Consider the following 64,903-nt stretch of genomic DNA (forward strand, 5'->3'; position numbering starts at 1 on the left):
GTGTGTTTTTCTTTCTGTGTGTGTTTTTGTTTTTGTGTGTGAGTGTTTTTGTTTTTGTGTTTGTTCTTGTGTGTGTGTGTGTTTGTTTTTGTGTGTGCTTTTGTTTTTGTGTGTGTGAATGTTTTTGTTTTTGTGAGTGTTTTTGTTTTTGTGTGTGTGTTTCTTTTTGTGTGTGTGTGTTTTTGTGTGTGTTTTTGTTTCTGTGTGTGTGTGTTTTTGTGTGTGTTTTTGTTTTTTGTGTCTGTGTGTGTTTGTGTGTGTGTGTGTTTTTGTTTTTGTGTGTGTTTTTGTTTGTGTGTGTGTGTTTGTTTTTGTGTGTGTTTTTGTGTTTGTGTGTGTGTTTGTGTTTTTGTGTGTTTTTGTTTTTGTGTCTGTTTTTGTTTTTGTGTGTGTGTATGTTTTTGTTTTTGTGTGTGTGTGTTTTTGTTTTTGTGTGTGTGTGTTTTTGTTTGTGTGTGTGTTTTTGTTTGTGTGTGTGTGTTTGTGTTTTTGTTTTTGTGTGTGTGTGGTTTTGTTTTTGAGTGTGTGTGGTTTTTTTTGTTTTTGTCTGTTTTTGTTTTTGTATGTGTGAGTTTGTGTTTTTGTGTGTGTTTTTGTGTTTGTGTGTGTTTTTGTTTTTGTGTGTGTTTTTGTTTTTGTGTGTCTGTGTGTGTTTGTGTGTGTGTATGTTTTTGTTTTTGTGTGTGTTTTTGTTTGTGTGTGTGTGTTTGGTTTTGTGTCTGTTTTTGTTTTTGTGTGTGTGTGTGTTTTTGTTTTTGTGTGTGTGTTTTTGTTTTTGTGTGTGTGTGTGTTTTTGTTTGTGTGTGTATTTGTTTGTGTGTGTGTGTGTGTGTGTTTGTTTTTGTGTGTGTGTATGTTTGTGTTTTTGTTTTTATGTGTGTCTGGTTTTGTTTTTGAGTGTGTGTGAGTTTTTTTTGTTTTTGTCTGTTTTTGTTTTTGTGTTTGTGTGTTTGTCTTTTTGTTTTTGTGTGTTTTTGTTTTCGTGTGTGTGTGTGTATTTGTTTTTGTGTGTGTTTTTGTTTTTGTGTGTGTTTTTGTTTCTGTGTGTTTTTGTTTTTGTGTGTGTTTTTGTTTTTGTGTGTGCTTTTGTTTTTGTGTGTGTGTTTGTGTTTTTGTTTTTGTTTGCGTTTTTGTTTTTGTTTTTGTGTGTGTGTGTCTTTTGTTTTTGTGTGTGTTATTGTTTTTGTGTGTTTTTGTGTGTGTTTTTGTTTTTGTGTGTGTTTTTGTTTTTGTGTGTGTGTGTGTGTGTTTTTGTGTGTGTGTTATTGTTTTTGTGTGTGTGAGTGTTTTTGTTTTTGTGTATGTTCTTGTGTGTGTTTTTGTTTTTGTGTGTGTTTTTGTTTTTGTGTGTGTGTGTGTGTGTTTTTGCTTCTGTGTGTGTTATTGTTTTTGTGTGTGTGAGTGTTTTTGTTTTTGTGTATGTTCTTGTGTGTGTTTGTTTTTCTGTGTGTTTTTGTTTTTGTGTGTGTGTGTGTGTGTGTTTTTGTTTTTGTGTATGCTTTTGTTTTTGTGTGTGTTTTTGTTTTTGTGTGTGTTTTTTTTTGTGTGTGTGTGTTTTTGTTTCTGTGTGTGTTTTTGTTTTTGTGTGTGTGTGTTTGTTTTTGTGTGTGTTTCTGTGTGTGTTTTTGTTTTTGTGTGTGTGTGTGTTTGTTTTTGTGTGTGTGTGTGTTTGTTTCTGTGTGTGTTTTATTTTTTGTGTGTGTGTGTTTTTGTTTCTGTGTGTGTTTTTGTTTTTGTGTGTGTTTTTGTTTTTGTGTGTGTGTTTGTTTTTGTGTATGTGTGTGTGTTTTTGTGTATGTGTGTGTGTTTTTGTTTCTGTGTGTGTTTTTGTTTTTGTTTTTGTTTTTGTGTGTGTTTTTGTTTGTGTGTATGTGTTTGTTTTTGTGTGTGTGTTTGTTTTTGTGTGTGTGTGTGTGTGTGTTTGTTTCTGTGTGTGTTTTTGTTTTTGTGTGTGTTTTTGTTTTTGTGTGTGTGTTTTTGTTTCTGTGTGTGTTCTTGTGTGAGTGAGTGTTTTTGTGTGTGTGTGTGTTTGTTTTTGTGTGTGTGTGTGTTATTGTTTTTGTGTGTGTTTTTGTTTTTGTGTGTGTTTTTGTGTGTGTGTGTGTTTTTGTTTCTGTGTGTGTTTTTGTGTGTGTGAATGTTTTTGTTTTGTGTTTTTTTGTTTTTGTGTGTGTGTGTTTGTGTTTTTGTGTGTATTTTTGTTTTTGTGTGTGTGTTTCTTTTTGTGTGTGTTTTTGTTTTTGTGTGTGTTTTGTTTTTGTGTGTGTTTTTGTTTTTGTGTGTGTGTGTGTGTTTTTGTGTGTGCTTTTGTTTTTGTGTGTGTTTTTGTTTTTGTGTGTGTTTTTGTTTTTGTGTGTGTGTGTGTTTTTGTTTCTGCGTGTGTGTTTGTTTTTGTGTATGTGTGTGTTTTTGTGTGTGTTTTTGTTTCTGTGTGTGTGTTTGTTTGTGTTTTTGCTTTTGTGTGTGTTTTTGTTTTTGTGTGTTTTTGTTTTTGTGTGTGTTTTTGTTTTTGTGTGTCTGTGTGTGATTGTGTGTGTGTGTTTTTGTTTTTGTGTGTGTTTTTGTTTGTGTGTGTGTGTGTTTGTTTTTGTGTGTGTTTTTGTTTTTGTGTGTGTGTGTTTGTGTTTTTGTTTTGGTGTGTGTGTCTGTTTTTGTTTTTGTGTGTGTGTGTTTTTGTTTTTGTGTGTGTGTGTTTTTGTTTGTGCGTGTGTTTTTGTTTGTGTGTGTGTGTTTGTTTTGTGTGTGTTTTTGTTTTTGTGTGTGTGTGTGTTTGTGTTTTTGTTTTTGTGTGTGTGTGCTTTTGTTTTTGAGTGTGTGTGTGTTTTTGTGTGTGCTTTTGTTTTTGTGTTTGTTTTTTTTTGTTTTTGTCTGTTTTTGTTTTTGTGTGTGTGTGTTTGTGTTTTTGTTTCTGTGTGTGTATTTGTTTTTGTGTTTGTGTGTGTATTTGTTTTTGTGTTTGTGTGTGTTTTTGTTTTTGTGTGTGTTTTTGTTTTTGTGTGTGTGTGTAATTGTTTTTGTGTGTGTTTTTGTTTGTGTGTGTTTTTTTTGTGTGTGTTTTTGTTTTTGTGTGTGTGTGTTTGTTTTTGAGTGTGTGTGTGTTTTTCTTTCTGTGTGTGTTTTTGTTTTTGTGTGTGAGTGTTTTTGTTTTTGTGTTTGTTCTTGTGTGTGTGTGTGTTTGTTTTTGTGTGTGCTTTTGTTTTTGTGTGTGTGTGTGCGTTTTTGTTTTTGTGTGTGTGTATGTGTTTTTGTTTCTGTGTGTGTTATTGTATATGTGTGTGAGTGTTTTTGTTTTTGTGTTTGTTCTTGTGTGTGTGTGTTTGTTTCTGTGTGTGCTTTTGTTTCTGTGTGTGCTTTTGTTTCTGTGTGTGTTTTTGTTTTTGTGTGTGTGAATGTTTTTGTTTTTGTGAGTGTTTTTGTTTTTGTGTGTGTGTTTCTTTTTGTGTGTGTGTGTTTTTGTGTGTGTTTTTGTTTCTGTGTGTGTGTGTTTTTGTGTGTGTTTTTGTTTTTTGTGTCTGTGTGTGTTTGTGTGTGTGTGTGTTTTTGTTTTTGTGTGTGTTTTTGTTTGTGTGTGTGTGTTTGTTTTTGTGTGTGTTTTTGTGTTTGTGTGTGTGTTTGTGTTTTTGTGTGTTTTTGTTTTTGTGTCTGTTTTTGTTTTTGTGTGTGTGTATGTTTTTGTTTTTGTGTGTGTGTGTTTTTGTTTTTGTGTGTGTGTGTTTTTGTTTGTTTTTGTCTGTTTTTGTTTTTGTATGTGTGAGTTTGTGTTTTTGTGTGTGTTTTTGTGTTTGTGTGTGTTTTTGTTTTTGTGTGTGTTTTTGTTTTTGTGTGTCTGTGTGTGTTTGTGTGTGTGTATGTTTTTGTTTTTGTGTGTGTTTTTGTTTGTGTGTGTGTGTTTGGTTTTGTGTCTGTTTTTGTTTTTGTGTGTGTGTGTGTTTTTGTTTTTGTGTGTGTGTTTTTGTTTTTGTGTGTGTGTGTGTTTTTGTTTGTGTGTGTTTTTGTTTGTGTGTGTGTGTGTGTGTTTGTTTTTGTGTGTGTGTATGTTTGTGTTTTTGTTTTTATGTGTGTCTGGTTTTGTTTTTGAGTGTGTGTGAGTTTTTTTTGTTTTTGTCTGTTTTTGTTTTTGTGTTTGTGTGTTTGTCTTTTTGTTTTTGTGTGTTTTTGTTTTCGTGTGTGTGTGTGTATTTGTTTTTGTGTGTGTTTTTGTTTTTGTGTGTGTTTTTGTTTCTGTGTGTTTTTGTTTTTGTGTGTGTTTTTGTTTTTGTGTGTGCTTTTGTTTTTGTGTGTGTGTTTGTGTTTTTGTTTTTGTTTGCGTTTTTGTTTTTGTTTTTGTGTGTGTGTGTCTTTTGTTTTTGTGTGTGTTATTGTTTTTGTGTGTTTTTGTGTGTGTTTTTGTTTTTGTGTGTGTTTTTGTTTTTGTGTGTGTGTGTGTGTGTTTTTGTGTGTGTGTTATTGTTTTTGTGTGTGTGAGTGTTTTTGTTTTTGTGTATGTTCTTGTGTGTGTTTTTGTTTTTGTGTGTGTTTTTGTTTTTGTGTGTGTGTGTGTGTGTTTTTGCTTCTGTGTGTGTTATTGTTTTTGTGTGTGTGAGTGTTTTTGTTTTTGTGTATGTTCTTGTGTGTGTTTGTTTTTCTGTGTGTTTTTGTTTTTGTGTGTGTGTGTGTGTGTGTTTTTGTTTTTGTGTATGCTTTTGTTTTTGTGTGTGTTTTTGTTTTTGTGTGTGTTTTTTTTTTGTGTGTGTGTGTTTTTGTTTCTGTGTGTGTTTTTGTTTTTGTGTGTGTGTGTTTGTTTTTGTGTGTGTTTCTGTGTGTGTTTTTGTTTTTGTGTGTGTGTGTGTTTGTTTCTGTGTGTGTTTTATTTTTTGTGTGTGTGTGTTTTTGTTTCTGTGTGTGTTTTTGTTTTTGTGTGTGTTTTTGTTTTTGTGTGTGTGTTTGTTTTTGTGTATGTGTGTGTGTTTTTGTGTATGTGTGTGTGTTTTTGTTTCTGTGTGTGTTTTTGTTTTTGTTTTTGTTTTTGTGTGTGTTTTTGTTTGTGTGTATGTGTTTGTTTTTGTGTGTGTGTTTGTTTTTGTGTGTGTGTGTGTGTGTTTGTTTCTGTGTGTGTTTTTGTTTTTGTGTGTGTTTTTGTTTTTGTGTGTGTGTTTTTGTTTCTGTGTGTGTTTTTGTGTGAGTGAGTGTTTTTGTGTGTGTGTGTGTTTGTTTTTGTGTGTGTGTGTGTTATTGTTTTTGTGTGTGTTTTTGTTTTTGTGTGTGTTTTTGTGTGTGTGTGTGTTTTTGTTTCTGTGTGTGTTTTTGTGTGTGTGAATGTTTTTGTTTTGTGTTTTTTTGTTTTTGTGTGTGTGTGTTTGTGTTTTTGTGTGTATTTTTGTTTTTGTGTGTGTGTTTCTTTTTGTGTGTGTTTTTGTTTTTGTGTGTGTTTTGTTTTTGTGTGTGTTTTTGTTTTTGTGTGTGTGTGTGTGTTTTTGTGTGTGCTTTTGTTTTTGTGTGTGTTTTTGTTTTTGTGTGTGTTTTTGTTTTTGTGTGTGTGTGTGTTTTTGTTTCTGCGTGTGTGTTTGTTTTTGTGTATGTGTGTGTTTTTGTGTGTGTTTTTGTTTCTGTGTGTGTGTTTGTTTGTGTTTTTGCTTTTGTGTGTGTTTTTGTTTTTGTGTGTTTTTGTTTTTGTGTGTGTTTTTGTTTTTGTGTGTCTGTGTGTGATTGTGTGTGTGTGTTTTTGTTTTTGTGTGTGTTTTTGTTTGTGTGTGTGTGTGTTTGTTTTTGTGTGTGTTTTTGTTTTTGTGTGTGTGTGTTTGTGTTTTTGTTTTGGTGTGTGTGTCTGTTTTTGTTTTTGTGTGTGTGTGTTTTTGTTTTTGTGTGTGTGTGTTTTTGTTTGTGCGTGTGTTTTTGTTTGTGTGTGTGTGTTTGTTTTGTGTGTGTTTTTGTTTTTGTGTGTGTGTGTGTTTGTGTTTTTGTTTTTGTGTGTGTGTGCTTTTGTTTTTGAGTGTGTGTGTGTTTTTGTGTGTGCTTTTGTTTTTGTGTTTGTTTTTTTTTGTTTTTGTCTGTTTTTGTTTTTGTGTGTGTGTGTTTGTGTTTTTGTTTCTGTGTGTGTATTTGTTTTTGTGTTTGTGTGTGTATTTGTTTTTGTGTTTGTGTGTGTTTTTGTTTTTGTGTGTGTTTTTGTTTTTGTGTGTGTGTGTAATTGTTTTTGTGTGTGTTTTTGTTTGTGTGTGTTTTTTTTGTGTGTGTTTTTGTTTTTGTGTGTGTGTGTTTGTTTTTGAGTGTGTGTGTGTTTTTCTTTCTGTGTGTGTTTTTGTTTTTGTGTGTGAGTGTTTTTGTTTTTGTGTTTGTTCTTGTGTGTGTGTGTGTTTGTTTTTGTGTGTGCTTTTGTTTTTGTGTGTGTGTGTGCGTTTTTGTTTTTGTGTGTGTGTATGTGTTTTTGTTTCTGTGTGTGTTATTGTATATGTGTGTGAGTGTTTTTGTTTTTGTGTTTGTTCTTGTGTGTGTGTGTTTGTTTCTGTGTGTGCTTTTGTTTCTGTGTGTGCTTTTGTTTCTGTGTGTGTTTTTGTTTTTGTGTGTGTGAATGTTTTTGTTTTTGTGAGTGTTTTTGTTTTTGTGTGTGTGTTTCTTTTTGTGTGTGTGTGTTTTTGTGTGTGTTTTTGTTTCTGTGTGTGTGTGTTTTTGTGTGTGTTTTTGTTTTTTGTGTCTGTGTGTGTTTGTGTGTGTGTGTGTTTTTGTTTTTGTGTGTGTTTTTGTTTGTGTGTGTGTGTTTGTTTTTGTGTGTGTTTTTGTGTTTGTGTGTGTGTTTGTGTTTTTGTGTGTTTTTGTTTTTGTGTCTGTTTTTGTTTTTGTGTGTGTGTATGTTTTTGTTTTTGTGTGTGTGTGTTTTTGTTTTTGTGTGTGTGTGTTTTTGTTTGTGTGTGTGTTTTTGTTTGTGTGTGTGTGTTTGTGTTTTTGTTTTTGTGTGTGTGTGGTTTTGTTTTTGAGTGTGTGTGGTTTTTTTTGTTTTTGTCTGTTTTTGTTTTTGTATGTGTGAGTTTGTGTTTTTGTGTGTGTTTTTGTGTTTGTGTGTGTTTTTGTTTTTGTGTGTGTTTTTGTTTTTGTGTGTCTGTGTGTGTTTGTGTGTGTGTATGTTTTTGTTTTTGTGTGTGTTTTTGTTTGTGTGTGTGTGTTTGGTTTTGTGTCTGTTTTTGTTTTTGTGTGTGTGTGTGTTTTTGTTTTTGTGTGTGTGTTTTTGTTTTTGTGTGTGTGTGTGTTTTTGTTTGTGTGTGTTTTTGTTTGTGTGTGTGTGTGTGTGTTTGTTTTTGTGTGTGTGTATGTTTGTGTTTTTGTTTTTGTGTGTGTCTGGTTTTGTTTTTGAGTGTGTGTGAGTTTTTTTTGTTTTTGTCTGTTTTTGTTTTTGTGTTTGTGTGTTTGTCTTTTTGTTTTTGTGTGTTTTTGTTTTCGTGTGTGTGTATTTGTTTTTGTGTGTGTTTTTGTTTTTGTGTGTGTTTTTGTTTCTGTGTGTTTTTGTTTTTATGTGTGTGTGTTTGTTTGTGTGTGTGTGTGTGTTTTTTGTTTCTGTGTGTGTTTTTGTTTTTGTGTGTGTTTTTGTTTTTGTGTGTGCTTTTGTTTTTGTGTGTGCGTTTGTGTTTTGGTTTTTGTTTGCGTTTTTGTTTTAGTTTTTGTGTGTGTGTGTCTTTTGTTTTTGTGTGTGTTATTGTTTTTGTGTGTTTTTGTGTGTGTTTTTGTTTTTGTGTGTGTTTTTGTTTTTGTGTGTGTGTGTGTGTGTTTTTGTGTGTGTGTTATTGTTTTTGTGTGTGTGAGTGTTTTTGTTTTTGTGTATGTTCTTGTGTGTGTTTTTGTTTTTGTGTGTGTTTTTGTTTTTGTGTGTGTGTGTGTGTGTTTTTGCTTCTGTGTGTGTTATTGTTTTTGTGTGTGTGAGTGTTTTTGTTTTTGTGTATGTTCTTGTGTGTGTTTGTTTTTCTGTGTGTTTTTGTTTTTGTGTGTGTGTGTGTGTGTGTTTTTGTTTTTGTGTATGCTTTTGTTTTTGTGTGTGTTTTTGTTTTTGTGTGTGTTTTTATTTTTGTGTGTGTGTGTTTTTGTTTCTGTGTGTGTTTTTGTTTTTGTGTGTGTGTGTTTGTTTTTGTGTGTGTTTCTGTGTGTGTTTTTGTTTGTGTGTGTGTGTGTGTTTGTTTTTGTGTGTGTGTGTGTTTGTTTCTGTGTGTGTTTTATTTTTTGTGTGTGTGTGTTTTTGTTTCTGTGTGTGTTTTTGTTTTTGTGTGTGTTTTTGTTTTTGTGTGTGTGTTTGTTTTTGTGTATGTGTGTGTGTTTTTGTGTATGTGTGTGTGTTTTTGTTTCTGTGTGTGTTTTTGTTTTTGTTTTTGTTTTGTGTGTGTTTTTGTTTGTGTGTATGTGTTTGTTTTTGTGTGTGTGTTTGTTTTTGTGTGTGTGTGTGTGTGTTTTTGTTACTGTGTGTGTTTTTGTTTTTGTGTGTGTTTTTGTTTTTGTGTGTGTGTTTTTGTTTCTGTGTGTGTTTTTGTGTGAGTGAGTGTTTTTGTGTGTGTGTGTGTTTGTTTTTGTGTGTGTGTGTGTTATTGTTTTTGTGTGTGTTTTTGTTTTTGTGTGTGTTTTTGTGTGTGTGTGTGTTTTTGTTTCTGTGTGTGTTTTTGTGTGTGTGAATGTTTTTGTTTTGTGTTTTTTTGTTTTTGTGTGTGTGTGTTTGTGTTTTTGTGTGTATTTTTGTTTTTGTGTGTGTGTGTTTCTTTTTGTGTGTGTTTTTGTTTTTGTGTGTGTTTTGTTTTTGTGTGTGTTTTTGTTTTTGTGTGTGTGTGTGTGTTTTTTTGTGTGTGCTTTTGTTTTTGTGTGTGTTTTTGTTTTTGTGTGTGTTTTTGTTTTTGTGTGTGTGTGTGTTTTTGTTTCTGCGTGTGTTTTTGTTTTTGTGTGTGTTTTTGTTTTTGTGTGTGTGAGTTTTTTTGTTTTTGTGTGTTTGTTTTTGTGTATGTGTGTGTTTTTGTCAGTGTTTTTGTATTGTGTGTTTTTGTTTTTGTGTGTGTTTTTGTTTTTGTGTGTCTGTGTGTAATTGTGTGTGTGTGTTTTTGTTTGTGTGTGTGTGTTTGTCTTGTGTGTGTTTTTGTTTTTGTGTGTATGTGTTTTTGTGTTTTTGTTTTTGTGTGTGTGTGTTTTTGTTTTTGTATGTTTTTGTTTTTGTGTGTTTGTTATTGTGTGTGTGTTTTTGTTTTTGTGTGTGTTTTTGTTTTTGTGTGTGTTTATGTTTTTGTGTGTGTGTATTTTTGTTTGTGTGTGTGTATTTGTTTTTGTGTGTGTGTGTTTGTGTTTTTGTTTTTGTGTGTGTTTTTGTTTTTGTGTTTGTGTATGTTTTTGTTTTTGTGTTTGTGTGTGTTTTTGTTTTTGTGTGTTTTTGTTTTTGTGTGTGTGTGTTTCTTTGTGTGTCTGTTTTTGTTTTTGTGTGTGTGTTTGTTTTTGTGTGTGTGGGTGTTTTTGTTTTTGTGTGTGTGTGTCTGTTTTTTGTTTTTGTGTGTGTGTTTTTGTTTTTTTGTGTGTGTGTGTGTTTTTGTTTTTGTGTGTGTTTTTGTTTTTGTGTGTGTTTTTGTTTTTGTGTGTGTTTTTGTTTTTGTGTGTGTCTGTGTTTTTGTTTTTGTGTGTGTGTGTGTGTGTTTGTGTTTCTGTGTGTGTTTTTGTTTTTGTGTGTGTGTGTTTTTGTTTTTGTGTTTGTTCTTGTGTGTGTGTGTTTGTGTTTTTGTTTTGGTGTGTGTGTATGTGTTTTTGTTTCTGTGTGTGCTTTTGTGTGTGTGTGTGTGTGTTTTTTTGTTTCTGTGTGTGTTTTTGTTTTTGTGTGTGTGAATGTTTTTGTTTTTGTGTGTGTCTTTGTTTTTGTGTGTGTGTGTTTTTGTTTTTGTGTGTGTGTGTGTGTTTTTGTTTCTGTGTGTGTTATTTTTTTTGTGTGTGTGAGTGTTTTTGTTTTTGTGTTTGTTTTTGTGTGTGTGTGTTTTTGTTTTTGTGTGTGTTTTTGTTTTTGTGTGTGTTCTTGTTTGTGTGTGTGTGTTTTTCTTCCTGTGTGTGTTTTTGTTTTTGTGTGTGTGAGTTTTTTTGTTTTTGTGTGTTTGTTTTTGTGTATGTGTGTGTTTTTGTCAGTGTTTTTGTTTCTGTGTGTGTGTTTGTTTGTGTTTTTGTTTTTGTGTGTGTTTTTGTTTTGTGTGTGTTTGTTTTGTGTGTGTTTTTGTTTTTGTGTGTGTGTGTGTTTGTGTTTTTGTTTTTGTGTGTGTTTGTTTTTGTTTTTGAGTGTGTGTGTGTTTTTGTTTGTGTGTGTGTTTTTGTTTTTGTGTGTGTGAGTGTTTTTGGTTTTGTGTTTGTTTTTGTGTGTGTGTGTTTGTTTTTGAGTGTGTTTTTGTTTCTGTGTGTGTGTGTGTGTTTTTGTTTTTGTGTTTGCTTTTGTTTTTGTGTGTGTTTTTGTTTTTGTGTGTGTGTTTGTGTTTTTGTTTTTGTGTGTGTTTTTGTTTTTGTGTTTGTGTGTGTTTTTGCTTTTGTGTGTGTGTGTGTATTTGTTTTTGTGTGTGTGTGTTTTTGTTTCTGTGTGTGTTTTTGTTTTTGTGTGTGTTATTGATTTTGTGTGTTTTTGTTTTTGTGTGTGTGTGTTTCTTTGTGTGTGTGTGTGTGTGTTTTTGTTTCTGTGTGTGTTTTTGTTTTGTGTGTGTTTGAGTGTTTTTGTTTTTGTGTGTGTTTTTGTTATTGTGTTTGTGTGTTTTTGTTTTTGTGTTTGTGTGTGTGTGTTTGTTTTTGTGTGTGTTTTTGAGTGTGTCTGTGTGTTTGTTTTTGAGTGTGTTTTTGTTTTTGTGTGAGTTTTTGTTTTTTGTGAGGTTTTTTTTGTGTGTGTGTGTTTTTGTTTCTGTGTGTGTTTTTGATTTTGTGTTTGATTTTGTTTTTATTTTTGTGTGTGTGTGTTTTTGGTTTTTGTGTGTGTTTTTGTTTTTGTGTTTTTGTGTGTGTGTTTTTTGTTTTTGCATGTGTTTTTGTTTTTGTGTGTGTTTGTTTTTGTGTTTGTTTTTGTGTGTGTGTTTTTGTGTGTGTGTTTGTTTTTGTGTGTGTGTGTGTTTTTGTTTTTGTGTGTGTTTTTCTTTGTGTGTGTGTGTTTGTTTTTGTGTGTGTGTGTTTTTTTGTTTTTGTGTGTGTTTTTGCTTTTGAGTGTGTGTGTGTGTTTTTGTTTTTGTGTGTCTTTTTGTTTTTGTATGTGCGTGTTTGTTTGTGTTTTTGTTTTGTGTGTGTTTTTGTTTTTGTGTGTGTGTGTGTGTTTTTGTTTTGGTGTGCGTTTTTGTTTTTGTGTGTGTTTTTGTTTTTGTGTGTGTGTGTGTTTTTGTGTGTGTTTTTCTTTTTTGTGTGTGTGTGTTTTTGTCTTTGTGTGTGTTTTTGTTTTTGTGTGTGTGTGTTTGTTTTTGTGTGTGTTTTTGTTTGTGTGTGTGTGTGTTTGTTTTTGTGTGTGAGTGTTTTTGTTTCTGTGTGTGTTTTTGTTTTTGTGTGTGTTTTTGTATTTTTGTTTTTGTGTGTGTTTTTGTTTTTGTGTGTGTTATTGATTTTGTGTGTGTGTGTGTGTTTTTCTTTTTGTGTGCGTTTTTGTTTTTGTGTGTGTATTTGTTTCTGTGTGTGCGTGTTTGTTTGTGTTTTTGTTTTTGTGTATGTTTTTGTTTTTGTGTGTGTGTGTGTTTTTGTTTTTGTGTGTGTGTGTGTTTTTGTTTTTGTGTGTGTTTTTGTTTGTGTGTGAGTGTGTGTGTGTTCTTTTGTCTTTGTGTGTGTTTTTGTTTTGGTGTGTGTGTGTGTTTTTATTTTTGTGTGTGTGTTTTTGTTTTTGTGTGTGCTTTTCATTGTGTGTGTTTTTGTTTTTGTGTGTGTGTGTTTTTGTTTCTGTGTGTTTTTGTTTTTGTGTGTGTGTGTTTTTGTTTTTGTGTGTGTGTGTGTTTTTGTCAGTGTTTTTGTTTCTGTGTGTGTGTTTGTTTGTGTTTTTGTTTTTGTGTGTGTTTTTGTTTTGTGTGTGTTTGTTTTGTGTGTGTTTTTGTTTTTGTGTGTGTGTGTGTTTGTGTTTTTGTTTTTGTGTGTGTTTGGTTTTGTTTTTGAGTGTGTGTGTGTTTTTGTTTGTGTGTGTGTTTTTGTTTTTGTGTGTGTGAGTGTTTTTGGTTTTGTGTTTGTTTTTGTGTGTGTGTGTTTGTTTTTGAGTGTGTTTTTGTTTCTGTGTGTGTGTGTGTGTGTTTTTGTTTTTGTGTTTGCTTTTGTTTTTGTGTGTGTTTTTGTTTTTGTGTGTGTGTTTGTGTTTTTGTTTTTGTGTGTGTTTTTGTTTTTGTGTTTGTGTGTGTTTTTGTTTTTGTGTGTGTGTGTGTATTTGTTTTTGTGTGTGTGTGTTTTTGTTTCTGTGTGTGTTTTTGTTTTTGTGTGTGTTATTGATATTGTGTGTTTTTGTTTTTGTGTGTGTGTGTTTCTTTGTGTGTGTGTGTGTGTGTTTTTGTTTCTGTGTGTGTTTTTGTTTTGTGTGTGTTTGAGTGTTTTTGTTTTTGTGTGTGTTTTTGTTATTGTGTTTGTGTGTTTTTGTTTTTGTGTTTGTGTGTGTGTGTTTGTTTTTGTGTGTGTTTTTGAGTGTGTCTGTGTGTTTGTTTTTGAGTGTGTTTTTGTTTTTGTGTGAGTTTTTGTTTTTTGTGAGGTTTTTTTTGTGTGTGTGTGTTTTTGTTTCTGTGTGTGTTTTTGATTTTGTGTTTGATTTTGTTTTTATTTTTGTGTGTGTGTGTTTTTGTTTTTTGTGTGTGTTTTTGTTTTTGTGTGTGTGTTTTTTGTTTTTGCATGTGTTTTTGTTTTTGTGTGTGTTTGTTTTTGTGTTTGTTTTTGTGTGTGTGTTTTTGTGTGTGTGTTTGTTTTTGTGTGTGTGTGTGTTTTTGTTTTTGTGTGTGTTTTTCTTTGTGTGTGTGTGTTTGTTTTTGTGTGTGTGTGTTTTTTTGTTTTTGTGTGTGTTTTTGCTTTTGAGTGTGTTTGTGTGTTTTTGTATTTGTGTGTCTTTTTGTTTTTGTATGTGCGTGTTTGTTTGTGTTTTTGTTTTGTGTGTGTTTTTGTTTTTGTGTGTGTGTGTGTGTTTTTGTTTTGGTGTGCGTTTTTGTTTTTGTGTGTGTTTTTGTTTTTGTGTGTGTGTGTGTTTTTGTGTGTGTTTTTCTTTTTTGTGTGTGTGTGTTTTTGTCTTTGTGTGTGTTTTTGTTTTTGTGTGTGTGTGTTTGTTTTTGTGTGTGTTTTTGTTTGTGTGTGTGTGTGTTTGTTTTTGTGTGTGAGTGTTTTTGTTTCTGTGTGTATTTTTGTTTTTGTGTGTGTTTTTGTTTTTGTGTGTGTGTTTGTATTTTTGTTTTTGTGTGTGTTTTTGTTTTTGTGTGTGTTATTGATTTTGTGTGTGTGTGTGTGTGTGTGTTTTTCTTTTTGTGTGCGTTTTTGTTTTTGTGTGTGTATTTGTTTCTGTGTGTGCGTGTTTGTTTGTGTTTTTGTTTTTGTGTATGTTTTTGTTTTTGTGTGTGTGTGTGTTTTTGTTTTTGTGTGTGTGTGTGTTTTTGTTTTTGTGTGTGTTTTTGTTTGTGTGTGAGTGTGTGTGTGTTCTTTTGTCTTTGTGTGTGTTTTTGTTTTGGTGTGTGTGTGTTTTTGTTTTTGTTTGTGTGTGAATGTGTGTGTGATCTTTTGTCTTTGTGTGTGTTTTTGTTTTGGTGTGTGTGTGTGTTTTTATTTTTGTGTGTGTGTTTTTGTTTTTGTGTGTGCTTTTCATTGTGTGTGTTTTTGTTTTTGTGTGTGTGTGTTTTTGTTTCTGTGTGTTTTTGTTTTTGTGTGTGTGTGTTTTTGTTTTTATGTGTGCTTTTATTTTTGTGTGCATTTTTGTTTCTGTGTGTGTTTTTGTTTTTGTGTGTGTGTGTTTTTGTTTTTGTGTGTGTGTGTGTGTTTGTTTTGTGTGTGTTTTTGTTTTTCTGTGTGTTTTTGTTTTTGTGTGTGTCTGTGTTTTTGTGTGTGTGTGTGTGTTTTTGTTTCTGTGTGTGTTTTTGTTTTTGTGTGTGTGAGTGTTTTTGTTTTTGTGTTTGTTCTTGTGTGTGTGTGTGTTTGTGTTTTTGTTTTTGTGTGTGTGTATGTGTTTTTGTTTCTGTGTGTGTTTTTGTTTTTTTGTGTGTGTGTGTGTGTGTTTTTGTTTCTGTGTGTGTTTTTGTTTTTGTGTGTGTGAATGTTTTTGTTTTTGTGTGTGTGTGTGTTTTTGTTTTTGTGTGTGTTTTTGTTTGTGTGTGTGTGTGTGTGTTTGTTTTTGTGTGTGTGTGTTTTTTTGTTTTTGTGTGTGTTTTTGCTTTTGAGTGTGTGTGTGTTTTTTTGTTTTTGTGTGTCTTTTTGTTTTTGTATGTGCGTGTTTGTTTGTGTTTTTGTTTTGTGTGCGTTTTTGGTTTTGTGTGTGTGTGTGTGTTTTTGTTTTTGTGTGTGTGTGTTTTTGTTTTTGTGTGTGTTTTTCTTTTTTGTGTGTGTGTGTTTTTGTCTTTGTGTGTGTTTTTGTTTTTGTGTGTGTGTTTGTTTTTGTGTGTGTTTTTGTTTTTGTGTGCGTGTGTGTTTGTTTTTGTGTGTGTGTGTTTGTTTTTGTATGTGTTTTTGTTTTTGTGTGTGTTATTGATTTTGTGTGTGTGTGTGTGTGTGTGTGTGTTTTTCTTTTTGTGTGCGTTTTTGTTTTTGTGTGTGTATTTGTTTCTGTGTGTGCGTGTTTGTTTGTGTTTTTGTTTTTGTGTGTGTTTTTTTTGTTTGTGTTTTTGTTTTTGTGTATGTTTTTGTTTTTGTGTGTGTGTGTGTTTTTGTTTTTGTGTGTGTTTTTGTTTGTGTGAGTGTGTGTGTGTTCTTTTGTCTTTGTGTGTGTTTTTGTTTTGGTGTGTGTGTGTTTTTGTTTTTGTGTGTGTTTTTGTTTGTGTGTGAGTGTGTGTGTGTTCTTTTGTCTTTGTGTGTGTTTTTGTTTTGGTGTGTGTGTGTGTTTTTATTTTTGTGTGTGTGTGTTTGTTTTTGTGTGTGTTTATGTTTTTGTGTGTGTGTGTGTGTGTTTTTGTTTTTGTGTGTGCTTTTCATTGTGTGTGTTTTTGTTTTTGTGTGTGTGTGTGTTTTTGTTTCTGTGTGTTTTTTTTGTGTGTATGTGTTTTTGTTTTTGTGTGTGTTTTTGTTTTTGTGTGTGTGTGTGTGTTTGTGTTTTTGTTTTTGTGTGTGTGTGTTTTTGTTTTTGAGTGTGTCTGTTTTTTTGTTTTTGTCTTATTTGTTTTTGTGTGTGTGTGTTTGTGTTTTTGTTTTTGTGTGTGTTTTTGTTTTTGTGTTTGTGTGTTTTTGTTTTTGTGTCTGTTTTTGTTTTTGTGTGTGTGTTTGTTTTTGTGTGTGTTTGTTTTTGTGTGTGTTTTTGTTTTTGTGTGTGTTATTGATTTTGTGTGTGTGTGTTTTTCTTTTTGTGTGCGTTTTTGTTTTTGTGTGTGTATTTGTTTCTGTGTGTGCGTGTTTGTTTGTGTTTTTGTTTTTGTGTATGTTTTTGTTTTTGTGTGTGTGTGTGTTTTTGTTTTTGTGTGTGTGTGTGTTTTTGTTTTTGTGTGTGTTTTTGTTTGTGTGTGAGTGTGTGTGTGTTCTTTTGTCTTTGTGTGTGTTTTTGTTTTGGTGTGTGTGTGTTTTTGTTTTTGTTTGTGTGTGAGTGTGTGTGTGTTCTTTTGTCTTTGTGTGTGTTTTTGTTTTGGTGTGTGTGTGTGTTTTTATTTTTGTGTGTGTGTTTTTGTTTTTGTGTGTGCTTTTCATTGTGTGTGTTTTTGTTTTTGTGTGTGTGTGTTTTTGTTTCTGTGTGTTTTTGTTTTTGTGTGTGTGTGTTTTTGTTTTTGTGTGTGTGTGTGTTTTTGTCAGTGTTTTTGTTTCTGTGTGTGTGTTTGTTTGTGTTTTTGTTTTTGTGTGTGTTTTTGTTTTGTGTGTGTTTGTTTTGTGTGTGTTTTTGTTTTTGTGTGTGTGTGTGTTTGTGTTTTTGTTTTTGTGTGTGTTTGGTTTTGTTTTTGAGTGTGTGTGTGTTTTTGTTTGTGTGTGTGTTTTTGTTTTTGTGTGTGTGAGTGTTTTTGGTTTTGTGTTTGTTTTTGTGTGTGTGTGTTTGTTTTTGAGTGTGTTTTTGTTTCTGTGTGTGTGTGTGTGTGTTTTTGTTTTTGTGTTTGCTTTTGTTTTTGTGTGTGTTTTTGTTTTTGTGTGTGTGTTTGTGTTTTTGTTTTTGTGTGTGTTTTTGTTTTTGTGTTTGTGTGTGTATTTGTTTTTGTGTGTGTGTGTTTTTGTTTCTGTGTGTGTTTTTGTTTTTGTGTGTGTTATTGATTTTGTGTGTTTTTGTTTTTGTGTGTGTGTGTTTCTTTGTGTGTGTTTTTGTTTCTGTGTGTGTTTTTGTTTTGTGTGTGTTTGAGTGTTTTTGTTTTTGTGTGTGTTTTTGTTATTGTGTTTGTGTGTTTTTGTTTTTGTGTTTGTGTGTGTGTGTTTGTTTTTGTGTGTGTTTTTGAGTGTGTCTGTGTGTTTGTTTTTGAGTGTGTTTTTGTTTTTGTGTGAGTTTTTGTTTTTTGTGAGGTTTTTTTTGTGTGTGTGTGTTTTTGTTTCTGTGTGTGTTTTTGATTTTGTGTTTGATTTTGTTTTTATTTTTGTGTGTGTGTGTTTTTGTGTGTGTTTTTGTTTTTGTGTTTTTGTGTGTGTGTTTTTTGTTTTTGCATGTGTTTTTGTTTTTGTGTGTGTTTGTTTTTGTGTTTGTTTTTGTGTGTGTGTTTTTGTGTGTGTGTTTGTTTTTGTGTGTGTGTGTGTTTTTGTTTTTGTGTGTGTTTTTCTTTGTGTGTGTGTGTTTGTTTTTGTGTGTGTGTGTTTTTTTGTTTTTGTGTGTGTTTTTGCTTTTGAGTGTGTGTGTGTGTTTTTGTTTTTGTGTGTCTTTTTGTTTTTGTATGTGCGTGTTTGTTTGTGTTTTTGTTTTGTGTGTGTTTTTGTTTTTGTGTGTGTGTGTGTGTTTTTGTTTTGGTGTGCGTTTTTGTTTTTGTGTGTGTTTTTGTTTTTGTGTGTGTGTGTGTTTTTGTGTGTGTTTTTCTTTTTTGTGTGTGTGTGTTTTTGTCTTTGTGTGTGTTTTTGTTTTTGTGTGTGTGTGTTTGTTTTTGTGTGTGTTTTTGTTTGTGTGTGTGTGTGTTTGTTTTTGTGTGTGAGTGTTTTTGTTTCTGTGTGTATTTTTGTTTTTGTGTGTGTTTTTGTTTTTGTGTGTGTGTTTGTATTTTTGTTTTTGTGTGTGTTTTTGTTTTTGTGTGTGTTATTGATTTTGTGTGTGTGTGTGTGTGTGTGTGTTTTTCTTTTTGTGTGCGTTTTTGTTTTTGTGTGTGTATTTGTTTCTGTGTGTGCGTGTTTGTTTGTGTTTTTGTTTTTGTGTATGTTTTTGTTTTTGTGTGTGTGTGTGTTTTTGTTTTTGTGTGTGTGTGTGTTTTTGTTTTTGTGTGTGTTTTTGTTTGTGTGTGAGTGTGTGTGTGTTCTTTTGTCTTTGTGTGTGTTTTTGTTTTTGTGTGAGTTTTTGTTTTTTGTGAGGTTTTTTTTGTGTGTGTGTGTTTTTGTTTCTGTGTGTGTTTTTGATTTTGTGTTTGATTTTGTTTTTATTTTTGTGTGTGTGTGTTTTTGTGTGTGTTTTTGTTTTTGTGTTTTTGTGTGTGTGTTTTTTGTTTTTGCATGTGTTTTTGTTTTTGTGTGTGTTTGTTTTTGTGTTTGTTTTTGTGTGTGTGTTTTTGTGTGTGTGTTTGTTTTTGTGTGTGTGTGTGTTTTTGTTTTTGTGTGTGTTTTTCTTTGTGTGTGTGTGTTTGTTTTTGTGTGTGTGTGTTTTTTTGTTTTTGTGTGTGTTTTTGCTTTTGAGTGTGTGTGTGTGTTTTTGTTTTTGTGTGTCTTTTTGTTTTTGTATGTGCGTGTTTGTTTGTGTTTTTGTTTTGTGTGTGTTTTTGTTTTTGTGTGTGTGTGTGTGTTTTTGTTTTGGTGTGCGTTTTTGTTATTGTGTGTGTTTTTGTTTTTGTGTGTGTGTGTGTTTTTGTGTGTGTTTTTCTTTTTTGTGTGTGTGTGTTTTTGTCTTTGTGTGTGTTTTTGTTTTTGTGTGTGTGTGTTTGTTTTTGTGTGTGTTTTTGTTTGTGTGTGTGTGTGTTTGTTTTTGTGTGTGAGTGTTTTTGTTTCTGTGTGTATTTTTGTTTTTGTGTGTGTTTTTGTTTTTGTGTGTGTGTTTGTATTTTTGTTTTTGTGTGTGTTTTTGTTTTTGTGTGTGTTATTGATTTTGTGTGTGTGTGTGTGTGTGTGTGTTTTTCTTTTTGTGTGCGTTTTTGTTTTTGTGTGTGTATTTGTTTCTGTGTGTGCGTGTTTGTTTGTGTTTTTGTTTTTGTGTATGTTTTTGTTTTTGTGTGTGTGTGTGTTTTTGTTTTTGTGTGTGTGTGTGTTTTTGTTTTTGTGTGTGTTTTTGTTTGTGTGTGAGTGTGTGTGTGTTCTTTTGTCTTTGTGTGTGTTTTTGTTTTGGTGTGTGTGTGTTTTTGTTTTTGTTTGTGTGTGAGTGTGTGTGTGATCTTTTGTCTTTGTGTGTGTTTTTGTTTTGGTGTGTGTGTGTGTTTTTATTTTTGTGTGTGTGTTTTTGTTTTTGTGTGTGCTTTTCATTGTGTGTGTTTTTGTTTTTGTGTGTGTGTGTTTTTGTTTCTGTGTGTTTTTGTTTTTGTGTGTGTGTGTTTTTGTTTTTGTGTGTGTGTGTGTGTTTGTGTTTTTGTTTTTGTGTGTGTGTGTGTTTTTGTTTTTCAGTGTGTGTGTGTGTGTTTTTGTGTGTTTTTTTATTTGTGTGTGTGTGTGTTTGTTTTTGTGTGCGTTTTTGTTTTTGTGTGTTTTTGTTTTTGTGTGTGTGTGTGTGTTTTTGTTTTTATGTGTGTTTTTGTGTGTGTGTGTGGGTTTTTTTTTTGTTTTGGTGTGGGTTTTTTTTGTTTTGGTGTGTGTTTTTGTTTTTGTGTGTGTGTGTTTTTGTTTTTGTGTGTGTTTTTGTTTTTGTGTGTGTGTGTTTTTGTTTTTGTGTGTGTGTGTATTTGTTTTTGTGTGTGTTTTTGTTTTTGTGTGTGCTTTTATTTTTGTGTGCATTTTTGTTTCTGTGTGTGTTTTTGTTTTTGTGTGTGTGTGTTTTTGTTTTTGTGTGTGTGTGTGTGTTTGTTTTGTGTGTGTTTTTGTTTTTCTGTGTGTTTTTGTTTTTGTGTGTGCCTGTGTTTTTGTGTGTGTGTGTGTGTTTTTGTTTCTGTGTGTGTTTTTGTTTTTGTGTGTGTGAGTGTTTTTGTTTTTGTGTTTGTTCTTGTGTGTGTGTGTGTGTTTGTGTTTTTGTTTTTGTGTGTGTGTATGTGTTTTTGTTTCTGTGTGTGTTTTTGTTTTTTTGTGTGTGTGTGTGTGTGTTTTTGTTTCTGTGTGTGTTTTTGTTTTTGTGTGTGTGAATGTTTTTGTTTTTGTGTGTGTGTGTGTTTTTGTTTTTGTGTGTGTTTTTGTTTGTGTGTGTGTGTGTGTGTTTGTTTTTGTGTGTGTGTGTTTTTTTGTTTTTGTGTGTGTTTTTGCTTTTGAGTGTGTGTGTGTTTTTTTGTTTTTGTGTGTCTTTTTGTTTTTGTATGTGCGTGTTTGTTTGTGTTTTTGTTTTGTGTGCGTTTTTGGTTTTGTGTGTGTGTGTGTGTTTTTGTTTTTGTGTGTGTGTTTTTGTTTTTGTGTGTGTTTTTCTTTTTTGTGTGTGTGTGTTTTTGTCTTTGTGTGTGTTTTTGTTTTTGTGTGTGTGTGTTTGTTTTTGTGTGTGTTTTTGTTTTTGTGTGCGTGTGTGTGTTTGTTTTTGTGTGTGTGTGTTTGTTTTTGTATGTGTTTTTGTTTTTGTGTGTGTTATTGATTTTGTGTGTGTGTGTGTGTGTGTGTGTGTGTGTTTTTCTTTTTGTGTGCGTTTTTGTTTTTGTGTGTGTATTTGTTTCTGTGTGTGCGTGTTTGTTTGTGTTTTTGTTTTTGTGTGTGTTTTTTTTGTTTGTGTTTTTGTTTTTGTGTATGTTTTTGTTTTTGTGTGTGTGTGTGTTTTTGTTTTTGTGTGTGTTTTTGTTTGTGTGAGTGTGTGTGTGTTCTTTTGTCTTTGTGTGTGTTTTTGTTTTGGTGTGTGTGTGTTTTTGTTTTTGTGTGTGTTTTTGTTTGTGTGTGAGTGTGTGTGTGTTCTTTTGTCTTTGTGTGTGTTTTTGTTTTGGTGTGTGTGTGTGTTTTTATTTTTGTGTGTGTGTGTTTGTTTTTGTGTGTGTTTATGTTTTTGTGTGTGTGTGTGTGTGTTTTTGTTTTTGTGTGTGCTTTTCATTGTGTGTGTTTTTCTTTTTGTGTGTGTGTGTGTTTTTGTTTCTGTGTGTTTTTTTTGTGTGTATGTGTTTTTGTTTTTGTGTGTGTTTTTGTTTTTGTGTGTGTGTGTGTGTTTGTGTTTTTGTTTTTGTGTGTGTGTGTTTTTGTTTTTGAGTGTGTGTGTTTTTTTGTTTTTGTCTTATTTGTTTTTGTGTGTGTGTTTGTGTTTTTGTTTTTGTGTGTGTTTTTGTTTTTGTGTTTGTGTGTTTTTGTTTTTGTGTCTGTTTTTGTTTTTGTGTGTGTGTTTGTTTTTGTGTGTGTTTGTTTTTGTGTGTGTTTTTGTTTTTGTGTGTGTTTTTGTTTTTGTGTGTGTGTGTGTTTTTGTTTTTATGTGTGTTTTTGTGTGTGTGTGTGTGTTATTGTTTTTGTGTGTGTGTGTTTTTGTTTTTGTGCTTGTTTTTGTGTGTGTGTTTTTGTTTTTGTGTGTGTTTTTGTTTGTGTGTGTGTGGGTGTGTTTTTGTTTTTGTGTGTGCTTTTGTTTCTGTGTGTGTTTTTGTTTGTGTGTGTGTGTTTTTGTTTCTGTGTGTGTGCGTGTGTGTATTTGTTTTTGTGTGTTTTTGTTTTTGTGTGTGCTTTTATTTTTGTGTGTGCTTTTATTTTTGTGTGCGTTTTTTTTTTTTTTTTTTTTTATAAATGTTTTATTGAAAAATTTTTCCCAAACAACAATTTTTCCCCTCTTACAAAGCAAACGCAACAATAACAATACAGAAATTTTAAACAATACACAAGTAACAAAACCCCTTTATCTTTGACCTAAACTAAACCCCCCCTCCCCCCCCCCGCCCCCCTCCCCCTGGGTTGCTGCTGCTGGTCATCTGTCTTCCCTCTAACGTTCCCCTAGGTAGTCGAGAAATGGCTGCCACCGCCTGGTGAACCCTTGAGCCGATCCTCTCAGGGCAAACTTTATCTGCTCCAGTTTAATGAACCCCGCCATATCATTTACCCAGGCCTCCAGTCCGGGGGGTTTCGCCTCCTTCCACATGAGTAGGATCCTGCGCCGGGCTACTAGGGACGCAAAGGCCACAACGTCGGCCTCTTTCGCCTCCTGCACTCCCGGCTCTTCCGCAACTCCAAATAGAGCTAACCCCCAGCCTGGTTTGACCCGGGCCTTCACCACCCGCGAAATCACTCCCGTCACTCCCTTCCAATACCCTTCCAGTGCCGGGCATGCCCAAAACATATGTGCGTGGTTTGCCGGGCTCCCGCCACACCTCCCACATTTGTCCTCCACTCCAAAGAACCTGCTCAATCTTGCTCCCGTTATGTGTGCTCTATGTAGCACCTTAAATTGAATCAGGCTAAGCCTGGCGCATGAGGAAGAGGAATTTACCCTGCTTAGGGCATCAGCCCACATACCCTCCTCTATCTCCTCCCCTAGTTCTTCTTCCCACTTTCCTTTTAGTTCGCCCACCGACTCCTCCCCCTCTTCCCTCATCTCTCGGTAAATCTCTGACACCTTGCCCTCTCCGACCCACAACCCTGAAAGCACCCTGTCCTGTATCCCCTGTGTCGGGAGCAATGGAAATTCCCTCACCTGTTGTCTAGTAAATGCCCTCACCTGCATATATCTCAAGAAATTTCCCCGGGGCAACTTATACTTTTCCTCCAATGCTCCCAAGCTCGCAAAAGTCCCATCTATAAATAAATCTCCCACCCTCCTAATTCCCAACTGGAACCAGCTCTGAAATCCTCCATCCATTCTTCCTGGGGCGAACCTATGGTTGTTCCTGATTGGGGACCCCACCAGGGCTCCCCGCACCCCTCTCTGTCGCCTCCACTGTCCCCAGATATTCAATGTTGCCGCCACCACCGGGTTCGTGGTAAACTTTTTAGGTGAGATCGGTAGCGGCGCCGTCACCAGCGCCTCTAAACTCGTCCCTTTACAGGACTTTCTCTCCAGTCTTTCCCACGCCGCTCCCTCACCCTCCATCATCCATTTACGTATCATTGCCACATTGGCGGCCCAATAGTAATCGCCCAAGTTCGGTAGTGCCAATCCTCCTCTGTCCCTACTACGCTGAAGGAACCCCCTCCTTACTCTCGGAACTTTCCCTGCCCACACGAAGCTCGTGATGCTCCTGTCTATTTTATTAAAAAAGGTCTTAGTGATTAGCATAGGGAGACATTGAAATACAAATAAGAACCTCGGGAGGACCACCAACACGACCTCCATTCCCTCCAGCCTGCCACTCACCATTACATATCTACCTCCGCTATCTGCTACGATGTTCTTTGCTTCAAATGCGACCTGTTTCCCCACCAAAATGGCCACCCCTCTATTCTTTGCGTCCAGTCCTGAGTGGAACACCTGTCCCACCCATCCTTTCCTTAGCCTAACTTGGTCCGCCACCTTTAGGTGCGTCTCTTGGAGCATAACCACGTCTGCCCTTAGTCCTTTCAAATGCGCGAGCACTCGGGCCCTTTTTATCGGTCCGTTCAGGCCTCTCACGTTCCACGTGATCAGCCTCACTAGGGGGCTACCTGCCCCCCTCCCGTGTCGACGAGCCATTACCTTCTCTAGGCCAGTCCCATATCCCGCCTCCGCGCTCCCGCTCGCTCCCCCAGCGTCGCACACCATCCCCGCCCACCCACTCTTTAGCCATTTCCTTTTGGATTTCCACAGCAGCAACCCAGTTGTCCCCCCCCCCTTCTCCCTCCCTCCTCCCCTCCCCGCTAGATCTCTTTCTAGCTTGATTGCTCCCCCCATATTACTTCCGTAAGTCAGCTAACTTCAACTGACCCCGGCTACTCCTGCTCACTCCTCGACCCCCCCCATGTGGGGAACTCCCATCCGCCTTGCGCCTGTCTTCCCGCCTTATTCTTTCTGGTGCGGGAACATCCCTTTACCTGACCCGCCTCTTATGGCGCAGCTCCCTTTCCCCTCTCCCTCCCCTTCCCCATTCTCCAACTATGTCCCGTCTTTCCCCCCTCACCGGCGCCCACATTTCCCCAATGTCTCCCCCCTTCCCTGTTTACTTCTCAATTAACTTCCACCGTAACATTAACAATAACATTTCCTGCAGCATCAGTCCCTCAGTTCCGAACCAATTTCTCTTCTTTGATGAAGGTCCATGCTTCCTCCGCCGTCTCGAAATAATGGTGTCTCTCCTGATACGTAACCCATAGTCTTGCCGGCTGCAGCATCCCGAACTTCACCTTCCTTTTATGCAACACCTCTTTGGCTCGGTTGAAGCTCGCCCTCCTTCTCGCCACCTCCGCACTCCAATCCTGGTATACCCGTACCACTGCATTCTCCCATCTGCTACTCCGCACCTTTTTAGCCCATCTCAGGACCTCTTCTCTATCCTTAAGGCGGTAAAATCGCACGATTATCGCCCTGGGTGGTTCTCCCGCTTTTGGTCTTCTCGCCGGAATCCGATTTGCCCACTCCACCTCCAAGGGGCCCGTAGGGGCCTCAGCACCCATCAGTGAGCTCAGCATCGTACTTGCGTACGCTCCACAGTCCACTCCTTCCACACCCTCAGGGAGACCCAGTATCCGAAGGTTCTTCCTTCGCGCTCCATTTTCTAGGGCTTCGATCCTTTCAGTACACTTTTTATGAAGTGCCTCGTGCGTCTGTGTCTTAACCGCCAGGCCCAGGATCTCGTCCTCAATATCTGTCACCTTCTGCTCCACCACACGGAGCTCTGTCTCCTGGGTCTTTAATGTCTCCTTGAGCCCCTCAATTGCCTGTAGCAACGGGGTCAGCACCTCCCTCTTCAGCAGCTCCACGCACCGTCTCACAATTTCATGCTCAGGCCCCCATGTCGCCTGCGCTTTCTCCGCCGCCATCTTGTACTTCTCTCTTTCTGACCCTTTGGTCGACGATTCCTCGCGCTGTAGCCGCCGCCGCCGGTTTTTTCCTCCTTCGTTTGGGGGGGACTCCCTTCTCACACGCCCCACACCGGGTTGCGTCGTCGAAAGATTCCCCGTTGGGGCTCTTAAAAGAGCCCGAAGGTCCGTCGGAGCTGGAGCCGCCGAAGCGTGCGGCTAGCTAGGCATCACCGCAACCGGAAGTCCCTTCAGTGGCCTTGATGAGGTCTTTTCACAGTTGTTCCCTCTGCTGCTAGAATTCACCTTTGATACAGGCCCTCAGGTCAGCTTGCAGCTTTAAGCTTGCCCTTCCCCCGCCTGCATGCTGGAAGAGGCCCTGTTTATCCTGTAGTTGCAGCCAAATCTTTCACTGCTTCTGCGTGTGTCTGGCAACCAAGAGACATACCCTTCCTAGGGGACACTGTCGGGGGAATATTGCCGCCTTCTTCCCACACCGGGAAATGTCAAACAAATGCCGTGGGGGCCCTGTAAAAGAGCCCAAAAGTCCGTTCCAAGCAGGAGCTGCCGAATATGCGACCTAGCTCTGCATAGCCGCACCCGGAAGTCTGTTTTTGTTTTTGTGTGTGTGTGTTTTTGTTTTTCTGTGTGTTTTTGTTTTTGTGTGTGTCTGTGTTTTTGTTTTTGTGTGTGTGTGTGTGTGTGTGTTTTTGTTTCTGTGTGTGTTTTTGTTTTTGTGTGTGTGAGTGTTTTTGTTTTTGTGTTTGTTCTTGTGTGTGTGTGTTTGTGTTTGTGTTTTTGTGTGTGTGTATGTGTTTTTGTTTCTGTGTGTTATTGTTTTTGTGTGTGTGATTGTTTTTGTGTGTGTGTGTGTTTTTTTGTTTTTGTGTGTGTTTTTGCTTTTGAGTGTGTGTGTGTGTTTTTTTGTTTTTGTGTGTGTTTTTGTTTTTGTATGTGCGTGTTTGTGTTTTGTGTGTGTTTTTGTTTGTGTGTGTATGTGTTTTTGTTTTTGTGTGTGTTTTTCTTTTTTGTGTGTGTGTGTTTTTGTTTTTGTGTGTGTTTTTGTTTTTGTGTGTGCGTGTGTGTGTTTTTGTTTTTGTGTGTGCGTGTGTGTGTTTTTCTTTTTTGTGTGTGTGTGTTTTTGTTTCTGTGTGTGTTTTTGTTTTTGTGTGTGTTTTTGTTTTTGTGTGTGTGTTTGTATTTTTGTTTTTGTGTGTGTTTTTGTTTTATGTGTGTGTGTGTGTGTGTTTGTTTTTGTGTGTGTTTTTGTTTTTCTGTGTGTTATTGATTTTGTGTGTGTGTGTGTGTTTTTCTTTTTGTGTGCGTTTTTGTTTTTGTGTGTGTTTTGTTTCTGTGTGTGCGTGTTTGTGTGTGTTTTTGTTTTTGTGTGTGTTTTTGTTTTTGTGTGTGTTTTTGTTTTTGTGTATGTTTTTGTTTTTGTGTGTGTGTGTGTTTTTGTTTTTGTGTGTGTTTTTGTTTGTGTGTGAGTGTGTGTGTGTGTTTTTGTTTTTGTGTGTGTTTTTGTTTTTGTGTGTGTTTTTGTTTTTGTGTGTTTTTGTTTTTGTGTGTGTGTGTTTCTTTGTGTGTCTGTTTTTGTTTTTGTGTGTGTTTTTGTTTTTGTGTGTGTGGGTGTTTTTGTTTTTATGTGTGTTTTTGGGTGTGTGTGTGGGTTTTTTTTTGTTTTGGTGTGTGTTTTTGTTTTTGTGTGTGTGTGTTTTTGTTTTTGTGTGTGTTTTTGTTTTTGTGTGTGTGTTTGTTTTTGTGTGTGTTTTTGTTTTTGTGTGTGTGTGTCTGTTTTGGTTTTTGTGTGTGTTTTTGTTTTTGTGTGTGCTTTTGTTTTTGTGTGCATTTTTGTTTTTGTGTGTGTTTTTGTTTTTGTGTTTGTGTGTTTTTGTTTTAGTGTGTGTTTTTGTTTTTGTGTTTGTGTGTGTGTGTTTGTTTTAGTGTGTGTTTTTGAGTGTGTCAGTGTGTTTGTTTTTGAGTGTGTTTTTGTTTTTGTGTGAGTTTTTGTTTTTTTGTTAGTTTTTTTTTGTCTGTGTGTGTTTTTGTTTCTGTGTGTGTTTTTGTTTTTGTGTGTGTTTTTGTTTTTCTTTTTGTGTGTGTGTGTTTTTGTTTTTGTGTTTGTGTGTGTGTGTTTGTTTTTCTTTTTGTGCGTGTGTGTTTTTTGTTTTTGTGTGTGTTTTTGTTTTTGTGTGTTTGTGTGTGTGTGTTTTGTTTTTGCATGTGTTTTTGTTTTTGTGTGTCTGTGTTTTTGTTTTTGCGTGTGTGTTTGTTTTTGTGTGTGTGTGTGTTTTTGTTTTTTGTGTGTTTTTGTTTGTGTGTGTCTTTGTTTTTGTGTGTGTGTGTTTTTTTGTTTTTGTGTGTGTTTTTGCTTTTGAGTGTCTGTGTGTGTTTTTTTGTTTTTGTGTGTGTTTTTGTTTTTGTGTGTGTGTGTGTGTGTGTTTTTGTTTTTGTGTGTGTTTTTCTTTTTTGTGTGTGTTTTTGTTTTTGTGTATGTTTTTGTTTGTGTGTGTGTGTGTGTTTTTGTTTTTGTGTATGTTTTTGTTTTTGTGTGTGTGTGTTTTTGTTTTTGTGTGTGTTTTTGTTTGTGTGTGTGTGTGTGTTCTTTTGTTTTTGTGTGTGTTTATCTTTTTGTGTGTGTGTGTGTGTGTGTGTGTTTTTGTTTTTGTGTGAGCTTTTGATTGTGTGTGTTTTTGTTTTTGTGTGTGTGTGTTTTTGTTTGTGTGTGTGTGTTTGTTTTTGTGTGTGTGTGTGTTTTTTTGTTTTTGTGTGAGTTTTTCCTTTTGAGTGTGTGTGTGTGTTTTTTTGTTTTTGTGTGTGTTTTTGTTTTTGTATGTGCGTGTTTGTGTTTTGTGTGTGTTTTTGTTTGTGTGTGTGTGTGTTTTTGTTTTTGTATGTGTTTTTCTTTTTTGTGTGTGTGTGTTTTTGTTTTTGTGTGTGTTTTTGTTTTTGTGTGTGCGTGTGTGTGTTTTTGTTTTTGTGTGTGCGTGTGTGTGTTTTTCTTTTTTGTGTGTGTGTGTTTTTGTTTCTGTGTGTGTTTTTGTTTTTGTGTGTGTTTTTGTTTTTGTGTGTGTGTTTGTATTTTTGTTTTTGTGTGTGTTTTTGTTTTATGTGTGTGTGTGTGTGTGTTTGTTTTTGTGTGTGTTTTTGTTTTTCTGTGTGTTATTGATTTTGTGTGTGTGTGTGTGTTTTTCTTTTTGTGTGCGTTTTTGTTTTTGTGTGTGTTTTGTTTCTGTGTGTGCGTGTTTGTGTGTGTTTTTGTTTTTGTGTGTGTTTTTGTTTTTGTGTGTGTTTTTGTTTTTGTGTATGTTTTTGTTTTTGTGTGTGTGTGTGTTTTTGTTTTTGTGTGTGTTTTTGTTTGTGTGTGAGTGTGTGTGTGTTCTTTTGTCTTTGTGTGTGTTTTTGTTTTGGTGTGTATGTGTGTTTTTGTTTTTGTGTGTGTTTTTGTTTGTGTGTGAGTGTGTGTGTGTTCTTTTTTCTTTGTGTGTGTTTTTGTTTTGGTGTGTGTGTGTGTGTTTGTTTTTGTCTGTGTTTATTTTTTGTGTGTGTGTGTGTGTTTTTGTTTTTGTGTGTGCTTTTGATTGTGTGTGTTCTTGTTTTTGTGTGTGTGTGTTTTTGTTTCTGTGTGTTTTTGTTTTTGTGTGTGTGTGTTTTTGTTTTTGTGTGTGTTTTTGTTTTTGTGTGTGTGTGTGTGTTTGTGTTTTTGTTTTTGTGTGTGTGTGTGTGTGTTTGTTTTTGAGTGTGTGTGTTTGTGTGTGTTTTTGTTTTTGTGTCTGTTTTTGTTTTTGTGTGTGTGTGTGTGTGTTTGTTTTTGTGTGTGTTTTTGTTTTTGTGTGTGTTTTTGTTTGTGTGTGTGTGTGTGTGTGTGTGTGTGTTTGTTTTCATGTGTGTATTTGTGTGTGTGGGGGGGGGGTTTGTTTTGGTGTGTGTTTTTGTTTTTGTGTGTGTGTATTTTTGTTTTTATGTGTGTTTTTGTTTATGTGTGTGTTTTATTTTTGTGTGTGTTTTAGTTTTTGTGTGTGTTTTTGTTTTTGTGTGTGCTTTTGTTTTTGTGTGTGTTTTTGTTTTTGTTTTTGTGTGTGTCTGTGTTTTTGTTTTTGTGTGTGTGTGTGTGTTTTTGTTTCTGTGTGTGTTTTTGTTTTTGTGTGTGTGAGTGTTTTTGTTTTTGTGTTTGTTCTTGTGTGTGTGTGTTTGTGTTTGTGTTTTTGTGTGTGTGTATGTGTTTTTGTTTCTGTGTGTGCTTTTGTGTGTGTGTGTGTGTGTTTTTGTTTCTGTGTGTGTTTTTGTTTTTGTGTGTGAATGTTTTTGTTTTTCTGTGTGTCTTTGTTTTTGTGTGTGTGTGTTTTTGTTTTTGTGTGTGTGTGTGTGTTTTTGTTTCTGTGTGTGTTTTTTTTTTGTGTGTGTGAGTGTTTTTGTTTTTGTGTTTGTTTTTGTGTGTGTGTGTTTTTGTTTTTGTGTGTGTTTTTGTTTTTGTGTGTGTTTTTGTTTGTGTGTGTGTGTTTTTCTTCCTGTGTGTGTATTTGTTTTTGTGTGTTTGTTTTTGTGTATGTGTGTGTTTTTTTCAGTGTTTTTGTTTCTGTGTGTGTGTTTGTTTGTGTTTTTGTTTTTGTGTGTGTTTTTGTTTTGTGTGTGTTTGTTTTGTGTGTGTTTTTGTTTTTGTGTGTGTGTGTGTTTGTGTTTTTGTTTTTGTGTGTGTTTGGTTTTGTTTTTGAGTGTGTGTGTGTTTTTGTTTGTGTGTGTCTTTTTGTTTTTGTGTGTGTGAGTGTTTTTGGTTTTGTGTTTGTTTTTGTGTGTGTGTGTTTGTTTTTGAGTGTGTTTTTGTTTCTGTGTGTGTGTGTGTGTGTTTTTGTTTTTGTGTGTGCTTTTGTCTTTGTGTGTGTTTTTGTTTTTGTGTGTGTGTTTGTGTTTTTGTTTTTGTGTGTGTTTTTGTTTTTGTGTTTGTGTGTGTTTTTGTTTTTGTGTGTGTTTTTGTTTTTGTGTGTGTGTGTGTATTTGTTTTTGTGTGTGCTTTTGATTGTGTGTGTTTTTGTTTTTGTGTGTGTGTGTGTTTTTGTTTCTGTGTGTGTTTTTGTTTTTGTGTGTGTTTTTGTTTTTGTGTGTGTTTTTGTTTTTGTGTGTGTGTTTGTATTTTTGTTTTTGTGTGTGTTTTTGTTTTATGTGTGTGTGTGTGTTTGTTTTTGTATGTGTTTTTGTTTTTGTGTGTGTTATTGATTTTGTGTGTGTGTGTGTTTTTCTTTTTGTGTGCGTTTTTGTTTTTGTGTGTGTATTTGTTTCTGTGTGTGCGTGTTTGTTTGTGTTTTTGTTTTTGTGTATGTTTTTGTTTGTGTGTGTGTGTTTTTGTTTCTGTGTGTGTTTTTGTTTTTGTGTGTGTGTGTTTTTGTTTTTTGTGTGTTTTTGTTTTTGTGTGTGTGTGTGTTTGTGTTTTTGTTTTTGTGTGTGTGTGTGTTTGTTTTTGAGTGTGTGTGTGTTTTTTTGTTTTTGCCTTATTTGTTTTTGTGTGTGTGTGTTTGTGTTTTTGTTTTTGTGTGTGTTTTTGTTTTTGTGTTTGTGTGTGTTTTTGTTTTTGTGTGTGTTTTTGTTTTTGTGTGTGTGTGTTTGTTTTTGTGTGTGTTTTTGCTTTTGTGTGTGTGTGTGTTTTTGTTTTTGTGTGTGTGTGTGTTTGTTTTTGTGTGTGTGTTTTTGTTTTTGTGTGTGTGTGTTTTTGTTTTTGTGTGTGTGTGTGTGTGTTTTTGTTTTTGTGTGTGTTTTTGTTTTTGTGTGAGTTTTTGTTTTTGTGTGCATTTTTGTTTTTGTTTTTGTGTGTGTGTGTTTTTGTTTTTGTGTGTGTTTTTGTTTTTGTGTGTGTTTTTGTTTTTGTGTGTGTTTTTGTTTGTGTGTGTGTGTGTGTGTGTGTGTGTTTGTTTTCATGTGTGTATTTGTGTGTGTGGGGGGGGGGTTTGTTTTGGTGTGTGTTTTTGTTTTTGTGTGTGTGTATTTTTGTTTTTATGTGTGTTTTTGTTTATGTGTGTGTTTTATTTTTGTGTGTGTTTTAGTTTTTGTGTGTGTTTTTGTTTTTGTGTGTGCTTTTGTTTTTGTGTGTGTTTTTGTTTTTGTTTTTGTGTGTGTCTGTGTTTTTGTTTTTGTGTGTGTGTGTGTGTTTTTGTTTCTGTGTGTGTTTTTGTTTTTGTGTGTGTGAGTGTTTTTGTTTTTGTGTTTGTTCTTGTGTGTGTGTGTTTGTGTTTGTGTTTTTGTGTGTGTGTATGTGTTTTTGTTTCTGTGTGTGCTTTTGTGTGTGTGTGTGTGTGTTTTTGTTTCTGTGTGTGTTTTTGTTTTTGTGTGTGAATGTTTTTGTTTTTCTGTGTGTCTTTGTTTTTGTGTGTGTGTGTTTTTGTTTTTGTGTGTGTGTGTGTGTTTTTGTTTCTGAATGTGTTTTTTTTTGTGTGTGTGTGTTTTTGTTTTTGTGTTTGTTTTTGTGTGTGTGTGTTTTTGTTTTTGTGTGTGTTTTTGTTTTTGTGTGTGTTTTTGTTTGTGTGTGTGTGTTTTTCTTCCTGTGTGTGTATTTGTTTTTGTGTGTTTGTTTTTGTGTATGTGTGTGTGTTTTTTTCAGTGTTTTTGTTTTTGTGTGTGTTTTTGTTCTGTGTGTGTTTGTTTTGTGTGTGTTTTTGTTTTTGTGTGTGTGTGTGTTTGTGTTTTTGTGTGTGTTTGGTTTTGTTTTTGAGTGTGTGTGTGTTTTTGTTTGTGTGTGTGTTTTTGTTTTTGTGTGTGTGAGTGTTTTTGGTTTTGTGTTTGTTTTTGTGTGTGTGTGTTTGTTTTTGAGTGTGTTTTTGTTTCTGTGTGTGTGTGTGTGTGTGTTTTTGTTTTTGTGTGTGCTTTTGTCTTTGTGTGTGTTTTTGTTTTTGTGTGTGTGTTTGTGTTTTTGTTTTTGTGTGTGTTTTTGTTTTTGTGTTTGTGTGTGTTTTTGTTTTTGTGTGTGTTTTTGTTTTTGTGTGTGTGTGTGTATTTGTTTTTGTGTGTGCTTTTGATTGTGTGTGTTTTTGTTTTTGTGTGTGTGTGTGTTTTTGTTTCTGTGTGTGTTTTTGTTTTTGTGTGTGTTTTTGTTTTTGTGTGTGTTTTTGTTTTTGTGTGTGTGTTTGTCTTTTTGTTTTTGTGTGTGTTTTTGTTTTATGTGTGTGTGTGTGTTTGTTTTTGTATGTGTTTTTGTTTTTGTGTGTGTTATTGATTTTGTGTGTGTGTGTGTTTTTCTTTTTGTGTGCGTTTTTGTTTTTGTGTGTGTATTTGTTTCTGTGTGTGCGTGTTTGTTTGTGTTTTTGTTTTTGTGTACGTTTTTGTTTGTGTGTGTGTGTTTTTGTTTCTGTGTGTGTTTTTGTTTTTGTGTGTGTGTGTTTTTGTTTTTGTGTGTGTTTTTGTTTTTGTGTGTGTGTGTGTTTGTGTTTTTGTTTTTGTGTGTTTGTGTGTTTGTTTTTGAGTGTGTGTGTGTTTTTTTGTTTTTGCCTTATTTGTTTTTGTGTGTGTGTGTTTGTGTTTTTGTTTTTTGTGTGTTTTTGTTTTTGTGTTTGTGTGTGTTTTTGTTTTTGTGTGTGTTTTTGTTTTTGTGTGTGTGTGTTTGTTTTTGTGTGTGTTTTTGCTTTTGTGTGTGTGTGTTTTTGTTTTTGTGTGTGTGTGTGTTTGTTTTTGTGTGTGTGTTTTTGTTTTTGTGTGTGTGTGTTTTTGTTTTTGTGTGTGTGTGTGTGTTTTTGTTTTTGTGTGTGTTTTTGTTTTTGTGTGAGTTTTTGTTTTTGTGTGCATTTTTGTTTTTGTGTTTGTGTGTGTGTGTTTGTTTTAGTGTGTGTTTTTTAGTGTGTCAGTGTGTTTGTTTTTGAGTGTGTTTTTGTTTTTGTGTGAGTTTTTGTTTTTTTGTTAGTTTTTTTTTGTCTGTGTGTGTTTTTGTTTCTGTGTGTGTTTTTGATTTTGTGTGTGTTTTTGTTTTTGTGTGTTTGTGTGTGTGTGTTTTGTTTTTGCATGTGTTTTTGCTTTTGTGTGTATGTGTTTTTGTTTTTGTGTGTGTTTTTGTTTTTGTGTGTGTGTTTTTGTGTGTGTGTTTGTTTTTGTGTGTGTGTGTGTGTTTTTGTTTTTTGTGTGTTTTTGTTTGTGTGTGTGTTTGTTTTTGTGTGTGTGTGTGTTTGTTTTTGTGTGTGTGTTTTTGTTTTTGTGTGTGTGTGTTTTTGTTTTTGTGTGTGTGTGTGTGTTTTTGTTTTTGTGTGTGTTTTTGTGTGAGTTTTTGTTTTTGTGTGCATTTTTGTTTTTGTGTTTGTGTGTGTGTGTTTGTTTTAGTGTGTGTTTTTGAGTGTGTCAGTGTGTTTGTTTTTGAGTGTGTTTTTGTTTTTGTGTGAGTTTTTGTTTTTTTGTTAGTTTTTTTTTGTCTGTGTGTGTTTTTGTTTCTGTGTGTGTTTTTGATTTTGTGTGTGTTTTTGTTTTTGTGTGTTTGTGTGTGTGTGTTTTGTTTTTGCATGTGTTTTTGCTTCTGTGTGTATGTGTTTTTGTTTTTGTGTGTGTTTTTGTTTTTGTGTGTGTGTTTTTGTGTGTGTGTTTGTTTTTGTGTGTGTGTGTGTGTTTTTGTTTTTTGTGTGTTTTTGTTTGTGTGTGTGTTTGTTTTTGTGTGTGTGTGTTTTTTTGTTTTTGTGTGTGTTTTTGCTTTTGAGTGTGTGTGTGTGTGTTTTTGTTTTTGTGTGTGTTTTTGTTTTTGTATGTGCGTGTTTGTTTGTTTTTGTGTGTGTTTTTGTTTGTGTGTGTGTGTGTGTGTGTGTGTTTGTTTTTGTGTGTGTGTTTTTTTGTTTTTGTGTGTGTTTTTGCTTTTGAGTGTGTGTGTGTTTTTTTGTTTTTGTGTGTCTTTTTGTTTTTGTATGTGCGTGTTTGTTTGTGTTTTTGTTTTGTGTATGTTTTTGTTTTTGTGTGTGTGTGTGTGTGTTTTGGTTTTTGTGTGCGTTTTTGTTTTTGTGTGCGTGTGTGTGTTTGTTTTTGTGCGTGTGTATTTTTGTTTCTGTGTGTGTTTTTGTTTTATGTGTGTGTGTGTGTGTGTGCGTTTGTTTTTGTGTGTGTTTTTGTTTTATGTGTGTGTGTGTGTGTGTGTGTGTGTTTGTTTTTGTGTGTGTTTTTGTTTTGGTGTGTGTGTGTTTTTTTGTTTTTGTGTGTGTTTTTGCTTTTGAGTGTGTGTGTGTGTGTTTTTGTTTTTGTGTGTGTTTTTGTTTTTGTATGTGCGTGTTTGTTTGTTTTTGTGTGTGTTTTTGTTTGTGTGTGTGTGTGTGTGTGTGTGTTTGTTTTTGTGTGTGTGTTTTTTTGTTTTTGTGTGTGTTTTTGCTTTTGAGTGTGTGTGTGTTTTTTTGTTTTTGTGTGTCTTTTTGTTTTTGTATGTGCGTGTTTGTTTGTGTTTTTGTTTTGTGTATGTTTTTGTTTTTGTGTGTGTGTGTGTGTTTTGGTTTTTGTGTGCGTTTTTGTTTTTGTGTGCGTGTGTGTGTTTGTTTTTGTGCGTGTGTATTTTTGTTTCTGTGTGTGTTTTTGTTTTATGTGTGTGTGTGTGTGTGTGCGTTTGTTTTTGTGTGTGTTTTTGTTTTATGTGTGTGTGTGTGTGTGTGTGTGTTTGTTTTTGTGTGTGTTTTTGTTTTGGTGTGTGTGTGTTTTTGTTTTTGTGTGTGTTTTTGTTTGTGTGTGAGTGTGTGTGTGTTCTTTTGTCTTTGTGTGTGTTTTTGTTTTGGTGTGTGTGTGTGTGTGTTTGTTTTTGTGTGTGTTTATGTTTTTGTGTGTGCTTTTCATTGTGTGTGTTTTTGTTTTTGTGTGTGTGTGTGTTTTTGTTTCTGTGTGTGTTTTTGTTTTTGTGTGTGTGTGTTTTTGTTTTTGTGTGTGTTTTTGTTTTTGTGTGTGTGTGTGTTTGTGTTTTTGTTTGTGTGTGTGTGTGTTTTTGTTTTTGTTTTTGTCTTATTTGTTTTTGAGTGTGTGTGTTTGTGTTTTTGTTTTTGTGTGTGTTTTTGTTTTTGTGTTTGTGTGTTTTTGTTTTTGTGAGTGTGTGTGTTTGTTTTTGTGTGTGTTTTTGTTTTGGTGTGTGTTTTTGTTTTTGTATGTGTGTGTTTTTGTTTTTGTCTGTGTTTTTGTTTCTGTGTGTGTGTTTGTTTTTGTGTGTGTTTTTGTTTTTGTGTGTGTGTGTTTTTGTTTTTGTGTGTGTGTGTGTGTTTTTGTTTTTGTCTGAGTTTTTGTTTTTGTGTGCATTTTTGTTTTTGTGTGTGTTTTTGTTTTTGTGTTTGTGTGTTTTTGTTTTTGTGTGTGTTTTTGTTTTTGTGTTTGTGTGTGTGTGTTTGTTTTAGTGTGTGTTTTTGAGTGTGTCAGTGTGTTTGTTTTTGAGTGAGTTTTTGTTTTTTTGTTAGTTTTTTTTTGTCTGTGTGTGTTTTTGTTTCGGTGTGTGTTTTTGATTTTGTGTGTGCTTTTGTTTTTCTTTTTGTGTGTGTGTGTTTTTTGTTTTTGTGTGTGTTTTTGTGTGTTTGTGTGTGTGTTTTGTTTTTGCATGTGTTTTTGTTTTTGTGTGTCTGTGTTTTTGTTTTTGTGTGTGTTTTTGTTTTTGTGTGTGTGTTTTTGTGTGTGTGTTTGTTTTTGTGTGTGTGTGTGTGTTTTTGTTTTTTGTGTGTTTTTGTTTGTGTGTGTGTTTGTTTTTGTGTGTGTGTGTTTTTTTGTTTTTGTGTGTGTTTTTGCTTTTGAGTGTGCGTGTGTGTTTTTTTGTTTTTGTGTGTGTTTTTGTTTTTGTATGTGCGTGTTTGTTTGAGTTTTTGTTTTGTGTGTGTTTTTGTTTTTGTGTGTGTGTGTGTCTGTTTTTGTTTTTGTGTGCGTTTTTGTTTTTGTGTGTGTGTTTTTGTTTTTTTGTCTGTTTTTGTTTTTGTGTGTGTGTGTTTTTGTTTTTGTGTGTGTTTATCTTTTTTGTGTGTGTTTTTGTTTTTGTGTATGTTTTTGTTTTTGTGTGTGTGTGTGTTTTTGTTTTTGTGTGTGTTTTTGTTTGTGTGTGTGTTTTTCTTTTTTGTGAGTGTTTTTGTTTTTGTGTATGTTTTTGTTTCTGTGTGTGCGTGTTTGTTTGTGTTTTTGTTTAGTGTGTGTTTTTGTTTTTGTGTGTGTTTTTGTTTTTGTGTGTGTTTTTGTTTTTGTGTATGTTTTTGTTTTTGTGTATGTTTTTGTTTTTGTGTGTGTGTGTGTTTTTGTTTTTGTGTGTGTTTTTGTTTGTGTGTGAGTGTGTGTGTGTTCTTTTGTTTTTGTGTGTGTTTATGTTTTTGTGTGTGTGTGTATGTTTTTGTTTTTGTGTGTGCTTTTGATTGTGTGTGTTTTTGTTTTTGTGTGTGTGTGTGTTTTTGTTTGTGTGTGTGTGTTTGTTTTTGTGTGTTTTTGTTTTTGTATGTGCGTGTTTGTGTTTTGTGTGTGTTTTTGATTTTGTGTGTGTGTGCGTTTTTGTTTTTGTGTGTGTGTGTGTGTGTGTGTGTTTGTTTTTGTGTGTGTTTTTGTTTTGGTGTGTGTGTGTTTTTGTTTTTGTGTGTGTTTTTGTTTGTGTGTGAGTGTGTGTGTGTTCTTTTGTCTTTGTGTGTGTTTTTGTTTTGGTGTGTGTGTGTGTGTGTTTGTTTTTGTGTGTGTTTATGTTTTTGTGTGTGCTTTTCATTGTGTGTGTTTTTGTTTTTGTGTGTGTGTGTGTTTTTGTTTCTGTGTGTGTTTTTGTTTTTGTGTGTGTGTGTTTTTGTTTTTGTGTGTGTTTTTGTTTTTGTGTGTGTGTGTGTTTGTGTTTTTGTTTGTGTGTGTGTGTGTTTTTGTTTTTGTTTTTGTCTTATTTGTTTTTGAGTGTGTGTGTTTGTGTTTTTGTTTTTGTGTGTGTTTTTGTTTTTGTGTTTGTGTGTTTTTGTTTTTGTGAGTGTGTGTGTTTGTTTTTGTGTGTGTTTTTGTTTTGGTGTGTGTTTTTGTTTTTGTATGTGTGTGTTTTTGTTTTTGTCTGTGTTTTTGTTTCTGTGTGTGTGTTTGTTTTTGTGTGTGTTTTTGTTTTTGTGTGTGTGTGTTTTTGTTTTTGTGTGTGTGTGTGTGTTTTTGTTTTTGTCTGAGTTTTTGTTTTTGTGTGCATTTTTGTTTTTGTGTGTGTTTTTGTTTTTGTGTTTGTGTGTTTTTGTTTTTGTGTGTGTTTTTGTTTTTGTGTTTGTGTGTGTGTGTTTGTTTTAGTGTGTGTTTTTGAGTGTGTCAGTGTGTTTGTTTTTGAGTGAGTTTTTGTTTTTTTGTTAGTTTTTTTTTGTCTGTGTGTGTTTTTGTTTCGGTGTGTGTTTTTGATTTTGTGTGTGCTTTTGTTTTTCTTTTTGTGTGTGTGTGTTTTTTGTTTTTGTGTGTGTTTTTGTGTGTTTGTGTGTGTGTTTTGTTTTTGCATGTGTTTTTGTTTTTGTGTGTCTGTGTTTTTGTTTTTGTGTGTGTTTTTGTTTTTGTGTGTGTGTTTTTGTGTGTGTGTTTGTTTTTGTGTGTGTGTGTGTGTTTTTGTTTTTTGTGTGTTTTTGTTTGTGTGTGTGTTTGTTTTTGTGTGTGTGTGTTTTTTTGTTTTTGTGTGTGTTTTTGCTTTTGAGTGTGCGTGTGTGTTTTTTTGTTTTTGTGTGTGTTTTTGTTTTTGTATGTGCGTGTTTGTTTGAGTTTTTGTTTTGTGTGTGTTTTTGTTTTTGTGTGTGTGTGTGTCTGTTTTTGTTTTTGTGTGCGTTTTTGTTTTTGTGTGTGTGTTTTTGTTTTTTTGTCTGTTTTTGTTTTTGTGTGTGTGTGTTTTTGTTTTTGTGTGTGTTTATCTTTTTTGTGTGTGTTTTTGTTTTTGTGTATGTTTTTGTTTTTGTGTGTGTGTGTGTTTTTGTTTTTGTGTGTGTTTTTGTTTGTGTGTGTGTTTTTCTTTTTTGTGAGTGTTTTTGTTTTTGTGTATGTTTTTGTTTCTGTGTGTGCGTGTTTGTTTGTGTTTTTGTTTAGTGTGTGTTTTTGTTTTTGTGTGTGTTTTTGTTTTTGTGTGTGTTTTTGTTTTTGTGTATGTTTTTGTTTTTGTGTATGTTTTTGTTTTTGTGTGTGTGTGTGTTTTTGTTTTTGTGTGTGTTTTTGTTTGTGTGTGAGTGTGTGTGTGTTCTTTTGTTTTTGTGTGTGTTTATGTTTTTGTGTGTGTGTGTATGTTTTTGTTTTTGTGTGTGCTTTTGATTGTGTGTGTTTTTGTTTTTGTGTGTGTGTGTGTTTTTGTTTGTGTGTGTGTGTTTGTTTTTGTGTGTTTTTGTTTTTGTATGTGCGTGTTTGTGTTTTGTGTGTGTTTTTGATTTTGTGTGTGTGTGTGTGTGCGTTTTTGTTTTTGTGTGTGTGTGTGTTTTTGTTTTTTTGTCTGTTTTTGTTTTTGTGTGTGTTTTTGTTTTTGTGTGTGTTTTTCTTTTTTGTGTGTGTGTGTTTTTGTCTTTGTGTGTGTTTTTGTTTTTGTGTGTGTGTGTGTTTGTTTTTGTGTGTGTTTTTGTTTTTGTGTGTGCGTGTGTGTGTGTGTTTTTGTGTGTGTGTGTGTTTTTGTTTCTGTGTGTGTTTTTGTTTTTGTGTGTGTTTTTGTTTTTGTGTGTGTGTTTGTATTTTTGTTTTTGTGTGTGTTTTTGTTTTGTGTGTGTGTGTGTTTTTCTTTTTGTGTGCGTTTTTGTTTTTGTGTGTGTTTTTGTTTTTGTGTGTGTTATTGATTTTGTGTGTGTGTCTTTTTCTTTTTGTGTGCGTTTTTGTTTTTGTGTGTGTTTTTGTTTTTGTGTATGTTTTTGATTTTGTGTGTGTGTGTGTTTTTGTTTTTGTGTGTGTTTTTGTTTGTGTGTGAGTGTGTGTGTGTTCTTTTGTCTTTGTGTGTGTTTTTGTTTTGGTGTGTGTGTGTTTGTTTTTGTGTGTGTTTATGTTTTTGTGTGTGTGTGTGTTTTTGTTTTTGTGTGTGCTTTTGATTGTGTGTTTTTGTTTTTGTGTGTGTGTGTGTTTTTGTTTCTGTGTGTGTTTTTGTTTTTGTGTGTGTGTTTTTGTATTTGTGTGTGTTTTTGTTTTTGTGTGTGTGTGTGTTTTTGTTTTTGAGTGTGTGTGTGTTTTTTTGTTTTTGCCTTATTTGTTTTTGTGTGTGTGTGTTTGTGTTTGTGTTTTTGTGTGTGTTTTTGTGTTTGTGTGTGTTTTTGTTTTTGTGTGTGTTTTTGTTTTTGTGTGTGTGTGTGTGTTTGTTTTTGTGTGTGTTTTTGTTTTTGTGTGTGTTTTTGTTTGTGTGTGTGTGTGTGTTTGTTTTTATGTGTGTTTTTGTGTGTGTGTGGGTTTTTTTTTGTTTTGGTGTGTGTTTTTGTTTTTGTGTGTGTGTGTTTTTGTTTTTGTGTGTGTTTTTGTTTATGTGTGTGTTTTATTTTTGTGTGTGTTTTAGTTTTTGTGTGTGTTTTTGTTTTTGTGTGTGTGTGTTTTTGTTTGTGTGTGTGTGTGTGTTTTTGTTTTTGTGTGTGTTTTTGTTTTTGTGTGTGTTTTTGTTTCTGTGTGTGTGTGTGTGTGTTTTTGTTTTTGTGTGTGCTTTTGTTTTTGTGTGTGTTTTTGTTTTTGTGTGTGTGTTTGTGTTTTTGTTTTTGTGTGTGTTTTTGTTTTTGTGTTTGTGTGTGTTTTTGTTTTTGTGTGTGTTTTTGTTTTTGTGTGTGTGTGTGTATTTGTTTTTGTGTGTGCTTTTGATTGTGTGTGTTTTTGTTTTGTGTGTGTGTGTGTTTTTGTTTCTGTGTGTGTTTTTGTTTTTGTGTGTGTTTTTGTTTTTGTGTGTGTTTTTGTTTGTGTGTGTGTTTGTATTTTTGTTTTTGTGTGTGTTTTTGTTTTATGTGTGTGTGTGTTTTTGTATGTGTTTTTGTTTTTGTGTGTGTTATTGATTTTGTGTGTGTGTGTGTGTGTGTGTTTTTCTTTTTGTGTGCGTTTTTGTTTTTGTGTGTGTATTTGTTTCTGTGTGTGCGTGTTTGTTTGTGTTTTTGTTTTTGTGTATGTTTTTGTTTGTGTGTGTTTTTGTTTTTGTGTGTGTTTTTGTTTTTGTGTGTGTGTGTGTGTTTGTGTTTTTGTTTTTGTGTGTGTGTGTGTGTGTGTTTGTTTTTGAGTGTGTGTGTGTTTTTTTGTTTTTGCCTTATTTGTTTTTGTGTGTGTGTGTTTGTGTTTTTGTTTTTGTGTGTGTTTTTGTTTTTGTGTTTGTGTGTGTTTTTGTTTTTGTGTGTGTTTTTGTTTTTGTGTGTGTGTGTTTGTTTTTGTGTGTGTTTTTGCTTTTGTGTGTGTGTGTGTTTTTGTTTTTGTGTGTGTGTGTGTTTGTTTTTGTGTGTGTGTTTTTGTTTTTGTGTGTGTGTGTTTTTGTTTTTGTGTGTGTGTGTGTGTTTTTGTTTTTGTGTGTGTTTTTGTTTTTGTGTGAGTTTTTGTTTTTGTGTGCATTTTTGTTTTTGTGTTTGTGTGTGTGTGTTTGTTTTAGTGTGTGTTTTTGAGTGTGTCAGTGTGTTTGTTTTTGAGTGTGTTTTTGTTTTTGTGTGAGTTTTTGTTTTTTTGTTAGTTTTTTTTGTCTGTGTGTGTTTTTGTTTCTGTGTGTGTTTTTGATTTTGTGTGTGTTTTTGTTTTTGTGTGTTTGTGTGTGTGTGTTTTGTTTTTGGATGTGTTTTTGCTTTTGTGTGTATGTGTTTTTGTTTTTGTGTGTGTTTTTGTTTTTGTGTGTGTGTTTTTGTGTGTGTGTTTGTTTTTGTGTGTGTGTGTGTGTTTTTGTTTTTGTGTGTGTTTTTGCTTTTGAGTGTGTGTGTGTGTTTTTTTGTTTTTGTGTGTGTTTTTGTATGTGCGTGTTTGTTTGTTTTTGTGTGTGTTTTTGTTTGTGTGTGTGTGTGTGTGTTTGTTTTTGTGTGTGTTTTTTTTGTTTTTGTGTGTGTTTTTGCTTTTGAGTGTGTGTGTGTTTTTTTGTTTTTGTGTGTCTTTTTGTTTTTGTATGTGCGTGTTTGTTTGTGTTTTTGTTTTGTGTGTGTTTTTGTTTTTGTGTGCGTGTGTGTGTTTGTTTTTGTGCGTGTGTATTTTTGTTTCTGTGTGTGTTTTTGTTTTATGTGTGTGTGTGTGTGTGTGTGTTTGTTTTTGTGTGTGTTTTTGTTTTATGTGTGTGTGTGTGTTGGTTTTTGTGTGTGTTTTTGTTTTGGTGTGTGTGTGTTTTTGTTTTTGTGTGTGTTTTTGTTTGTGAGTGAGTGTGTGTGTGTTCTTTTGTCTTTGTGTGTGTTTTTGTTTTGGTGTGTGTGTGTGTGTGTTTGTTTTTGTGTGTGTTTATGTTTTTGTGTGTGCTTTTCATTGTGTGTGTTTTTGTTTTTGTGTGTGTGTGTTTTTGTTTCTGTGTGTGTTTTTGTTTCTGTGTGTGTTTTTGTTTTTGTGTGTGTGTGTTTTTGTTTTTGTGTGTGTTTTTGTTTTTGTGTGTGTGTGTGTTTGTGTTTTTGTTTGTGTGTGTGTGTGTTTTTGTTTTTGTTTTTGTCTTATTTGTTTTTGTGTGTGTGTGTTTGTGTTTTTGTTTTTGTGTGTGTTTTTGTTTTTGTGTTTGTGTGTTTTTGTTTTTGTGAGTGTGTGTGTTTGTTTTTGTGTGTGTTTTTGTTTTTGTGTGTGTTTTTGTTTTTGTGTGTGTGTGTGTTTTTGTTTTTATGTGTGTTTTTGTGTGTGTGTGTGGGGTTTTTTTTGTTTTGGTGTGTGTTTTTGTTTTTGTATGTGTGTGTTTTTGTTTTTGTCTGTGTTTTTGTTTCTGTGTGTGTGTTTGTTTTTGTGTGTGTTTTTGTTTTTGTGTGTGTGTGTTTTTGTTTTTGTGTGTGTGTGTGTGTTTTTGTTTTTGTGTGTGTGTGTGTGTTTTTGTTTTTGTCTGAGTTTTTGTTTTTGTGTGCATTTTTGTTTTTGTGTGTGTTTTTGTTTTTGTGTTTGTGTGTTTTTGTTTTTGTGTGTGTTTTTGTTTTTGTGTTTGTGTGTGTGTGTTTGTTTTAGTGTGTGTTTTTGAGTGTGTCAGTGTGTTTGTTTTTGAGTGAGTTTTTGTTTTTTTGTTAGTTTTTTTTTGTCTGTGTGTGTTTTTGTTTCGGTGTGTGTTTTTGATTTTGTGTGTGTTTTTGTTTTTCTTTTTGTGTGTGTGTGTTTTTTGTTTTGTGTGTGTTTTTGTTTTTGTGTGTGTGTTTTTGTGTGTGTGTTTGTTTTTGTGTGTGTGTGTGTGTGTTTTTGTTTTTTGTGTGTTTTTGTTTGTGTGTGTGTTTGTTTTTGTGTGTGTGTGTTTTTTTGTTTTTGTGTGTGTTTTTGCTTTTGAGTGTGCGTGTGTGTTTTTTTGTTTTTGTGTGTGTGTGTTTTTGTTTTTGTTTTTGTCTTATTTGTTTTTGTGTGTGTGTGTTTGTGTTTTTGTTTTTGTGTGTGTTTTTGTTTTTGTGTTTGTGTGTTTTTGTTTTTGTGAGTGTGTGTGTTTGTTTTTGTGTGTGTTTTTGTTTTTGTGTGTGTTTTTGTTTTTGTGTGTGTGTGTGTTTTTGTTTTTATGTGTGTTTTTGTGTGTGTGTGTGGGTTTTTTTTTGTTTTGGTGTGTGTTTTTGTTTTTGTATGTGTGTGTTTTTGTTTTTGTCTGTGTTTTTGTTTCTGTGTGTGTGTTTGTTTTTGTGTGTGTTTTTGTTTTTGTGTGTGTGTGTGTTTTTGTTTTTGTCTGAGTTTTTGTTTTTGTGTGCATTTTTGTTTTTGTGTGTGTTTTTGTTTTTGTGTTTGTGTGTTTTTGTTTTTGTGTGTGTTTTTGTTTTTGTGTTTGTGTGTGTGTGTTTGTTTTAGTGTGTGTTTTTGAGTGTGTCAGTGTGTTTGTTTTTGAGTGAGTTTTTGTTTTTTTGTTAGTTTTTTTTTGTCTGTGTGTGTTTTTGTTTCGGTGTGTGTTTTTGATTTTGTGTGTGTTTTTGTTTTTCTTTTTGTGTGTGTGTGTTTTTTGTTTTTGTGTGTGTTTTTGTGTGTTTGTGTGTGTGTGTTTTGTTTTTGCATGTGTTTTTGTTTTTGTGTGTCTGTGTTTTTGTTTTTGTGTGTGTTTTTGTTTTTGTGTGTGTGTTTTTGTGTGTGTGTTTGTTTTTGTGTGTGTGTGTGTGTTTTTGTTTTTTGTGTGTTTTTGTTTGTGTGTGTGTTTGTTTTTGTGTGTGTGTGTTTTTTTGTTTTTGTGTGTGTTTTTGCTTTTGAGTGTGCGTGTGTGTTTTTTTGTTTTTGTGTGTGTTTTTGTTTTTGTATGTGCGTGTTTGTTTGAGTTTTTGTTTTGTGTGTGTTTTTGTTTTTGTGTGCGTTTTTGTTTTTGTGTGTGTGTGTTTTTGTTTTTTTGTCTGTTTTTGTTTTTGTGTGTGTGTGTTTTTGTTTTTGTGTGTGTTTATCTTTTTTGTGTGTGTTTTTGTTTTTGTGTATGTTTTTGTTTTTGTGTGTGTGTGTGTTTTTGTTTTTGTGTGTGTTTTTCTTTTTTGTGTGTGTTTTTGTTTTTGTGTATGTTTTTGTTTCTGTGTGTGCGTGTTTGTTTGTGTTTTTGTTTAGTGTGTGTTTTTGTTTTTGTGTGTGTTTTTGTTTTTGTGTGTGTTTTTGTTTTTGTGTATGTTTTTGTTTTTGTGTATGTTTTTGTTTTTGTGTGTGTGTGTGTTTTTGTGTGTGTTTTTGTTTGTGTGTGAGTGTGTGTGTGTTCTTTTGTTTTTGTGTGTGTTTATGTTTTTGTGTGTGTGTGTGTTTTTGTTTTTGTGTGTGCTTTTGATTGTGTGTGTTTTTGTTTTTGTGTGTGTGTGTGTTTTTGTTTGTGTGTGTGTGTTTGTTTTTGTGTGTTTTTGTTTTTGTATGTGCGTGTTTGTGTTTTGTGTGTGTTTTTGATTTTGCGTGTGTGAGTGTGTGTGTTTTTGTTTTTGTGTGCGTTTTTGTTTTTGTGTGTGTGTGTGTTTTTGTTTTTTTGTCTGTTTTTGTTTTTGTGTGTGTTTTTGTTTTTGTGTGTGTTTTTCTTTTTTGTGTGTGTGTGTTTTTGTCTTTGTGTGTGTTTTTGTTTTTGTGTGTGTGTGTGTTTGTTTTTGTGTGTGTTTTTGTTTTTGTGTGTGCATGTGTGTGTTTGTTTTTGTGTGTGTGTGTGTTTTTGTTTCTGTGTGTGTTTTTGTTTTTGTGTGTGTTTTTGTTTTTGTGTGTGTGTTTGTATTTTTGTTTTTGTGTGTGTTTTTGTTTTGTGTGTGTGTGTGTTTTTCTTTTTGTGTGCGTTTTTGTTTTTGTGTGTGTTTTTGTTTTTGTGTGTGTTATTGATTTTGTGTGTGTGTCTTTTTCTTTTTGTGTGCGTTTTTGTTTTTGTGTGTGTTTTTGTTTTTGTGTATGTTTTTGATTTTGTGTGTGTGCGTGTTTTTGTTTTTGTGTGTGTTTTTGTTTGTGTGTGAGTGTGTGTGTGTTCTTTTGTCTTTGTTTGTGTTTTTGTTTTGGTGTGTATGTGTGTTTTTGTTTTTGTGTGTGTTTTTGTTTGTGTGCGAGTGTGTGTGTGTTCTTTTGTCTTTGTGTGTGTTTTTGTTTTGGTGTGTGTGTGTTTGTTTTTGTGTGTGTTTATGTTTTTGTGTGTGTGTGTGTTTTTGTTTTTGTGTGTGCTTTTGATTGTGTGTTTTTGTTTTTGTGTGTGTGTGTGTTTTTGTTTCTGTGTGTGTTTTTGTTTTTGTGTGTGTGTTTTTGTACTTGTGTGTGTGTGTTTTTGTTTTTGAGTGTGTGTGTGTTTTTTTGTTTTTGCCTTATTTGTTTTTGTGTGTGTGTGTTTGTGTTTGTGTTTTTGTGTGTGTTTTTGTGTTTGTGTGTGTTTTTGTTTTTGTGTGTGTTTTTGTTTTTGTGTGTGTGTGTGTGTGTTTGTTTTTGTGTGTGTTTTTGTTTTTGTGTGTGTTTTTGTTTGTGTGTGTGTGTGTGTTTGTTTTTATGTGTGTTTTTGTGTGTGTGTGGGTTTTTTTTTGTTTTGGTGTGTGTTTTTGTTTTTGTGTGTGTGTGTTTTTGTTTTTGTGTGTGTTTTTGTTTATGTGTGTGTTTTATTTGTGTGTGTGTTTTAGTTTTTGTGTGTGTTTTTGTTTTTGTGTGTGTGTGTTTTTGTTTGTGTGTGTGTGTGTTTTTGTTTTGTGTGTGTTTTTGTTTTTGTGTGTGCTTTTGTTTTTGTGTGTGTTTTTGTTTTTGTGTGTGTGTGTTTTTGTTTTTGTGTGTGTTTTTGTTTTTGTGTGTGTGTGTGTTTGTTTTTGTGTGTGTTTTTGTTTTTGTGTGTGTTTTTGTTTTTGTGTGTGTGTTTTTGTTTTGGTGTGTGTTTTTGTTTTTCTGTGTGTCTGTGTTTTTGTGTGTGTGTGTGTGTGTGTGTGTTTTTGTTTCTGTGTGTGTTTTTGTTTTTGTGTGTGTGAATGTTTTTGTTTTTGTGTGTGTTTTTGTTTTTGTGTGTGTGTTTTTGTTTTTGTGTGTGTATGTGTTTTTGTTTCTGTGTGTGTTATTTTTTTGTGTGTGTGAGTGTTTTTGTTTTTGTGTTTGTTTTTGTGTGTGTGTGTTTTTGTTTTTGTGTGTGTTTTTGTTTTTGTGTGTGTGAGTTTTTTTGTTTTTGTGTGTTTGTTTTTGTGTATGTGTGTGTTTTTGTCAGTGTTTTTGTTTCTGTGTGTGTGTTTGTTTGTGTTTTTGTTTTTGTGTGTGTTTTTGTTTTTGTGTGTCTGTGTGTAATTGTGTGTGTGTGTTTGTTTGTGTGTGTGTGTTTTTGTTTTTGTCTGTGTTTTTGTTTCTGTGTGTGATTGTTTTTGTGTGTGTTTTTGTTTTTGTGTGTGTGTTTTTGTTTTTGTCTGTGTTTTTGTTTCTGTGTGTGTGTTTGTTTTTGTGTGTGTTTTTGTTTTTGTGTGTGTGTGTTTGTTTTTGTGTGTGTGTGTGTGTGTTTTTGTATGTGTTTTTGTTTTTGTGTGCGTTTTTGTTTTTGTGTGCATTTTTGTTTTTGTGTGTGTTTTTGTTTTTGTGTTTGTGTGTTTTTGTTTTTGTGTGTGTTTTTGTTTTTGTGTTTGTGTGTGTGTGTTTGTTTTAGTGTGTGTTTTTGAGTGTGTCAGTGTGTTTGTTTTTGAGTGTGTTTTTGTTTTTGTGTGAGTTTTTGTTTTTTTGTTAGTTTTTTTTTGTCTGTGTGTGTTTTTGTTTCTGTGTGTGTTTTTGATTTTGTGTGTGTTTTTGTTTTTCTTTTTGTGTGTGTGTGTTTTTTGTTTTTGTGTGTGTTTTTGTTTTTGTGTGTTTGTGTGTTTTGTTTCTGCATGTGTTTTTGTTTTTGTGTGTCTGTGTTTTTATTTTTGTGTGTGTTTTTGTTTTTGTGTGTGTGTTTTTGTGTGTGTGTGTGTTTGTTTTTGTGTGTGTTTTTGTTTTTGTGTGTGCATGTGTGTGTTTGTTTTTGTGTGTGTGTGTGTTTTTGTTTCTGTGTGTGTTTTTGTTTTTGTGTGTGTTTTTGTTTTTGTGTGTGTGTTTGTATTTTTGTTTTTGTGTGTGTTTTTGTTTTGTGTGTGTGTTTTTCTTTTTGTGTGCGTTTTTGTTTTTGTGTGTGTTTTTGTTTTTGTGTGTGTTATTGATTTTGTGTGTGTGTCTTTTTCTTTTTGTGTGCGTTTTTGTTTTTGTGTGTGTTTTTGTTTTTGTGTATGTTTTTGATTTTGTGTGTGTGCGTGTTTTTGTTTTTGTGTGTGTTTTTGTTTGTGTGTGAGTGTGTGTGTGTTCTTTTGTCTTTGTGTGTGTTTTTGTTTTGGTGTGTATGTGTGTTTTTGTTTTTGTGTGTGTTTTTGTTTGTGTGCGAGTGTGTGTGTGTTCTTTTGTCTTTGTGTGTGTTTTTGTTTTGGTGTGTGTGTGTTTGTTTTTGTGTGTGTTTATGTTTTTGTGTGTGTGTGTGTTTTTGTTTTTGTGTGTGCTTTTGATTGTGTGTTTTTGTTTTTGTGTGTGTGTGTGTTTTTGTTTCTGTGTGTGTTTTTGTTTTTGTGTGTGTGTTTTTGTACTTGTGTGTGTGTGTTTTTGTTTTTGAGTGTGTGTGTGTTTTTTTGTTTTTGCCTTATTTGTTTTTGTGTGTGTGTGTTTGTGTTTTTGTGTGTGTTTTTGTGTTTGTGTGTGTTTTTGTTTTTGTGTGTGTTTTTGTTTTTGTGTGTGTGTGTGTGTGTTTGTTTTTGTGTGTGTTTTTGTTTTTGTGTGTGTTTTTGTTTGTGTGTGTGTGTGTGTTTGTTTTTATGTGTGTTTTTGTGTGTGTGTGGGTTTTTTTTTGTTTTGGTGTGTGTTTTTGTTTTTGTGTGTGTGTGTTTTTGTTTTTGTGTGTGTTTTTGTTTATGTGTGTGTTTTATTTGTGTGTGTGTTTTAGTTTTTGTGTGTGTTTTTGTTTTTGTGTGTGTGTGTTTTTGTTTGTGTGTGTGTGTGTGTTTTTGTTTTGTGTGTGTTTTTGTTTTTGTGTGTGCTTTTGTTTTTGTGTGTGTTTTTGTTTTTGTGTGTGTGTGTTTTTGTTTTTGTGTGTGTTTTTGTTTTTGTGTGTGTGTGTGTTTGTTTTTGTGTGTGTTTTTGTTTTTGTGTGTGTTTTTGTTTTTGTGTGTGTGTTTTTGTTTTGGTGTGTGTTTTTGTTTTTCTGTGTGTCTGTGTTTTTGTTTGTGTGTGTGTGTGTGTGTATTTTTGTTTCTGTGTGTGTTTTTGTTTTTGTGTGTGTGTGTTTTTGTTTTTGTGTTTGTTCTTGTGTGTGTGTGTTTGTGTTTTTGTTTTTGTGTGTGTGTATGTGTTTTTGTTTCTGTGTGTGTTTTTGTGTGTGTGTGTGTGTGTGTGTGTTTTTGTTTCTGTGTGTGTTTTTGTTTTTGTGTGTGTGAATGTTTTTGTTTTTGTGTGTGTTTTTGTTTTTGTGAGTGTTTTTGTTTTTGTGTGTGTATGTGTTTTTGTTTCTGTGTGTGTTATTTTTTTGTGTGTGTGAGTGTTTTTGTTTTTGTGTTTGTTTTTGTGTGTGTGTGTTTTTGTTTTTGTGTGTGTTTTTGTTTTTGTGTGTGTGAGTTTTTTTGTTTTTGTGTGTTTGTTTTTGTGTATGTGTGTGTTTTTGTCAGTGTTTTTGTTTCTGTGTGTGTGTTTGTTTGTGTTTTTGTTTTTGTGTGTGTTTTTGTTTTTGTGTGTCTGTGTGTAATTGTGTGTGTGTGTTTGTTTGTGTGTGTGTGTTTTGGTTTTTGTCTGTGTTTTTGTTTCTGTGTGTGTTTGTTTTTGTGTGTGTTTTTGTTTTTGTGTGTGTGTTTTTGTTTTTGTCTGTGTTTTTGTTTCTGTGTGTGTGTTTGTTTTTGTGTGTGTTTTTGTTTTTGTGTGTGTGTGTTTGTTTTTGTGTGTGTGTGTGTGTGTTTTTGTATGTGTTTTTGTTTTTGTGTGCGTTTTTGTTTTTGTGTGCATTTTTGTTTTTGTGTGTGTTTTTGTTTTTGTGTTTGTGTGTTTTTGTTTTTGTGTGTGTTTTTGTTTTTGTGTTTGTGTGTGTGTGTTTGTTTTAGTGTGTGTTTTTGAGTGTGTCAGTGTGTTTGTTTTTGAGTGTGTTTTTGTTTTTGTGTGAGTTTTTGTTTTTTTGTTAGTTTTTTTTTGTCTGTGTGTGTTTTTGTTTCTGTGTGTGTTTTTGATTTTGTGTGTGTTTTTGTTTTTCTTTTTGTGTGTGTGTGTTTTTTGTTTTTGTGTGTGTTTTTGTTTTTGTGTGTTTGTGTGTTTTGTTTCTGCATGTGTTTTTGTTTTTGTGTGTCTGTGTTTTTATTTTTGTGTGTGTTTTTGTTTTTGTGTGTGTGTTTTTGTGTGTGTGTGTTTTTTTGTTTTTGTGTGTGTTTTTGCTTTTGAGTGTGTGTGTGTGTGTTTTTGTTTTTGTGTGTGTTTTTGTTTTTGTATGTGCGTGTTTGTTTGAGTTTTTGTTTTGTGTGTGTTATTGTTTTTGTGTGTGTGTGTGTGTTTTTGTTTTTGTGTGCGTTTTTGTTTTTGTGTGTGTGTGTGTTTTTGTTTTTTTGTCTGTTTTTGTTTTTGTGTGTGTGTGTGTTTTTGTTTCTGTGTGTGTTCTTCTTTTTTGTGTGTGTTTTTGTTTTTGTGTATGTTTTTGTTTTTGTGTGTGTGTGTGTTTTTGTTTTTGTGTGTGTTTTTGTTTGTGTGTGTGTTTTTCTTTTTTGTTTGTGTTTTTGTTTTTGTGTGTGTTTTTGTTTTTGTGTGTGTTTTTGTTTATGTGTGTGTTTTTGTTTTTGTGTATGTTTTTGTTTTTGTGTGTGTTTTTGTTTGTGTGTGAGTGTGTGTGTTCTTTTGTTTTTGTGTGTGTTTATGTTTTTGTGTGTGTGTGTTTTTGTTTTTGTGTGTGCTTTTGATTGTGTGTGTTTTTGTTTTTGTGTGTGTGTGTGTTTTTGTTTGTGTGTGTGTGTTTGTTTTTGTGTGTGTGTGTGTTTTTTTGTTTTTGTGTGTGTTTTTGTTTTGGTGTGTGTGTGTTTTTGTTTTTGTGTGTGTTTTTGTTTGTGTGTGAGTGTGTGTGTTCTTTTGTTTTTGTGTGTGTTTATGTTTTTGTGTGTGTGTGTGTGTGTTTTTGTTTTTGTGTGTGCTTTTGATTGTGTGTGTTTTTGTTTTTGTGTGTGTTTTTGTTTGTGTGTGAGTGTGTGTGTTCTTTTGTCTTTGTGTGTGTTTTTGTTTTGGTGTGTGTGTGTTTTTGTTTTTGTGTGTGTTTTTGTTTGTGTGTGAGTGTGTGTTTTTGTTTTTGTGTGTGTTTTTGTTTTTGTATGTGTGTGTAATTGTTTTTGTGTGTGTTTTTGTTTTTGTGTGTGTTTTTTTGTGTGTGTGTTTTTGTTTTTGTGTGTGTGTGTTTGTTTTTGAGTGTGTGTGTGTTTTTGTTTCTGTGTGTGTTTTTGTTTTTGTGTGTTTTTGTTTCTGTGTGTGTTTTTGTTTTTGTGTGTGAGTGTTTTTGTTTTTGTGTTTGTTCTTGTGTGTGTGTGTGTGTTTGTTTTTGTGTGTGCTTTTGTTTTTGTGTGTGTGTGTGCGTTTTTGTTTTTGTGTGTGTGTATGTGTTTTTGTTTCTGTGTGTGTTATTGTTTTTGTTTGTGTGAATGTTTTTGTTTTTGTGTGTGTTTTTGTTTTTGTGTGTGTGTTTCTTTTTGTGTGTGTGTGTGTTTTTGTGTGTGTTTTTGTTTCTGTGTGTGTGTTTGTTTGTGTTTTTGTTTTTGTGTGTGTTTTTGTTTTTGTGTGTTTTTGTTTTTGTGTGTGTGTGTGTGTTTTTGTTTTTATGTGTGTTTTTGTGTGTGTGTGGGGTTTTTTTTTGTTTTGGTGTGTGTTTTTTTGTTTGTGTGTGTGTGTTTTTGTTTTTGTGTGTGTTTTTGTTTTTGTGTGTGTGTATGTGTATTTGTTTGTGTGTGTGTTTGTTTTGTGTGTGTTTTTGTTTTTCTGTGTGTTTTTGTTTTTGTGTGTGTCTGTGTTTTTGTTTTTGTGTGTGTGTTTTTGTTTCTGTGTGTGTTTTTGTTTTTGTGTGTGTGTGTGTTTGTGTTTTTGTCTTTGTGTGTGTGTGTGTGTTTTTTTTCTGTGTGTGTTTTTGTTTTTGTGTGTGTGTGTGTGTGTGTGTGTGTTTTTGTTTCTGTGTGTGTTTTTGTTTTTGTGTGTGTGAATGTTTTTGTTTTTGTGTGTGTTTTTGTTTTTGTGTGTGTGTGTGTGTTTTTGTTTTTGTGTGTGTGTATGTGTTTTTGTTTGTGTGTGTGTGTGTTTTTGTTTTTGTGTGTGTGTATGTGTTTTTGTTACTGTGTGTGTTTTGTTTTTGTGTGTGTCAATGTTTTTGTTTTTGTGTGTGTGTGTTTTTGTTTTTGTGTGTGTGTTTTTGTGTGTGTGGGTGTCTTTTTGTTATTGTGTGTGCTTTTGTTTTTGTGTGTGTTTTTGTTTTTTTGTGTGTTTTTGTTTTTGTGTGTGTGTGTGTTTTTGTGTGTGTGTGTGTTTTTGTGTGTGTGTGTGTGTTTTTGTTTTTGTGTGTGTGTGTGTGTGTGTGTTTTTGTTTTTTGTGTGTGTGTTTTTGTTTTTGTGTGTGTGTGTGTGTTTTTGTTTTTGTGTGTGTGTGTGTGTTTTTGTTTGTGCGTGTGTTTTTGTTTGTGCGTGTGTTTTTGTTTGTGTTTGTGTGTTTTCGTGTGCGTGTGCGTGTGCGTGTGCGCGTGCGCGTGCACGTGCGCGTGTGTGTGTGTGTGTGTGTGTTTTTGTTTCTGTGTGTGTTTTTGTTTTTGTGTGTGTTTTTGTTTCTCTGTGTGTTTTTGTTTTTGTGTGTGAGTGTTTTTATTTTTGTGTTTGTTCCTGTGTGTGTGTGTGTTTGTTTTTGTGTGTGCTTTTGTTTTTGTGTGTGTATTTTTTGTATGTGTTTTTGTTTTTGTGTGTGTGTGTGTTTTTTTGTTTCTGTGTGTTTTTGTTTTTGTGTGTGTGAATGTTTTTGTTTTTGTGTGTGTTTTTGTTTTTGTGTGTGTTTTTGTTTTTGTGTGTGTGTGTGTGTTTTTATTTTTGTGTGTGTGTATGTGTTTTTGTTTCTGTGTGTGTTATTGTTTTTGTGTGTGTGAGTGTTTTTGTTTTTGTGTTTGTTTTTGTGTGGGTGTGTTTTTGTTTCTGTGTGTGTTTTTGTTTTTGTGTGTGTGTGTTTTTTTGTTTTTGTGTGTGTGTTTGTTTTTGAGTGTGTGTTTGTTTTTGCGTGTGTTTTTATTTCTGTGTGTGTGTTTGTTTCTGTGTGTGTGTTTGTTTGTGTTTTTGTTTTTGTGTGTTTTTGTTTTTGTGTGTGTTTTTGTTTTTTGTGTCTGTGTGTGTTTGTGTGTGTGTGTGTTTTTGTTTTTGTGTGTGTTTTGGTTTGTGTGTGTGTGTTTGTTTTTGTGTGTGTTTTTGTGTTTGTGTGTGTGTGTGTGTTTTTGTTTTTGTGTCTGTTTTTGTTTTTGTGTGTGTGTATGTTTTTGTGTGTGTGTGTTTTTGTTTTTGTGTGTGTGTGTTTTTGTTTGTGTGTGTGTTTTTGTTTGTGTGTGTGTGTTTGTGTTTTTGTGTGTGTATGTTTTTGTTTTTGTGTGTGTTTTTGTTTGTGTGTGTGTGTTTGGTTTTGTGTGTGTTTTTGTTTGTATTTTTGTGTCTGTTTTTGTTTTTGTGTGTGTGTGTGTTTTTGTTTTTGTGTGTGTGTTTTTGTTTTTGTGTGTGTGTGTGTTTTTGTTTGTGTGTGTGTTTTTGTTTGTGTGTGTGTGTGTGTTTGTTTTTGTGTGTGTGTATGTTTGTGTGTGTGTCTGGTTTTGTTTTTGAGTGTTTTTGTTTTTATGTGTGTGTGTGTGTGTGTGTGTGAGTGTGTGTGTGTGTGTGTGTGTGTGTGTGTGTTTTTGTTTGTGTGTGTGTGTTTGTTTTGTGTGTTTTTGTTTGTGTGTGTGTGTGTGTGTTTTTGTTTTTGTGTGTGTGTATGTCTTTTTGTTTCTGTGTGTGTTTTTGTTTTTGTGTGTGTGTGTGTGTTTTTGTTACTGTGTGTGTTTTGTTTTTGTGTGTGTGAGTGTTTTTGTTTTTGTGTTTGTTCTTGTGTGTGTGTGTGTGTTTGTTTTTGTGTGTGCTTTTGTTTTTGTGTGTGTGTGTGCGTTTTTGTTTTTGTGTGTGTGCATGTGTTTTTGTTTCTGTGTGTGTTATTGTTTTTGTTTGTGTGAATGTTTTTGTTTTTGTGTGTGTTTTTGTTTTTGTGTGTGTGTTTCTTTTTGTGTGTGTGTGTGTTTTTGTGTGTGTTTTTGTTTCTGTGTGTGTGTTTGTTTGTGTTTTTGTTTTTGTGTGTGTTTTTGTTTTTGTGTGTTTTTGTTTTTGTGTGTGTGTGTGTGTTTTTGTATTTATGTGTGTTTTTGTGTGTGTGTGGGTTTTTTTTTTGTTTTGGTGTGTGTTTTTTTGTTTGTGTGTGTGTGTTTTTGTTTTTGTGTGTGTTTTTGTTTTTGTGTGTGTGTATGTGTATTTGTTTGTGTGTGTGTTTGTTTTGTGTGTGTTTTTGTTTTTCTGTGTGTTTTTGTTTTTGTGTGTGTCTGTGTTTTTGTTTTTGTGTGTGTGTTTTTGTTTCTGTGTGTGTTTTTGTTTTTGTGTGTGTGTGTGTTTGTGTTTTTGTCTTTGTGTGTGTGTATGTGTTTTTTTTCTGTGTGTGTTTTTGTTTTTGTGTGTGTGTGTGTGTGTGTGTTTTTGTTTCTGTGTGTGTTTTTGTTTTTGTGTGTGTGAATGTTTTTGTTTTTGTGTGTGTTTTTGTTTTTGTGTGTGTGTGTGTGTTTTTGTTTTTGTGTGTGTGTATGTGTTTTTGTTTGTGTGTGTGTGTGTTTTTGTTTTTGTGTGTGTGTTTTTGTGTGTGTGGGTGTCTTTTTGTTATTGTGTGTGCTTTTGTTTTTGTGTGTGTTTTTGTTTTTTTGTGTGTTTTTGTTTTTGTGTGTGTGTGTGTTTTTGTGTGTGTGTGTGTTTTTGTGTGTGTGTGTGTGTTTTTGTTTTTGTGTGTGTGTGTGTGTGTGTTTTTGTTTTTTGTGTGTGTGTTTTTGTTTTTGTCTGTGTGTGTGTGTTTTTGTTTTTGTGTGTGTGTGTGTGTTTTTGTTTGTGCGTGTGTTTTTGTTTGTGCGTGTGTTTTTGTTTGTGTTTGTGTGTTTTCGTGTGCGTGTGCGTGTGCGTGTGCGTGTGCGCGTGCGCGTGCGCGTGTGTGTGTGTGTGTGTGTGTTTTTGTTTCTGTGTGTGTTTTTGTTTTTGTGTGTGTTTTTGTTTCTCTGTGTTTTTGTTTTTGTGTGTGAGTGTTTTTATTTTTGTGTTTGTTCCTGTGTGTGTGTGTGTTTGTTTTTGTGTGTGCTTTTGTTTTTGTGTGTGTATTTTTTGTATGTGTTTTTGTTTTTGTGTGTGTGTGTGTTTTTTTGTTTCTGTGTGTTTTTGTTTTTGTGTGTGTGAATGTTTTTGTTTTTGTGTGTGTTTTTGTTTTTGTGTGTGTTTTTGTTTTTGTGTGTGTGTGTGTGTTTTTATTTTTGTGTGTGTGTATGTGTTTTTGTTTCTGTGTGTGTTATTGTTTTTGTGTGTGTGAGAGTTTTTGTTTTTGTGTTTGTTTTTGTGTGGGTGTGTTTTTGTTTTTGTGTGTGTTTTTGTTTTGTGTGTGTTTTGTTTGTGTGTGTGTGTTTTTGTTTCTGTGTGTGTTTTTGTTTTTGTGTGTGTGTGTTTTTTTGTTTTTGTGTGTGTGTTTGTTTTTGAGTGTGTGTTTGTTTTTGCGTGTGTTTTTATTTCTGTGTGTGTGTTTGTTTCTGTGTGTGTGTTTGTTTGTGTTTTTGTTTTTGTGTGTTTTTGTTTTTGTGTGTGTTTTTGTTTTTTGTGTCTGTGTGTGTTTGTGTGTGTGTGTGTTTTTGTTTTTGTGTGTGTTTTGGTTTGTGTGTGTGTGTTTGTTTTTGTGTGTGTTTTTGTGTTTGTGTGTGTGTGTGTGTTTTTGTTTTTGTGTCTGTTTTTGTTTTTGTGTGTGTGTATGTTTTTGTTTTTGTGTGTGTGTGTTTTTGTTTTTGTGTGTGTGTGTTTTTGTTTGTGTGTGTGTTTTTGTTTGTGTGTGTGTGTTTGTGTTTTTGTGTGTGTATGTTTTTGTTTTTGTGTGTGTTTTTGTTTGTGTGTGTGTGTTTGGTTTTGTGTGTGTTTTTGTTTGTATTTTTGTGTCTGTTTTTGTTTTTGTGTGTGTGTGTGTTTTTTTTTTGTGTGTGTGTTTTTGTTTTTGTGTGTGTGTGTGTTTTTGTTTGTTTGTGTGTTTTTGTTTGTGTGTGTGTGTGTGTTTGTTTTTGTGTGTGTGTATGTTTGTGTTTTTGTTTTTGTGTGTGTCTGGTTTTGTTTTTGAGTGTTTTTGTTTTTATGTGTGTGTGTGTGTGTGTGTGTGTGTGTGTGTGTGTGTGTGTGTGTGTGTGTGTGTGTGTGTTTTTGTTTGTGTGTGTGTGTTTGTTTTGTGTGTTTTTGTTTTTGTGTGTGTGTGTGTGTGTTTTTGTTTTTGTGTGTGTGTATGTCTTTTTGTTTCTGTGTGTGTTTTTGTTTTTGTGTGTGTGTGTGTGTTTTTGTTACTGTGTGTGTTTTGTTTTTGTGTGTGTGAGTGTTTTTGTTTTTGTGTTTGTACTTGTGTGTGTGTGTGTTTGTGTTTTTGTTTTTGTGTGTGTGTATGTGTTTTACTTTCTGTGTGTGTTTTTGTTTTTGTGTGTGTGTGTGTGTGTTTGTTTTTGTTTCTGTGTGTGTTTTTGTTTTTGTGTGTGTGAATGTTTTTGTTATTGTGTGTGTTTTTGTTTTTGTGTGTGTGTGTGTGTTTTTGTTTTTGTGTATGTGTATGTGTTTTTGTTTCTGTGTGTGTTTTTGTTTTTGTGTGTGTGTGTGTGTTTTTGTTTCTGTGTGTGTTTTTGTTTTTGTGTGTGTGAATGTTTTTGTTTTTGTGTGTGTTTTTGTTTTTGTGTGTGTGTGTTTTTGTGTGTGTGTATGTGTTTTTGTTTCTGTGTGTGTTTTTGTTTTTGTGTGTGTGTGTGTGTTTTTGTTACTATGTGTGTTTTGTTTTTGTGTGTGTGAGTGTTTTTGTTTTTGTGTTTGTACTTGTGTGTGTGTGTGTTTGTGTTTTTGTTTTTGTGTGTGTGTATGTGTTTTTGTTTCTGTGTGTGTTTTTGTTTTTGTGTGTGTGAATGTTTTTGTTTTTGTGTGTGTTTTTGTTTTTGTGTGTGTGTGTGTGTTTTTGTTTTTGTGTGTGTGTATGTGTTTTTGTTTCTGTGTGTGTTATTGTTTTTGTGTGTGTCAGTGTTTTTGTTTTTGTGTGTGTGTGTTTTTGTTTTTGTGTGTGTTTTTGTTTTTGTGTGTGTGGGTGTGTTTTTGTTTTTGTGTGCGCTTTTGTTTTTGTGTGCGTTTTTGTTTTTGTGTGTTTTTGTTTGTGTGTGTGTTTTTGTTTTTGTGTGTGTGTATGTGTTTTTGTTTCTGTGTGTGTTTTTGTTTTTGTGTGTGTGTGTGTTTTTATTTTTGTGTTTGTTCCTGTGTGTGTGTGTTTGTTTTTGTGTGTGCTTTTGTTTTTGTGTGAGTTTTTTTTTGTATGAGTTTTTGTTTTTGTGTGTGTGTGTGTGTTTTTGTTTCTGTGTGTGTTTTTGTTTTTGTGTGTGAGAATGTTTTTGTTTTTGTGTGTGTTTTTGTTTTTGTGTGTGTTTTTGTTTTTGTGTGTGTGTGTGTGTGTGTCTTTGTTTTTGTGTTTGTTTTTGTGTGTGTGTGTTTTTGTTATTGTGTGTGTTTTTGTTTTTGTGTGTGTCTGGTTTTGTTTTTGAGTGTGTGTGAGTTTTTTTTTGTTTTTGTCTGTTTTTGTTTTTGTGTGTGTGTGTTTGTGTTTTTGTTTTTGTGTGTGTTTTTGTTTTTGTGTTTGTGTGTGTTTTTGTTTTTGTGTGTGTTTTTGTTTTTGTGTGTGTGTGTATTTGTTTTTGTGTGTGTTTTTGTTTTTGTGTGTGTTTTTGTTTTTGTGTGTTTTTGTTTTTATGTGTGTGTGTTTGTTTGTGTGTGTGTGTGTGTGTGTGTGTGTGTGTGTGTGTGTGTTTTTGTTTGTGTGTGTGTGTTTGTTTTGTGTGTTTTTGTTTTTGTGTGTGTGTGTGTGTGTGTTTTTGTTTTTGTGTGTGTGTATGTGTTTTTGTTACTGTGTGTGTTTTGTTTTTGTGTGTGTGAGTGTTTTTGTTTTTGTGTTTGTACTTGTGTGTGTGTGTGTTTGTGTTTTTGTTTTTGTGTGTGTGTATGTGTTTTTGTTTCTGTGTGTGTTTTTGTTTTTGTGTGTGTGTGTGTTTTTGTTTCTGTGTGTGTTTTTGTTTTTGTGTGTGTGAATGTTTTTGTTTTTGTGTGTGTTTTTGTTTTTGTGTGTGTGTGTGTGTGTTTTTGTGTGTGTGTATGTGTTTTTGTTTCTGTGTGTGTTTTTGTTACTATGTGTGTTTTGTTTTTGTGTGTGTGAGTGTTTTTGTTTTTGTGTTTGTACTTGTGTGTGTGTGTTTGTGTTTTTGTTTTTGTGTGTGTGTATGTGTTTTTGTTTCTGTGTGTGTTTTTGTTTTTGTGTGTGTGAATGTTTTTGTTTTTGTGTGTGTTTTTGTTTTTGTGTGTGTGTGTGTGTTTTTGTTTTTGTGTGTGTATGTGTTTTTGTTTCTGTGTGTGTTATTGTTTTTGTGTGTGTCAGTGTTTTTGTTTTTGTGTGTGTGTGTTTTTGTTTTTGTGTGTGTTTTTGTTTTTGTGTGTGTGGGTGTGTTTTTGTTTTTGTGTGCGTTTTTGTTTTTGTGTGTTTTTGTTTGTGTGTGTGTTTTTGTTTTTGTGTGTGTGAATGTTTTTGTTTTTGTGTGTGTTTTTGTTTTTGTGTGTGTGTGTTTTTGTTTTTGTGTGTGTGTATGTGTTTTTGTTTCTGTGTGTGTTTTTGTTTTTGTGTGTGTGTGTGTGTTTTTATTTTTGTGTTTGTTCCTGTGTGTGTGTGTTTGTTTTTGTGTGTGCTTTTGTTTTTGTGTGAGTTTTTTTTTGTATGTGTTTTTGTTTTTGTGTGTGTGTGTGTGTTTTTGTTTCTCTGTGTGTGTTTTTGTTTTTGTGTGTGTGTGTGTGTGTGTGTCTTTGTTTTTGTGTTTGTTTTTGTGTGTGTGTGTTTTTGTTATTGTGTGTGTTTTTGTTTGTGTGTGTGTGGGTGTGTTTTTGTTTTTGTGTGTGTTTTTGTTTTGTGTGTGTTTTGTTTGTGTGTGTGTGTTTTTGTTTCTGTGTGTGTTTTTGTTTTGGTGTGTGTGTTTTTTTGTTTTTGTGTGTGTGTTTGTTTTTGAGTGTGTGTGTGTTTGTTTTTGTGTGTGTGTATGTTTTTGTTTTTGTGTGTGTCTGGTTTTGTTTTTGAGTGTGTGTGAGTTTTTTTTTTGTTTTTGTCTGTTTTTGTTTTTGTGTGTGTGTGTTTGTGTTTTTGTTTTTGTGTGTGTTTTTGTTTTTGTGTTTGTTTTTGTTTGTGTGTGTGTTTTTGTTTTTGTGTGTGTGTGTGTGTGTGTGTTTTTGTTATTGTGTGTGTTTTTGTTTTTGTGTGTGTGGGTGTGTTTTTGTTTGTGTGTGTTTTTGTTTTGTGTGTGTTTTGTTTGTGTGTGTGTTTTTGTTTCTGTGTGTGTTTTTGTTTTTGTGTGTGTGTTTTTTTGTTTTTGTGTGTGTTTTTTTGTTTTTGTGTGTGTGTTTGTTTTTGAGTGTGTGTGTGTTTTTGCGTGTGTTTTTATTTCTGTGTGTGTGTTTGTTTGTGTTTTTGTTTTAGTTTGTGTTTTTGTTTTTGTGTGTTTTTGTTTTTGTGTGTGTTTTTGTTTTTTGTGTCTGTGTGTGTTTGTGTGTGTGTGTGTTTTTGTTTTTGTGTGTGTTTTTGTTTGTGTGTGTGTGTTTGTTTTGTCTGTGTTTTTGTGTTTGTGTGTGTGTGTTTGTGTTTTTGTGTGTGTGTGTGTTTGGTTTTGTGTGTGTTTTTGTTTTTGTGTGTGTGTGTTTGTGTTTTTGTTTTTGTGTCTGTTTTTGTTTTGTGTGTGTGTGTGTGTGTTTTTGTTTTTGTGTGTGTGTTTTTGTTTTTGTGTGTGTGTGTGTTTTTGTTTGTGTGTTTGTTTTTGTTTGTGTGTGTGTGTGTTTGTTTTTGTGTGTGTGAGTTTTTTTTTGTTTTTGTCTGTTTTTGTTTTTGTGTGTGTGTGTTTGTGTTTTTGTTTTTGTTTTTGTGTTTGTGTGTGTTTTTGTTTTTGTGTGTGTTTTTGTTTTTGTGTGTGTGTGTATTTGTTTTTGTGTGTGTTTTTGTTTTTGTGTGTGTTTTTGTTTTTGTGTGTTTTTGTTTTTATGTGTGTGTGTTTGTGTGTGTGTGTGTGTGTGTGTGTGTGTGTGTGTGTGTGTGTGTGTGTGTGTGTGTGTGTGTGTGTTTTTGTTTCTGTGTGTGTTTTTGTTTTTGTGTGTGTTTTTGTTTTTGTGTGTGTTTTTGTTTTTGTGTGTGTTTTTGTTTCTGTATGTGTTTTTGTTTTTGTGTGAGTTAGTGTTTTTGTGTGTGCTTTTGTTTTTGTGTGTGTGTTTGTGTTTTTGTTTGCGTTTTTGTTTTTGTTTTTGGGTGTGTGTGTCTTTTGTTTTTGTGTGTGTTATTGTTTTTGTGTGTTTTTGTGTGTGTTTTTGTTTTTGTGTGTGTTTTTGTTTTTGTGTGTGTGTGTGTGTGTTTTTGTGTGTGTGTGTGTGTTTTTGTTTTTGTGTATGTTCTTGTGTGTGTTTTTGTTTTTGTGTGTGTTTTTGTTTGTGTGTGTGTGGGTGTGTGTGTGTTTTTGCTTCTGTGTGTGTTATTGTTTTTGTGTGTGTGAGTGTTTTTGTTTTTGTGTATGTTCTTGTGTGTGTTTGTTTTTCTGTGTGTTTTTGTTTTTGTGTGTGTGTGTGTGTGTGTTTTTGTTTTTGTGTGTGCTTTTGTTTTTGTGTGTGTTTTTGTTTTTGTGTGTGTTTTTATTTTTGTGTGTGTGTGTTTTTGTTTCTGTGTGTGTTTTTGTTTTTGTGTGTGTGTGTGTGTGTTTGTTTTTGTGTGTGTGTGTGTTTGTTTCTGTGTGTGTTTTATTTTTTGTGTGTGTGAGTGTTTTTGTCTTTGTGTGTGTGTTTGTTTTTGTGTGTGTGTGTGTTTTTGTTTCTGTGTGTGTTTTTGTTTTTGTGTGTTTTTGTTTTTGTGTGTGTTCTTGTTTTTGTGTGTGTGTTTGTTTTTCTGTATGTGTGTGTGTTTTTGTTTCTGTGTGTGTTTTTGTTTTCGTTTTTGTGTGTGTTTTTGTTTTTGTGTGTGAGAATGTTTTTGTTTTTGTGTGTGTTTTTGTTTTTGTGTGTGTTTTTGTTTTTGTGTGTGTGTGTGTGTGTCTTTGTTTTTGTGTTTGTTTTTGTGTGTGTGTGTTTTTGTTATTGTGTGTGTTTTTGTTTTTGTGTGTGTCTGGTTTTGTTTTTGAGTGTGTGTGAGTTTTTTTTTGTTTTTGTCTGTTTTTGTTTTTGTGTGTGTGTGTTTGTGTTTTTGTTTTTGTGTGTGTTTTTGTTTTTGTGTTTGTGTGTGTTTTTGTTTTTGTGTGTGTTTTTGTTTTTGTGTGTGTGTGTATTTGTTTTTGTGTGTGTTTTTGTTTTTGTGTGTGTTTTTGTTTTTGTGTGTTTTTGTTTTTATGTGTGTGTGTTTGTTTGTGTGTGTGTGTGTGTGTGTGTGTGTGTGTGTGTGTGTTTTTGTTTGTGTGTGTGTGTTTGTTTTGTGTGTTTTTGTTTTTGTGTGTGTGTGTGTGTGTGTTTTTGTTTTTGTGTGTGTGTATGTCTTTTTGTTTCTGTGTGTGTTTTTGTTTTTGTGTGTGTGTGTGTGTTTTTGTTACTGTGTGTGTTTTGTTTTTGTGTGTGTGAGTGTTTTTGTTTTTGTGTTTGTACTTGTGTGTGTGTGTGTTTGTGTTTTTGTTTTTGTGTGTGTGTATGTGTTTTAGTTTCTGTGTGTGTTTGTTTTTGTTTCTGTGTGTGTTTTTGTGTGTGTGAATGTTTTTGTTATTGTGTGTGTTTTTGTTTTTGTGTGTGTGTGTGTGTTTTTGTTTTTGTGTGTGTGTATGTGTTTTTGTTTCTGTGTGTGTTTTTGTTTTTGTGTGTGTGTGTGTTTTTGTTTCTGTGTGTGTTTTTGTTTTTGTGTGTGTGAATGTTTTTGTTTTTGTGTGTGTTTTTGTTTTTGTGTGTGTGTGTGTGTGTTTTTGTGTGTGTGTATGTGTTTTTGTTTCTGTGTGTGTTTTTGTTACTATGTGTGTTTTGTTTTTGTGTGTGTGAGTGTTTTTGTTTTTGTGTGTTTTTGTTTGTGTGTGTGTTTTTGTTTTTGTGTGTGTGTATGTGTTTTTGTTTCTGTGTGTGTTTTTGTTTTTGTGTGTGTGTGTGTTTTTATTTTTGTGTTTGTTCCTGTGTGTGTGTGTTTGTTTTTGTGTGTGCTTTTGTTTTTGTGTGAGTTTTTTTTTGTATGAGTTTTTGTTTTTGTGTGTGTGTGTGTGTTTTTGTTTCTGTGTGTGTTTTTGTTTTTGTGTGTGAGAATGTTTTTGTTTTTGTGTGTGTTTTTGTTTTTGTGTGTGTTTTTGTTTTTGTGTGTGTGTGTGTGTGTGTCTTTGTTTTTGTGTTTGTTTTTGTGTGTGTGTGTTTTTGTTATTGTGTGTGTTTTTGTTTTTGTGTGTGTCTGGTTTTGTTTTTGAGTGTGTGTGAGTTTTTTTTTGTTTTTGTCTGTTTTTGTTTTTGTGTGTGTGTGTTTGTGTTTTTGTTTTTGTGTGTGTTTTTGTTTTTGTGTTTGTGTGTGTTTTTGTTTTTGTGTGTGTTTTTGTTTTTGTGTGTGTGTGTATTTGTTTTTGTGTGTGTTTTTGTTTTTGTGTGTGTTTTTGTTTTTGTGTGTTTTTGTTTTTATGTGTGTGTGTTTGTTTGTGTGTGTGTGTGTGTGTGTGTGTGTGTGTGTTTTTGTTTGTGTGTGTGTGTTTGTTTTGTGTGTTTTTGTTTTTGTGTGTGTGTGTGTGTGTGTTTTTGTTTTTGTGTGTGTGTATGTGTTTTTGTTACTGTGTGTGTTTTGTTTTTGTGTGTGTGAGTGTTTTTGTTTTTGTGTTTGTACTTGTGTGTGTGTGTGTTTGTGTTTTTGTTTTTGTGTGTGTGTATGTGTTTTTGTTTCTGTGTGTGTTTTTGTTTTTGTGTGTGTGTGTGTTTTTGTTTCTGTGTGTGTTTTTGTTTTTGTGTGTGTGAATGTTTTTGTTTTTGTGTGTGTTTTTGTTTTTGTGTGTGTGTGTGTGTGTTTTTGTGTGTGTGTATGTGTTTTTGTTTCTGTGTGTGTTTTTGTTACTATGTGTGTTTTGTTTTTGTGTGTGTGAGTGTTTTTGTTTTTGTGTTTGTACTTGTGTGTGTGTGTTTGTGTTTTTGTTTTTGTGTGTGTGTATGTGTTTTTGTTTCTGTGTGTGTTTTTGTTTTTGTGTGTGTGAATGTTTTTGTTTTTGTGTGTGTTTTTGTTTTTGTGTGTGTGTGTGTGTTTTTGTTTTTGTGTGTGTGTATGTGTTTTTGTTTCTGTGTGTGTTATTGTTTTTGTGTGTGTCAGTGTTTTTGTTTTTGTGTGTGTGTGTTTTTGTTTTTGTGTGTGTTTTTGTTTTTGTGTGTGTGGGTGTGTTTTTGTTTTTGTGTGCGTTTTTGTTTTTGTGTGTTTTTGTTTGTGTGTGTGTTTTTGTTTTTGTGTGTGTGAATGTTTTTGTTTTTGTGTGTGTTTTTGTTTTTGTGTGTGTGTGTTTTTGTTTTTGTGTGTGTGTATGTGTTTTTGTTTCTGTGTGTGTTTTTGTTTTTGTGTGTGTGTGTGTTTTTATTTTTGTGTTTGTTCCTGTGTGTGTGTGTTTGTTTTTGTGTGTGCTTTTGTTTTTGTGTGAGTTTTTTTTTGTATGTGTTTTTGTTTTTGTGTGTGTGTGTGTGTTTTTGTTTCTCTGTGTGTGTTTTTGTTTTTGTGTGTGTGTGTGTGTGTGTGTCTTTGTTTTTGTGTTTGTTTTTGTGTGTGTGTGTTTTTGTTATTGTGTGTGTTTTTGTTTGTGTGTGTGTGGGTGTGTTTTTGTTTTTGTGTGTGTTTTTGTTTTGTGTGTGTTTTGTTTGTGTGTGTGTGTTTTTGTTTCTGTGTGTGTTTTTGTTTTGGTGTGTGTGTTTTTTTGTTTTTGTGTGTGTGTTTGTTTTTGAGTGTGTGTGTGTTTGTTTTTGTGTGTGTGTATGTTTTTGTTTTTGTGTGTGTCTGGTTTTGTTTTTGAGTGTGTGTGAGTTTTTTTTTTGTTTTTGTCTGTTTTTGTTTTTGTGTGTGTGTGTTTGTGTTTTTGTTTTTGTGTGTGTTTTTGTTTTTGTGTTTGTTTTTGTTTGTGTGTGTGTTTTTGTTTTTGTGTGTGTGTGTGTGTGTTTTTGTTATTGTGTGTGTTTTTGTTTTTGTGTGTGTGGGTGTGTTTTTGTTTGTGTGTGTTTTTGTTTTGTGTGTGTTTTGTTTGTGTGTGTGTTTTTGTTTCTGTGTGTGTTTTTGTTTTTGTGTGTGTGTTTTTTTGTTTTTGTGTGTGTTTTTTTGTTTTTGTGTGTGTGTTTGTTTTTGAGTGTGTGTGTGTTTTTGCGTGTGTTTTTATTTCTGTGTGTGTGTTTGTTTCTATGTGTGTGTTTGTTTGTGTTTTTGTTTTAGTTTGTGTTTTTGTTTTTGTGTGTTTTTGTTTTTGTGTGTGTTTTTGTTTTTTGTGTCTGTGTGTGTTTGTGTGTGTGTGTGTTTTTGTTTTTGTGTGTGTTTTTGTTTGTGTGTGTGTGTTTGTTTTGTCTGTGTTTTTGTGTTTGTGTGTGTGTGTTTGTGTTTTTGTGTGTGTGTGTGTTTGGTTTTGTGTGTGTTTTTGTTTTTGTGTGTGTGTGTTTGTGTTTTTGTTTTTGTGTCTGTTTTTGTTTTGTGTGTGTGTGTGTGTTTTTGTTTTTGTGTGTGTGTTTTTGTTTTTGTGTGTGTGTGTGTTTTTGTTTGTGTGTTTGTTTTTGTTTGTGTGTGTGTGTGTTTGTTTTTGTGTGTGTGAGTTTTTTTTTGTTTTTGTCTGTTTTTGTTTTTGTGTGTGTGTGTTTGTGTTTTTGTTTTTGTTTTTGTGTTTGTGTGGGTTTTTGTTTTTGTGTGTGTTTTTGTTTTTGTGTGTGTGTGTATTTGTTTTTGTGTGTGTTTTTGTTTTTGTGTGTGTTTTTGTTTTTGTGTGTTTTTGTTTTTATGTGTGTGTGTTTGTTTGTGTGTGTGTGTGTGTGTGTGTGTGTGTGTGTGTGTGTGTGTGTGTGTGTGTGTGTGTGTGTGTGTGTGTGTGTGTGTGTGTGTGTGTGTGTGTGTGTGTGTGTGTGTGTGTGTGTGTGTGTGTGTGTGTGTGTGTGTGTGTGTGTTTTTGTTTCTGTGTGTGTTTTTGTTTTTGTGTGTGTTTTTGTTTTTGTGTGTGTTTTTGTTTTTGTGTGTGTTTTTGTTTCTGTATGTGTTTTTGTTTTTGTGTGAGTTAGTGTTTTTGTGTGTGCTTTTGTTTTTGTGTGTGTGTTTGTGTTTGTGTTTTTGTTTGCGTTTTTGTTTTTGTTTTTGGGTGTGTGTGTCTTTTGTTTTTGTGTGTGTTATTGTTTTTGTGTGTTTTTGTGTGTGTTTTTGTTTTTGTGTGTGTTTTTGTTTTTGTGTGTGTGTGTGTGTGTTTTTGTGTGTGTGTGTTATTGTTTTTGTGTGTGTGTGTGTGTTTTTGTTTTTGTGTATGTTCTTGTGTGTGTTTTTGTTTTTGTGTGTGTTTTTGTTTGTGTGTGTGTGGGTGTGTGTGTGTTTTTGCTTCTGTGTGTGTTATTGTTTTTGTGTGTGTGAGTGTTTTTGTTTTTGTGTATGTTCTTGTGTGTGTTTGTTTTTCTGTGTGTTTTTGTTTTTGTGTGTGTGTGTGTGTGTGTTTTTGTTTTTGTGTGTGCTTTTGTTTTTGTGTGTGTTTTTGTTTTTGTGTGTGTTTTTATTTTTGTGTGTGTGTGTTTTTGTTTCTGTGTGTGTTTTTGTTTTTGTGTGTGTGTGTGTGTGTTTGTTTTTGTGTGTGTGTGTGTTTGTTTCTGTGTGTGTTTTATTTTTTGTGTGTGTGAGTGTTTTTGTCTTTGTGTGTGTGTTTGTTTTTGTGTGTGTGTGTGTTTTTGTTTCTGTGTGTGTTTTTGTTTTTGTGTGTTTTTGTTTTTGTGTGTGTTTTTGTTTTTGTGTGTGTGTTTGTTTTTCTGTATGTGTGTGTGTTTTTGTTTCTGTGTGTGTTTTTGTTTTCGTTTTTGTGTGTGTTTTTGTTTGTGTGTATGTGTTTGTTTTTGTTTGTGTGTTTGTTTTTGTGTGTGTGTGTGTGTGTGTGTGTTTTTGTTTCTGTGTGTGTTTTTCTTTTTGTGTGTGTTTTTGTTTTTGTGTGTGTTTTTGTGTGTGTGTGTGTGTTTTTGTTTCTGTGTGTGTTTTTGCGTGTGTGAATGTTTTTGTTTTGTGTTTTTTTGTTTTTGTGTGTGTGTTTGTGTTTTTGTGTGTATTTTTGTTTTTGTGTGTGTGTGTTTCTTTTTGTGTGTGTTTTTGTTTTTGTGTGTGTTTTGTTTTTGTGTTTGTTTTGTGTGTGTGTGTGTGTGTTTTTGTGTGTGCTTTCGTTTTTGTGTGTGTTTTTGTTTTTGTGTGTGTTTTTGTTTTTGTGTGTGTGTGTGTGTTTTTGTTTCTGTGTGTGTTTTTGGTTTTGTGTGTGTGAGTGTTTTTGTTTTTGTGTGTGCGTTTGTTTTTGTGTGTGTGTGTGTTTTTGTTTTTGTGTGTGTTTTTGTTTTTGTGTGTGTTTGTGTGTTTTTGTTTCTGTGTGTGTTTTTGGTTTTGTGTGTGTGAGTGTTTTTGTTTTTGTGTGTGTGTTTGTTTTTGTGTGTGTGTGTGTTTTTCTTTCTGTGTGTTTTTGTTTTTGTGTGTGTGAGTTTGTTTGTTTGTGTTTGTGTGTTTGTTTTTGTGTATGTGTGTGTTTTTGTGTGTGTTTTTGTTTCTGTGTGTGTGTTTGTTTGTGTTTTTGCTTTTGTGTGTGTTTTTGTTTTTGTGTGTTTTTGTTTTTGTGTGTGTTTTTGTTTTTGTGTGTCTGTGTGTGATTGTGTGTGTGTGTGTTTGTTTTTGTGTGTGTTTTTGTTTGTGTGTGTGTGTGTTTGTTTTTGTGTGTGTTTTTGTTTTTGTGTGTGTGTGTTTGTGTTTTTGTTTTGGTGTGTGTGTATGTTTTTGTTTTTGTGTGTGTGTGTTTTTGTTTTTGTGTGTGTGTGTGTTTTTGTTTGTGCGTGTGTTTTTGTTTGTGTGTGTGTGTTTGTTTTGTGTGTGTTTTTGTTTTTGTGTGTGTGTGTGTTTGTGTTTTTGTTTTTGTGTGTGTGTGCTTTTGTTTTTGAGTGTGTGTGTGTTTTTGTGTGTGCT

Source organism: Scyliorhinus torazame, unplaced genomic scaffold (genome assembly GCF_047496885.1).
Source record: "Scyliorhinus torazame isolate Kashiwa2021f unplaced genomic scaffold, sScyTor2.1 scaffold_63, whole genome shotgun sequence".
Lineage (NCBI taxonomy): Eukaryota > Metazoa > Chordata > Chondrichthyes > Carcharhiniformes > Scyliorhinidae > Scyliorhinus > Scyliorhinus torazame.